This window comes from Panulirus ornatus, chromosome 17 (assembly GCF_036320965.1).
Source record: "Panulirus ornatus isolate Po-2019 chromosome 17, ASM3632096v1, whole genome shotgun sequence".
NCBI classification, from domain to species: Eukaryota; Metazoa; Arthropoda; class Malacostraca; order Decapoda; family Palinuridae; genus Panulirus; species Panulirus ornatus.
Window position 1 is genome coordinate 7,360,742 of NC_092240.1, and position 72,089 is coordinate 7,432,830.

The 72,089-nt window shown below is 41.1% G+C and overlaps 1 protein-coding gene across 1 annotated transcript; it reads left to right on the plus strand.

The window, feature by feature from the left end:
• Nucleotides 1-26,705: 26,705 nt before the first annotated feature.
• On the plus strand, nt 26,706-54,435 carry LOC139754546 (ubiquitin-conjugating enzyme E2 Z-like). The gene is made up of 7 exons (XM_071671870.1): nt 26,706-26,868; nt 30,673-31,380; nt 34,385-34,645; nt 37,011-37,122; nt 45,195-45,398; nt 50,202-50,389; nt 52,576-54,435. Exons 2-7 carry the CDS (start codon nt 30,689-30,691, stop codon nt 52,610-52,612), a joined length of 1,494 nt encoding a protein of 497 aa, XP_071527971.1. The 5' UTR covers nt 26,706-26,868; nt 30,673-30,688; the 3' UTR covers nt 52,613-54,435.
• The last annotated feature ends 17,654 nt before the right edge of the window (nt 54,436-72,089 follow it).

Genomic DNA, 72,089 nt, shown 5'->3' on the forward strand with positions numbered 1-72,089 from the left:
TCTACGGGAGGCAGTGGGACGACAGAAGGATGGAATACTCTAGCGGTATTGTGTCCTGAGGTAGTCGGAGGGTAGGTTCCTCAGTAGCAAAGACACACAAGGGCGTCACAGACAACGGAGGAAGGCTACGTAGCCCCTGGATCAACAGAGAGGTACATGGTCCAAGTCACAACGGTCGAGATGGACACCATGACGAGGGAAAGTCTGAAGCAACAGACGTGGGTGTTGTGAGGAGCCGCCAGCAACAGGTGGCTCCTGCAGCGGTGAGAGTACGGCTCTCTCTGCAGGTGGAGCAGCGGCACAAATGGGTTCGATACTGTGGTATTCTACGCTGTATATGTACCCTAGCCTGAAGGGTGGATGAACAGCTGGGTTGACTGTTGACCGATTGCCGCAACTTGGGATTCGAACCCATTCCACTTGATTGGATGTAAGCGAAATTATTGTGTGTGTGTGTGTTTGTGTGTGTGGTGAAATTAGTTGCATTTTTTGTACGATTTTAGACATATTTCACATCAATACACATGAGACAACTTAACCTGTTTGTAAATATCACCACTTACCCTAATCACCTTGGTTGGATGGTTACTTGTTCTATCTTCCAAGACTTTTAGCTTGAAGGCGTAACTGATAACTTGACCAAGTTTCAGTAATATAGAATGCTACGAGTCAATAACATTATATACACATTTGTTAATGATTATTGTGTTAGAGCAGAGACTTGCGTGATGTAATTTTGTGATGAGAATGTACATTGAATTTCTATGATGAATGAAAATAACCTTTGTCTCATTGTTTTATACATGTTAATGATGGTTGTAGCAATATAAACGAAGAAATGAAAGCTGATGCATTCGTGTGAAGTGGTAAAACAAAATAAATGACACATCTTTGCTTATTTCTCTGTACTGATCAAAACACACCTGGGCTGCAGAAATTCACCCCAAAATTTCAGTTTTTTTTTTTTTCTTTATCCTACAACGTAACATTTCACCTAAAATCGATCCTTAAAGAAAAACAAACAAATATAACACGTTCATTGAACAAAAACTAGATCTATGTGATATTCTTTCAGACCTACGTACAAAAAAAATTCTATGAATATGAGTTCAAATCTTTCAGTGACGAGATATTCAAGCTATACATTTCAAAAGTTTAAAAATCTTGTCGCCATTTTCGAGTGCAAATCAGTGTCATCTCTTTGGTATTCATTCACGAAAATCCCTAGCGATATCGATAACCACGAATGTTTGTTGATTATTACTACAATTCTCAATAATTCTGCATGAAAAAAATACTAAATAAAAAAATGAAAAGAACTGTAACATTCCATGAGAGATAATGTTAACATACGAAGGAGAACCAGCGGGCCGGCACGTAACACCCATACTGCTTATTGCCCCTTGACGTCACGTCTCAGAACAGTAGCGAGAAAAAAACTGACTCGTTTAAGTTTATGAGTCAACGTACGTGGAGAAGAAATAATCCGCAGGTCATGAGAAACTGTAAGTATTATCTTAGTGAAAGATAACGAGTGACGTAAATGGTATTATCTTTGTTTCTATTCCCGAAAGAAAGAAGGGAAGGTCAAGCAAAGGGAGAGAGAGTGCAAGGCATGGACGCCCACGACTTTGTCGGGTATGAACGTAATAGATCTAAGACATGAATATAGCTATAACCAATGTATTTTCATCAACTGATTTGTCGGGTATGAACGTAATGAATCTGAGACATTAATATAGCTATAACCAATGTATTTTCATCAACTAATTTGTCGGGTATGAACGTAATAAATTCAAGACGAGTTGTAAATATTGTATTATCAGCGATACTAAGTCGTATGAGAGGAAGAATCACATGTGCTGAACAAGTACGAAAGATGGATATGTCATGGTATTTTTTTTTTTTTTTCACGCGCTATTGTGTGATGTGTTTCTTAGAAGATGAGTAAGCTTGTCGAACCAGGTACATAAAGCGACATTTTCTTACGCGATTTAAGGGAAAAACGAACATGTTTTACATTGCTCTGCATCTTCAAAATTTTAGGATATTTTTTACCATTTAGAATTATTCTTAGAATGGAACTGCGCATTACGGGAAGGCAATAAGAAGATTAGTCGAGTGATCTAACGAGTTTAATGGTATCATTAAGAAATTAACTAGTAGTTTAGACCGTAAAGGATTCAGGGACATTGTAACTAGCGGTAGATATGAACGTGGTTTAGCGAGGAATGATTATAACTCATGGGTGATGACCACAGCCACAGACCAAACATGGCGGATGTGGAGGACAACGAGACGAACTGAACTGGCACACTAACAACTGGAATTGAGAAGTGTCTTAATTTTTGGATCGATTATGGACATAAATCCCTCAGTAGTAAGACTGTCATCCTTATTCTACCTGTTTAACTACAAATTACTCCAGGGTTGGTTAGGTATCTGTGGAAATGAATAGTCTTCAAGATAGCCTGGGTTAGATTTGGTTTTAACGTTGCATGAGTTCACGGTGGTGAGCGTATGCATTCATTCGAACCCAACCCGTGTTGTTTTACGTCACTGATTTTGGTTAATTTTCATTTCATTTTGAAACTTTACATTTCCAAGCCTTGCTCTCCTTGGTCGAGCTTGTATTTTCAACAGGATATGCATCATAGCTATCAATAACAACTCTCCAGATAACCACACTGCTCAAGATAACAAATATGACTGCCCTAGACCCTCATATTCTTAGAACTGATAACAACAGCGCATCCCTAATCTCAGCTTTTTATCTTGCGTAATTTTTCGAGTGATATTAATATACAGTGACGTAACGCGTGTATATTGATGGCGGATGAGGCAAGATATTAATTGTGGACGTTTGTCTTCCCATTTAACGCTGAACAAACAAACACACACACACACACACACACACACAAACTCTCTCTCTCTCTCTCTCTCTCTCTCTCTCTCTCTCTCTCTCTCTCTCTCTCTCTCTCTCTCTCTAAACCGTGATGGTGTGACAGAGCAAAAAGAAAAAAAAAAAATTCTCTTGGTGGTGGTCACGATAGAAACTACATATACTTTTTTTTTTTTTTTCAAGTTTTAATGTATGTATATAAAACTAGTCGAGGAAGGAACACCAGTCATACTGTTTTTTTAATACGAATCCCGTTTTCTTTTTTTATGTTGACATCACTGTTGTTTGTGGCGAGGGTAGGACTCTGAAGGCCGCCGTGTGTGTGTGTGTGTGTGTGTGTGTTGAATTACAATTATAATATATATTGAGTATTATTACCGTTTCGGACATCCAGCGAATTCTGTTTAGGTTTGGTTCGTTTAGAATTGTATTTACGATAGTTTTTTGATAAGTGATGATTGATAGTTAATATCTGATAATTTGATAATTGATGATATCAGCTTCCAAACAATGGAAGGTTTAGTTGAAACGGTAATTTTGCCATTTTACTGTTTATATGATAAATTGTCAGTAGCTTATATATCCTAGTGCGTTTTTGTTATGCATTGTCGTTAGCTTAAACCCTACTGCATTTTATTGATGCATTGTCGTTAGCTTATAGTGCTTATTTCTTATTTTAGAAGTGGCAAAATTGTATCAATGGGTCAAACACGTTATTTTCGTAATGACGTTTTGGAAATGTGATTTGATTTTTACTAATGCACAAACTGTAGCCTCGCTTCACAACATATAACCGTGTATCGACTAAACTCGATCCTGTCGTGATAAAGTCGTGTGTGTGTGTGTGTGTGTGTGTGTGTGTGTGTGTAATGCCTGGGAGAAAAGTTTAGTTCGTAAGTTTATCCTCGGCCTATCGGTTGTCAGGGCCATTAAGGTCGTAAACGGCAAGTTATAACCACCAACCGTAAATTGTTTACGACCTTTCATAGGCGCCTATTCAAGGTCATTCTAACCCCCACCCCCCCCATTTCTCGCACTGTTGTGGCCTTAGCCGTGTGAAATATTTTTTGGAATTAAAGACCGTGATTTTTGTTTACTCTTTATCTTATGAATATCTCTGATACCTTCTCTGTCGAGTCAATATCCACCAGCTTGCACGTCTACCATAGCGCATCCTCAATGCTTCCTTCTATTCCAAATGACTTTTCTATTAGGCGTCCCATCCCTCCTTTGTAATATATCCCCATCCTTCTATCCCATTCTATATTACTGTCATAACGATTTCCATGCAGGCCGATGACAATAACCGACGTGTTGATCAACCAAAACAAACCCTCGGTACACTGTAGACTTGTTTCTTCTTGACTTCGCCAGTCACGTACGCCTCTGTACTTCCTCCTTCCACCTGTCTCTCAGGTTGACACACTCTCCCTGAACATTTTTTTTCTTCCACCTCAAAAATGTTACTGACTTGATTATCCCTAGCAGACATTGTGACGTTTGTGCTTAATTTTCCCTTAACATTGGCCAGTCTCCCAGATGTTCGTGTTTCGCTCCACTTCTTCCAGTCTCACACCTTTGCTTCTACCCCTACACGTCAAAGCTCTGAAACTCTCAATCCTCTCTTGTCATTCCCATTAACTGTGACCTCGCACATTTCAAAAGAAAGGTGTTTAACTTTCTCAAAAAAAAAAAACGTAAATGCTTTTCCGTGTCTTTTCTTTTTCCGTTTCATAATTCTCTCTAATTTCAATCAGAGCCCGGCCTTGATGTGGACTCCTTCCGTGACTGGAGCCTTCAACATTAAAAAAAAGTTAGTCTTCTTTGACAAACCATTGAGGGTTGATTGTTTGTCCTAACTCTTCTCTTTCCCCATCCTCTCTTAATTTTAACCTTCGGTATTGAAATTTGATATCTAGGTCCCCTATTATGCCTACCAGGGATTTCCCAACGCCCATACGAGCTCTTCAGTCTCCCCCTTAGATCTAGTGATAGTATTTCGGTCCTCAGGTCTTAAATAACCTCTGTCCACGTGTGGTCTTTTTGGGTCCTTAAAAGGCAGTTATGCCGTGGCTGTGTGACTGGCTGTGTTGCTACAAGTATTGTTGTTCTGTGGCTGTGCGACTGGCTGTGTTACTACAAGTATTGTTGTTCTGTGGTTAGGTGACTGGCTGTGTTACTATAAGTATTGTTGTTCTGTGGCTGTGCAACTGGCTGTTACTACAAGTATTGTTGTTCTGTGGCTGTGCAACTGGCTGTGTTACTACAGGTATTGTTGTTCTGTGGTTGTGTGACTGGCTGTGTTACTACAAGTATTGTTGTTCTGTGGCTGTGTGACTGGCTGTGTTACTACAAGTATTGTTGTTCTGTGGCTGTGTGACTGGCTGTGTTACTACAGGTATTGTTGTTCTGTGGCTGTGTGACTGGCTGTGTTGCTACAAGTATTGTTGTTCTGTGGCTGTGCAACTGGCTGTGTTACTACAAGTATTGTTGTTCTGTGGCTGTGTGACTGGCTGTGTTGCTACAAGTATTGTTGTTCTGTGGTTGTGCGACGGGAACTGTGCTGAAGCTCTTACGACAGTCACTGGTGACGGATGTGAGGTGGGTGGTGGGGTGTGGTAGTAGATGCCTTGTTAGCCAAGCGAGAGAGAGAGAGAGAGAGAGAGAGAGAGAGAGAGAGAGAGAGAGATGAAGCAGCAAGCAGGTGGGCTGCTGCCTGCCAGCTTCCCTTCCTCCACTTGTTTGTTATCCAAACCAACAAATCTGGCCGGCCAAGGCACGAGGGCTGGCTGGAGGAGGAGGAGGAGGTGCAGCGGGGAGGAGGGGCGGACCGGCGCAGCGTCTGTACCAGATTAGCCTTGTTGTGTTAGACGAGAGTGATGATGATGGAAAGTCAACACAGGCGGTCACATTAACCACAGAGGAACACAACCTTCCAGTTCAAGGAACGCTTTTGAGGGGGGTGGGCCAGACAGACGCATCAAGGAATGATGTTTGGGATTTCTTGCTGTACCCTGTGCTCTCGAAACTTCTGAAGACATCTGTTCCCCCATCTACTACATCCAGACCAACAACGTCCCGTATCAGCGACCTCTGGTTGGGAAATATCTGTGAATGATAATGATTATAGTAATACTATTGCTGGTAGTAGTAGTAGTGACAGTAATATTAGTAAAAGTAGTAGTAGTAGTAATAGTAACAATATTAATAAAAGTAGTAGTTGTAATAGTAATAACAATTATATTAGTAAAAGTAGTAGTAGCAGCAGTAATGATAGCCAGAGGCTGAAAATACACAGAGGAAGCACGTACAACACACACACACACACACACACACACACACACACACACACACACCTCATCTATGATAAAGTGGGGCTTAAACATACGTACACACTATACACACACATACTAAGATAGACGTTGATATATAACTTCTGTGAGTCTTCTTAGGCTTACAATCAAACATACGGTACACATATTTATTTCGGAGCTTGACAACAAAGGGGGTGAGAACACACGTTAGTGGGGAGACCAGTGTGTGTCTCCAATCACAGCCGGCCGATACCTACTGCCCCACTGCTGCCCGGCGCCACCTCCCTGCCACCGGCGGAGTAGGAGGTTTGAACTATGCCGACATTAACGGTGGAACTTTCCATGGTAACTTCCGCGGTTCTTCTGTGCTGGATTACCGACACTAACGGTGGAACTTTCCATGGTAACTTCCGCGGTTCTTCTGTGCTGGATTACAGATATAATACAGTCGACTGATGATTATTGATGTTCACTGTGGTTGGGATGGAACTGTTCTTGTAGCGGTCTGGGCCGGCTTGGATGGATGGGCTCGTTGTGGTGGTGGTGAACTGCTGCAACCCGGGGGACGAGTTGGTTTACGGGGTGAGGTATAGTGAGGGTGGCCCATATTGTGGTAGGAAGGAGTGGTCGAGCAAGGTAGGGTAAGACGGAGGAAGGCTCAGTAGGAAGTCCTGCGGTGCTGCGAAGATGCACGGGGTGAAGCGGGAGCCCATTGGACGTGGGTGGGGTGCGTGCGTGTGGCTGCCGGCTCAACACGGGAGCACCGTCCGGAGGAGACGGGGTGGGTGGCGGTTGTCGACAGTTCGTGGCCGTGCCGCAGGAGAGCCCGTGGACGTGGACGTGGTTGTTACAATTGCTTCTCGTGATGGGCAGAGAGAGAGGCGATTCCCACCACCCCCGGGCGCGATTCCTGCCTAGGGCGGACGTCATTGGTGAGGCACCACCACGGTAAGGAAACCTGCCAGGGAGGTTTGGACGTCGTTGTGTGTGTCATCCAGGAGACTCGCCACCTGACGAAGGAAGAAGCAACCCCATCCTGCAGTTCAGCATGGCTTGCAAGACCCCCAGAGAATGGTTAGGTGCGCTCGTCTGGAGTAAGCCAACTGGCTGACTCGTATAATGGTCAGCGTTGTGAGGGCACGAGGCCGATCCTGGGAGATGACCTCGCCGATTGGCGCATCCGGGAGTAGGCGGGGCTTCGCCGTCATTTAAGGGCGAAGGTGGTTTGTTTTGGAGTCGAAAGTTGCAAGTTCCGACCTCTCACGCCATGCTGGCGGACTGTGGGAAGTTGTTGAGGTCAGGCAACCAATAGCAGACACACGGCTCTTCCCTGGATGTCACGTCAGGTCAGGTGGTGTGTAATGCGAAATGTCAATTTCACCTGACCTGACCTCGGATCAGTGTCGCCAACCACCGCTTACGCTAGCTTACACGCTCACTCGACTAATCGCCCACCTTCGCTTCGGAATTCAGAAATCAATTCCCTACCTCCCCCTGGCCACTTCCGCCACCTCCCTGTGTACTCGTCTTCATTCTCGAACGTTTCCTCGCCACCTCCGCCACCTCCCTGTGTACTCGTCTTCATTCATATTGGGGGAACAGCTGACGCAGCTCATATTGGGGGAACAGCTGACGCAGCTCATATTGGGGGAACAGCTGACGCAGCTCATATTGGGGGAACAGCTGACGCAGCTCATATTGGGGGAACAGCTGACGCAGCTCATATTGGGGGAACAGCTGACGCAGCTCATATTGGGGGAACAGCTGACGCAGCTCATATTGGGGGAACAGCTGACGCAGCTCATATTGGGGGAACAGCTGACGCAGCTCATATTGGGGGAACAGCTGACGCAGCTCATATTGGGGGAACAGCTGACGCAGCTCATATTGGGGGAACAGCTGACGCAGCTCATATTGGGGGAACAGCTGACGCAGCTCATATTGGGGGAACAGCTGACGCAGCTCATATTGGGGGAACAGCTGACGCAGCTCATATTGGGGGAACAGCTGACGCAGCTCATATTGGGGGAACAGCTGACGCAGCTCATATTGGGGGAACAGCTGACGCAGCTCATATTGGGGGAACAGCTGACGCAGCTCATATTGGGGGAACAGCTGACGCAGCTCATATTGGGGGAACAGCTGACGCAGCTCATATTGGGGGAACAGCTGACGCAGCTCATATTGGGGGAACAGCTGACGCAGCTCATATTGGGGGAACAGCTGACGCAGCTCATATTGGGGGAACAGCTGACGCAGCTCATATTGGGGGAACAGCTGACGCAGCTCATATTGGGGGAACAGCTGACGCAGCTCATATTGGGGGAACAGCTGACGCAGCTCATATTGGGGGAACAGCTGACGCAGCTCATATTGGGGGAACAGCTGACGCAGCTCATATTGGGGGAACAGCTGACGCAGCTCATATTGGGGGAACAGCTGACGCAGCTCATATTGGGGGAACAGCTGACGCAGCTCATATTGGGGGAACAGCTGACGCAGCTCATATTGGGGGAACAGCTGACGCAGCTCATATTGGGGGAACAGCTGACGCAGCTCATATTGGGGGAACAGCTGACGCAGCTCATATTGGGGGAACAGCTGACGCAGCTCATATTGGGGGAACAGCTGACGCAGCTCATATTGGGGGAACAGCTGACGCAGCTCATATTGGGGGAACAGCTGACGCAGCTCATATTGGGGGAACAGCTGACGCAGCTCATATTGGGGGAACAGCTGACGCAGCTCATATTGGGGGAACAGCTGACGCAGCTCATATTGGGGGAACAGCTGACGCAGCTCATATTGGGGGAACAGCTGACGCAGCTCATATTGGGGGAACAGCTGACGCAGCTCATATTGGGGGAACAGCTGACGCAGCTCATATTGGGGGAACAGCTGACGCAGCTCATATTGGGGGAACAGCTGACGCAGCTCATATTGGGGGAACAGCTGACGCAGCTCATATTGGGGGAACAGCTGACGCAGCTCATATTGGGGGAACAGCTGACGCAGCTCATATTGGGGGAACAGCTGACGCAGCTCATATTGGGGGAACAGCTGACGCAGCTCATATTGGGGGAACAGCTGACGCAGCTCATATTGGGGGAACAGCTGACGCAGCTCATATTGGGGGAACAGCTGACGCAGCTCATATTGGGGGAACAGCTGACGCAGCTCATATTGGGGGAACAGCTGACGCAGCTCATATTGGGGGAACAGCTGACGCAGCTCATATTGGGGGAACAGCTGACGCAGCTCATATTGGGGGAACAGCTGACGCAGCTCATATTGGGGGAACAGCTGACGCAGCTCATATTGGGGGAACAGCTGACGCAGCTCATATTGGGGGAACAGCTGACGCAGCTCATATTGGGGGAACAGCTGACGCAGCTCATATTGGGGGAACAGCTGACGCAGCTCATATTGGGGGAACAGCTGACGCAGCTCATATTGGGGGAACAGCTGACGCAGCTCATATTGGGGGAACAGCTGACGCAGCTCATATTGGGGGAACAGCTGACGCAGCTCATATTGGGGGAACAGCTGACGCAGCTCATATTGGGGGAACAGCTGACGCAGCTCATATTGGGGGAACAGCTGACGCAGCTCATATTGGGGGAACAGCTGACGCAGCTCATATTGGGGGAACAGCTGACGCAGCTCATATTGGGGGAACAGCTGACGCAGCTCATATTGGGGGAACAGCTGACGCAGCTCATATTGGGGGAACAGCTGACGCAGCTCATATTGGGGGAACAGCTGACGCAGCTCATATTGGGGGAACAGCTGACGCAGCTCATATTGGGGGAACAGCTGACGCAGCTCATATTGGGGGAACAGCTGACGCAGCTCATATTGGGGGAACAGCTGACGCAGCTCATATTGGGGGAACAGCTGACGCAGCTCATATTGGGGGAACAGCTGACGCAGCTCATATTGGGGGAACAGCTGACGCAGCTCATATTGGGGGAACAGCTGACGCAGCTCATATTGGGGGAACAGCTGACGCAGCTCATATTGGGGGAACAGCTGACGCAGCTCATATTGGGGGAACAGCTGACGCAGCTCATATTGGGGGAACAGCTGACGCAGCTCATATTGGGGGAACAGCTGACGCAGCTCATATTGGGGGAACAGCTGACGCAGCTCATATTGGGGGAACAGCTGACGCAGCTCATATTGGGGGAACAGCTGACGCAGCTCATATTGGGGGAACAGCTGACGCAGCTCATATTGGGGGAACAGCTGACGCAGCTCATATTGGGGGAACAGCTGACGCAGCTCATATTGGGGGAACAGCTGACGCAGCTCATATTGGGGGAACAGCTGACGCAGCTCATATTGGGGGAACAGCTGACGCAGCTCATATTGGGGGAACAGCTGACGCAGCTCATATTGGGGGAACAGCTGACGCAGCTCATATTGGGGGAACAGCTGACGCAGCTCATATTGGGGGAACAGCTGACGCAGCTCATATTGGGGGAACAGCTGACGCAGCTCATATTGGGGGAACAGCTGACGCAGCTCATATTGGGGGAACAGCTGACGCAGCTCATATTGGGGGAACAGCTGACGCAGCTCATATTGGGGGAACAGCTGACGCAGCTCATATTGGGGGAACAGCTGACGCAGCTCATATTGGGGGAACAGCTGACGCAGCTCATATTGGGGGAACAGCTGACGCAGCTCATATTGGGGGAACAGCTGACGCAGCTCATATTGGGGGAACAGCTGACGCAGCTCATATTGGGGGAACAGCTGACGCAGCTCATATTGGGGGAACAGCTGACGCAGCTCATATTGGGGGAACAGCTGACGCAGCTCATATTGGGGGAACAGCTGACGCAGCTCATATTGGGGGAACAGCTGACGCAGCTCATATTGGGGGAACAGCTGACGCAGCTCATATTGGGGGAACAGCTGACGCAGCTCATATTGGGGGAACAGCTGACGCAGCTCATATTGGGGGAACAGCTGACGCAGCTCATATTGGGGGAACAGCTGACGCAGCTCATATTGGGGGAACAGCTGACGCAGCTCATATTGGGGGAACAGCTGACGCAGCTCATATTGGGGGAACAGCTGACGCAGCTCATATTGGGGGAACAGCTGACGCAGCTCATATTGGGGGAACAGCTGACGCAGCTCATATTGGGGGAACAGCTGACGCAGCTCATATTGGGGGAACAGCTGACGCAGCTCATATTGGGGGAACAGCTGACGCAGCTCATATTGGGGGAACAGCTGACGCAGCTCATATTGGGGGAACAGCTGACGCAGCTCATATTGGGGGAACAGCTGACGCAGCTCATATTGGGGGAACAGCTGACGCAGCTCATATTGGGGGAACAGCTGACGCAGCTCATATTGGGGGAACAGCTGACGCAGCTCATATTGGGGGAACAGCTGACGCAGCTCATATTGGGGGAACAGCTGACGCAGCTCATATTGGGGGAACAGCTGACGCAGCTCATATTGGGGGAACAGCTGACGCAGCTCATATTGGGGGAACAGCTGACGCAGCTCATATTGGGGGAACAGCTGACGCAGCTCATATTGGGGGAACAGCTGACGCAGCTCATATTGGGGGAACAGCTGACGCAGCTCATATTGGGGGAACAGCTGACGCAGCTCATATTGGGGGAACAGCTGACGCAGCTCATATTGGGGGAACAGCTGACGCAGCTCATATTGGGGGAACAGCTGACGCAGCTCATATTGGGGGAACAGCTGACGCAGCTCATATTGGGGGAACAGCTGACGCAGCTCATATTGGGGGAACAGCTGACGCAGCTCATATTGGGGGAACAGCTGACGCAGCTCATATTGGGGGAACAGCTGACGCAGCTCATATTGGGGGAACAGCTGACGCAGCTCATATTGGGGGAACAGCTGACGCAGCTCATATTGGGGGAACAGCTGACGCAGCTCATATTGGGGGAACAGCTGACGCAGCTCATATTGGGGGAACAGCTGACGCAGCTCATATTGGGGGAACAGCTGACGCAGCTCATATTGGGGGAACAGCTGACGCAGCTCATATTGGGGGAACAGCTGACGCAGCTCATATTGGGGGAACAGCTGACGCAGCTCATATTGGGGGAACAGCTGACGCAGCTCATATTGGGGGAACAGCTGACGCAGCTCATATTGGGGGAACAGCTGACGCAGCTCATATTGGGGGAACAGCTGACGCAGCTCATATTGGGGGAACAGCTGACGCAGCTCATATTGGGGGAACAGCTGACGCAGCTCATATTGGGGGAACAGCTGACGCAGCTCATATTGGGGGAACAGCTGACGCAGCTCATATTGGGGGAACAGCTGACGCAGCTCATATTGGGGGAACAGCTGACGCAGCTCATATTGGGGGAACAGCTGACGCAGCTCATATTGGGGGAACAGCTGACGCAGCTCATATTGGGGGAACAGCTGACGCAGCTCATATTGGGGGAACAGCTGACGCAGCTCATATTGGGGGAACAGCTGACGCAGCTCATATTGGGGGAACAGCTGACGCAGCTCATATTGGGGGAACAGCTGACGCAGCTCATATTGGGGGAACAGCTGACGCAGCTCATATTGGGGGAACAGCTGACGCAGCTCATATTGGGGGAACAGCTGATGCATTCTATGGGGTCGCCATATACACGAAAGATAACCTCTTTACCATCTACCATCCTCCTCCGTTTCCCCCACGTCCATCTCCCCAGCTCCTCCCCGCCTCTCCATACTTGAATATAAAGTCGGTCACAACACTCGAAAAGTCATTTTCCCAGAAATTTTGTTCAAAGACAAAAAAAAAGGCTAAAAACAAATGCTCCAGCGTCCCGCAAGGAGGGTAGGTAGGTGGAGGGGTTGCTGGTGATTGAGTAGTCTCGCCTGGGGGCCCGACCCTCTCGTGTGTGTGTGTGTGTGTGTGTGTGTGTGTGTGTGGGTTTCGTAGTAGCAGCCGGTCTTGACGTCACAGCCGGTCATGACGCCACAGGCAGACGTGACGTCACAGCGTCTTACAAGGTGCTCCTAAACGCGCGGGGCTGGGGTCCTGGGGATGACGTAACACTCCATCACCGCACCGATGCTTGGTGGCTGGGCTGTGCTGGTGGCTTGGGCTGGTGGCTTGGGCTGGTGGCTTGGGCTGGGCTGGGCTGGTCAGACCTCCTAGGGCCAGATAGAGATGCCCACATCCTTCCAAGATTCTCCTGCCTATCACCATCTCTTCAACCACCCTTTTTCTCTTTACGTCGAGATGTTGCTCCTGCTCCCTCCCTCCCTCACTCACTCACCAACCTCCCCACTCTCCCTCTCTCTCTGGTCCACAGGTAATGTCACCCACTCGCCAGCCTCCCCACTCTCCCTCTCTCTCTGGTCCACAGGTAATGTCACCCACTCGCCAGCCTCCCCACTCTCCCTCTCTCTCTGGTCCACAGGTAATGTCACCCACTCGCCAGCCTCCCCACTCTCCCTCTCTCTCTGGTCCACAGGTAATGTCACCCACTCACCAACCTCCCCACTCTCCCTCTCTCTCTGGTCCACAGGTAATGTCACCCACTCGCCAACCTCCCCACTCTCCCTCTCTCTCTGGTCCACAGGTAATGTCACCCACTCGCCAACCTCCCCACTCTCCCTCTCTCTCTGGTCCACAGGTAATGTCACCCACTCGCCAACCTCCCCACTCTCCCTCTCTCTCTGGTCCACAGGTAATGTTTTAGTCACTGTTCCCGTGAGGTGTATTCACGTGTCCCCGCCCACAAGGCTTGGATCCAAGCCACGCGCTTCAGTTTCTGTGAGGACACAGCCACACGAGGATCGACCGTTATGTTTCTCCCCCTCAGCTAATCTGTTACATATCTCCTCCTTAACTCGACTTTTACTCTATCTTTTCTATCCAAGAGTCAGGTGTACATACACCTGCGGAGCCTTGATTAATCTTAACTCTCTCTCTCTCTCTCTCTCTCTCTCTCTCTCTCTCTCTCTCTCTCTCTCTCTCTCTCTCTCTCTCTCTCTCACTTTATGCCTTCCACTCGAGATGGCCTGTTGGCCTGTGTTTTGCCCTGGGGCCATGTTGGTCATGATATAGAAGAAGGTGGTATTGTGGTGCCTTTCGGAGGGTCAGGAAGGGTAAATCACACACACACACACACACACACACACACACACACACACAGTGGTACGCGTGATCTAGTAGATGCTCATAACCACGAGGAAAATGAAACAACGCAGGTTCCCAAGTGCACTTTCGTGTAATGATCACATCGCCAGGGGAGACACAGGAATGAGATAGAAGACTTCAAACTGTCAGTTGATATGTAAGGAAGAGATGTAGCTAAGACGCTATCTTAGTGGCCAGACGGTACCAGAGGGGTACCACAGGTACGAGGGCCAGGTACCTCGCTCATACCAGGCGACCCACAGATACCACTCCATGTCCCCATCTCCTCCCACCACCACCATCACCAGGTACTACTACTACTACCTAACCACCATCTTCCCTACCACAACACACCAGGTGATGTGGTGTACCAGCCATGGGACTAACTGGTAGAGAGCCAGTGATCAATTAAATAGAGAAAATCCAAGTATTTCCTCAGTTACATTAACTAGAAATATCTATATTCTGTAAGGTTACATTTGCTAGAAATTTCTATATTCTGTAAATGAGGTAGACACTACGATACTTCATTTTGCCCCGTAGTCATGCAAAATATTGTAACCTGCTCGTGGGCAGCTGCATACCAAGGCTACCAACATTCCTCGGGTGCCTGTTTTGGGTCTCCCGGAATTGCTTATAAGACGACGGTGCGCGAGGTAATGTTCTCGAGTGAGGGAGGCGACGCCTGGGATGCGCCACACCTGTTCGGGACGACCCATGTGCGTGCGTCCAGCCGTGTCCCGAGGCGACAACCAAGCCGAAGTCGCAGTCAGACTCTTTTGAACACGATAAAAGTGTTATTTATTTACGATATAACAGCTGTGTAGATCACTTTTATTTATTTTTGCATATACGGTAACTTCGGTTCAATTTAGCCTTCAGGGAAGTGCACGGGAATATCATTGAACTTCTGGTCGCCCGTAAGTTGGAACAAATACTGAGTCATATCTCACCTTGGCAACGCTTGCCGCGGGTTTTTGTGAAGTGCCAGTTATTGGTTTTATATATCCTTTTTTATTTCCCTGTTACATGCTCAGAACTATCGCCAAGACAATGAAACGCACTTACGCATTATCAGCGAACGTTACGGAACCGGCCACATTGCCAGAAATTCCACGTTCTTCCCTGTGATAAAAATACGAAAAACACTGCCGTAAACCAAGTTGCCTGTGACGTCACGATGACGTCACTCTGAGTCAGTCCTCCAGAACGGAAACTTGCTCACACGGAGAAATGCTGGGTAAAATAGGCTATTACTCATCTACCCGATTTAAAGGCTTGTGGCGATTCTTTTTTTATGTTTATTATGGATCTCAAGTATATTTGAGAATAAATCACAAGGATGATGGTAATAATAATGGTGCTGATCTGAGGTAATAGGTGTAAATATGTATCGTATCATACGCAGAATTGGCTTTCCATGTAAATTTCGAGATAAGATGTAGGTGTAAGATGCTGGGGGAGGGAGTGCAGTGCAGGACAGCTGCTGGGGGGGAGACAGTAGTGCTGGACAGTAGTTAGGGAGAATAGTAGTGCTAGACAGTAACTAGGGAGGATAGCAATACATGACAGTAGCTAGGGAGGATAGTAATGCAGGACAGTAGCTAGGGAGGATAGTAATGCAGGACAGTAGCTAGGGAGGATAGTAATGCAGGACAGTAGCTAGGGAGGATAGTAATGCAGGACAGTAGCTAGGGAGGAAAGTAATGCAGGACAGTAGCTAGGGAGGATAGTAATGCAGGACAGTAGCTAGGGAGGAAAGTAATGCAGGACAGTAGCTAGGGAGGATAGTAATGCAGGACAGTAGCTAGGGAGGATAGTAATGCAGGACAGTACCTAAGGAGGATAGTAATGCAGGACAGTAGCTAGGGAGAATAATAGTGCTAGACAGTAGCTAGGGAGGACAGCAATGCAGGACAGTAGCTAAGGAGGATAGTAATGCAGGACAGTAGCTAGGGAGGACAGTAATGCAAGTATATCCAGCTGCTAAGGGGATGATGAGTAGTGTGGTGTAGGAGGAGACCTAGAAGTTGGGAGGAGTGTAGTGTTGGCACAGCTAATGGGGAGGAGCGTGTTGCAGGACAGCTGCTGGGGAGGAGGAGGAGGCCAGATTGTCCACTCCTGCTGGAGGGCACGGCGCTCCCGGCCCCCCCTAGCGTGCGTACCTCAAGGTAAACAAGAGAAGGACCTCGCCTCAGGTCGGACACAACTGAGCTTCGACAGAACACTTTCTATACACTCGTCTTTTTTTTTTTTTCTTCTCTCTCTCAGAATTTATCTTTCATTCGTGTTTCACTCTGTGTGGCTGACTACTTGTACTGTACGGGGAGGGAGTTCTGCACACGTGGGGCCCCATCTCTTGTACTGTACGGGGAGGGAGTTCTACGCTTGTGAGGGGGCCCATCTCTTGTACTGTACGGGGAGGGAGTTGTACACTCGTGGGGGCCCCATCTCTTGTACTGTACGGGGAGGGAGTTTACACTCGTGGGGGCCCCATCTCTTGTACTGTACGGGGAAGGAGTTTACACTCGTGGGGGCCCCATCTCTTGTACTGTACGGGGAAGGAGTTTACACTCGTGGAGCCCCATCTCTTGTACTGTACGGGGAGGGAGTTCTACACTCGTGAGGGCCCCATCTCTTGTACTGTACGGGGAGGAAGTTTACACTCGTGGAGCCCCATCTCTTGTACTGTACGGGGAGGGAGTTCTACACTCGTGAGGGCCCCATCTCTTGTACTGTACGGGGAGGAAGTTTACACTCGTGGAGCCCCATCTCTTGTACTGTACGGGGAGGGAGTTCTACACACGTGGGGCCCCATCTCTTGAACATTGTCATAAAACTTATAAAACTTTTGAATGCTCTCAGCATTTACAATCTAATCTCTCAGGTTTGTTCCATTCATCCACTAGTCTTATATTATAAAAAGAACACACTTCCAGCTTTCCTAACAAGTGCCTTTGCTAAATTTCATGCTCTGTCCCCTGGTTGTTGTATCTGTTCATCTGTGGGAGAACTGCGCGGTGTTGACATCATCAAACTGGTTTGAAAGATTAAAGGTCGGAATCAGGCCCCCCCCCCCCCCCCTTACTCTTCTGTCTTCAATGATGGCCATATTTATTACCCATAACCCTCTTACTGAATTTCGTCTTTCTAATTTCTCGTGCTTTTGTTTTTCTTACCCTCCTCTGGATCTTCTCTATCACCTCTTTGTGCTTCTCCAAAGCACGGTGACCAAAGTTACAGAAGATGTATTCATGTTTTGGCCAATTGTACGTTGTGCATAGCTTGCTGGATATCTCCTTCGTCCGTATACTGGATTGTTGTTCTAATATTTGTCAACACATAGTTTGTGTCCTTTGCTATCCCTGGTGTTGGGAGTCTGGCGCCAGGTTTGGGACGCTCTTGAATCCCCCAAATCCCTCTCACTCACAGGTTCCTGCAGCTTATGTTCTGCTGTGTGATATTCATATTGGGGGGGGGACCATCTTTTACGAACTTTTACTGTATGGGGAGGGGGTCTTACATTCGTGGGGCCCCCATCTCTTGTAGTATACAGGGAGGGAGTTTTACACTTATGGGGTCCCATCTCTTGTACTGTACGGGGAGAGAGTTTTACACTCGTGGGGGCCCCATCTCTTGTACTGTACGGGGTGGGAGTTTTACATTCGTGGGGGCCCCATCTCTTGTACTGTACGGGGAGGGAGTTTTACATTCGTGGGGGCCCCCATCTCTTGTACTGTACGGGGTGGGAGTTTTACATTCGTGGGGGCCCCCATCTCTTGTACTGTACGGGGTGGGAGTTTTACATTCGTGGGGGCCCCCATCTCTTGTACTGTACGGGGTGGGAGTTTTTCATTCGTGGGGGCCCCCATCTCTTGTAACTGTACGGGGAGGGAGTTTTACATTCGTGGGGCCCCATCTCTTGTACTGTACGGGGAGGGAGTTTTACATTCGTGGAGCCCCATCTCTTGTACTGTACGGGGAGGGAGTTTTACACTCGTGGGGGCCCATCTCTTGTACTGTACGGGGTGGGAGTTTTACATTCGTGGGGGCCCCATCTCTTGTACTGTACGGGGTGGGAGTTTTACACTCGTGGGGTTTCATCTCTTGTACTGTACGGGGAGAGAGTTTTACACTCGTGGGGGCCCCCATCTCTTGAACCGTCTCTACTATCGTACAACTTCTTCACTTTCTGTAAGGCGTCCACGTGAACCATACCTCTTACCTTGTGGCATCATGTCTCTCCGTCTTCCATTGTAACAAGTGTCTTGCGTAATATCATCATGTTATATACTCTGCTTGTCCCGTTCCGACGGCCCTCGAGGGATCTCTTCACTGTCATCAGTCTGTTTTGAAGATTTTAAAGGTCGTGATCAGGTCATCCCGTACTCTTCTCTCTTCCAAGGTGGGTATGGTGTGTGTGTTTGTGTCTGTGTGTGGACTATTACTAGTTTATTAGGTCCATTTTCTTCGTAAATATAGTGAGGTCTACGCTCGTGAAACTCCCTGGCACTTTTCTTGTCATATATCTTCTTGAATTTTTCAGTGACAGTCAAAGCTACTTCCTCTTGGCTTATTGCACCTGTTTATGTGCGTTTCTAATGTTTATTATATATATATATATATATATATATATATATATATATATATATATATATATATATATATATATATATATATATTTAATTTTCCAAAAGAAGGAACAGAGAAGGGGGCCAGGTGAGGATTTTCCCTCTAAGGCCCAGTCCTCTGTTCTTAACGCTACCTCGCAAATGCGGGAAATGGCGAATCGTATAAAAAAAAAAAAATATATATATATGTAATTATCTCTTTTTCACTTGGACGCCGTTTCCTGCGTTTACGAGGTAGTGCAGGAACGAGGCGAAGAAAGGCCGCCTGACCTATTCTCTAGCTGCCATTTGTAATGTGCCATAACAACAGCTGTGTATCCACATCCAGGCCCCGCAGACCTTCCATGGTTTACCCCCGGACGCTTCACATGCCCTGGTTCAGTCCACTGACAGCACGTCGACCCCTGTATACCACATCGTTACAATTCACTCTGTCCCGTACACGCCTTTCACCCTCTCACATGTTCAGGCCCCGGATCGCTCAAAAATCTTTTCCACTCCTTCCACTTCCAATTTCGTCTACCGGTTCTCCTTGTTCCCCCTCCACCTCTGACACGTATATCCTCTTTCTTCACCTTTCCTCACTCATTTTTTTTCCATTTGTCCAAATCATTTCAGCGCACCCTCTTCAGTTCCCTCAGTCACACCCCTTTTTATGACCACACGCTTACCCTTTCACCAAGGTAACATCATTGAACACACACACACACACACACACACACACACACACACACATGAACAAGCTACCGTTACTGACAATATACCCCCCTCACTTCCAGCGGTGCTATACCAGTTTTAGCCAGACTGGCAGCAGGGGGCTGCCAGCAACGCGACCAGGAACTACGCTGCCGGACGTACGATAATATTCCAGCCATGTTTTTATGATATTGTCTTTGGTCTTTGGACGTTATAGTCAATACGAAACCTACTTGGTCCTCGACCAACTCATACACCAGCTTTGATGACATTTAGATAAGTGCAGCTATGATTATTATTTGTGTCTGGCAACTGTGATCATGTCTTGATCCGCTTGACCCTATACCCTCCAGGGTACCTTCTTAGACCCTAGGGCGCATCACTGGCTCCAAACTGGGCGACGACTGAGTGATGTTTATTGAATGTATTCGCGGAGGAAATGTGGGATATACCCACTGTAGAAATTCTTCCCATACTGCACGTATTGGTGGTTAAACACACACACACACACACACACACACACACACACACACTTAGAAATAGACCCTACTTCATGAATACAAAGTTGAGAGATGAGGCAACCCAATTAGTAGCCGTACAAAATGGTCAGATTAAAGCTCTAATGATTATCTGAATATTCACCTCCTCCCCTCCACATCTTTTAAAAGCTAGTTAGGTTAGGTTAGGTTAGGTTAGGTTGGGTTAGGTTAGGTTAGGTTAGGTTAGGTTAGGTTGGGTTAGGTTAGGTTAGGTTAGGTTAGGTTAGGTTAGCAGTCATGGCCTCCCGAGGGGAATTTTATCACTGGGGTACAAAGTTTCTTTCGGATCTCCTTCCCTTTTCCATGAGCCATCCCATTTTTATCCACTACGGTTTTATGCCTCAATATATGTAAACATTTTCCGAGACCCCACGAAATTCCCGGGCCTCCCTTTTCGATCCTTGGGTTCGGGTACTATGTATACCCAATGCAACCCCCTCTATTTGGCCATGGGTTCGCTTTGTTCCCTAACATGACCAGATCAACCCCTAGCTAACCTAGGAAAACGTTGGAGAGGGAGGGAGTGAATCTTAAGGTGATCATATTCTGTTTGGCTTTAGATAAACAGCTTTACCAATGTCTTAAACAAAAATATAATGAAAGAAGCAGTGGAACAGTGAAATAAAGAAATTATTAACTCGAGACAACAATTAGTCGTGAGTTGACGTCTGGAGAGGAAAACCCAAAATGAAACCTGTAAAGTGCAAGCGAGGAATTTAGGTTTACTTTTGATAATGCAAATGTTTAAGGGAATTTTGAAGAACGGTAAAACAGATCCTTACGGAGGTGTTCCGGACAAGATATAGCATATTAAAGAACTATAAGTTCCACTTGATTTATCAAAGCTAGCATCAGGGATTGATTTGTTTATCAATTTGTGGTTGCAACGACTTAACGCCCCGGCTTTTAGAAGACTAACGGACGGGAGAGCGGGATAATGATGGTCGGTCCCCAGCCGGCTCGTGAAGGAACACGATCAACAGGTGTCTGTATACATGTCACGTTCGCCAGAATTAAAGATGAATATGAGAGAACTACAGCGTCTTACTCTTGTTATTATGTATTCAATTAAACCTCAGCAACGCCATAAACATCATATTAAGGCGTGGATATAAACAATGACTGCGTTTCTCTCTGGGGAGTATTTTGGTGTGTCAATTTCTATCGCTAGGCTACGTCTATAAAGGCGCCATGATGCAACACCAACACTAACCCAGGTTAAGGCGCCCTTAGCCGACAATGGACTCCTTTTCTTGCTACTTTTAAGCAACTCGTTTCAGCCAGTTTTGAGAGGGTAGTTCTGGGGATTCTGTGTCTGTAGTGAAACGAGAATACAATGTACAATATGTGGAATTCAAGCATATGAACCGACAACGCAAATAGAAGTCAAAGCCAAGATTGTATGAAGTTCTAGCCATCAGTTAGGATATTGAATGACATAGTCAAGAAGTTGCTGGTGTACACTCACACACACAAACACAAAAGGCTTGTAAACGGGGAAAGGTCAGGTTAGGAAAGTTATAAGGTTTCCAGGAAGAATTAGAACAGTTCAGCAAAGAAAACGTTTTTGTGCTAGGTACTGGGGGGAACTCGTGTAAAGAAGGTGGTTGGACTGAAACTTTTGTATCCGTCTTGCCTACTGACGCTTTATACAGGGTTCGGTCAAGTTAAGGAGGGAGGGGAAGAATAGGATCACTAACTCGCTAATATAGTGATGAAAAGCTCAGAACAAGAGTGATATGTAAGAATACATTGTGTCTCAGCAGAGCTGGATTAAGCATTGACAACACTATTGCCTTCTTCTAAGAACAGAATGAAATGGGGTTAGGCTCTAGTTATAAAGCACAGCTCATGAAAATATACCCCTGTTTATCATCTGAAAGTAGTAAATATGATCAAAAATAAATAAAAGGGTATAAAGATATATATATATTCATTAAAGAGAGACCTTGAAATTTACCGTTGAGTTTCTTGAGTTGAAATGACTTTTACAAGTTTCGTTTACATTGTGCAATTTGCAGACGAGCAAAGATTCTCATCGACATTCAGCGAAGCCCACGGCGCGTGCGGTCCAACGCAGGTAGACGAACAAGGAGACTCCTGAGCTTGCTGTCTACTGATGGAAAGTCTCTCTCTCGCATCTTGTACTTTCACTCCATCTGATTCTGGGACGTGAAAAGCTGGTAGACATTCCCTTGTGAAAATAAGAAGGCCCTAGATAGTGGTGGTGGGTGGTGGGAGGGGAGGGAGATGTTCCAAATGCCTTGCGTCAAATTCGATTTTGTATTTGAGAGAACTCAAGTGTTTTGTGTTATTTAGATGTTAAATCTAATCACTGATATTCATGAATAATCGGTAGTATTAAGTGTATTCCTTACTTTGTAACTCAAGGGAGAGAGAGAGAGTGCTATCACCCACAGTGGATATGCCCTCAGTACCCACTGAATATAGTCTTTCCCCACAGTGGATTTGCCCCCAGTACCCACTGAGTATAGACAGCGTGAGAAACGAACGAATGTCAAAGAGGATATGGACCGAGCGAAGAGCAGGTCTCCCTCCATACAGAGTAAATGACTGGGAGATGGCAAGTGGCACATTATGCGCATATACGTCTGCATGGGAAAAGCAGAAGGATAATGTCTCTCTCTCTCTCTCTCTCTCTCTCTCTCTCTCTCTCTCTCTCTCTCTCTCTCTCTCTCTCTCTCTTCTAAGGGGACGAGTTAGACAGGAAGACATTTGTTGAGTGTGTAGGGCCGCACAGGTTGAGTATATATATATATATATATATATATATATATATATATATATATATATTTTTTTTTTTTTTTTTTTTTTTTTTTCATACTATTCGCTATTTCCCGCGATAGCGAGGTAGCGTTAAGAACAGAGGACTGGGCCTTTGAGGGAATATATATATATATATATATATATATATATATATATATATATATATATATATATATATATATACAATGACAGCATGTAGTCTTAGAATTATCTGGAACACCTGAGGGTGATCAGTGAGTTAAATTTACCATTTCAGACATCCTCATGTTTTCATGGTGGCGTTGATGATAGTAATAATACCAATGATAATAATATCTATTTCGATAGGCTACAAATAACATTCATGGCCTTATTGACCATAGCTATTGATAGGATTTAGGCAACTACCCAACGAATCCAATGCCGAGAAGGATCATAAAAATGGTGCTAAGGTCTGTCGAATAATGTGACTTAAAAAGATCTCAGATTTTATAGGAAAATTACTATCCTTAGAAATGTATCTCATGCGCGCACAATGCATGGCGTTCTATGACGTATAATGTGGGCCAGTATTGCCTTCCTCAAACTTTGCATGTAATAATCTCGTCTTATTCAATTTTCACGTCCCTTGGAGCACAGTCCTGCGTCTTTTTTTTTTTTTTTTTTTTACATCAGGAAGTATTCTAAAGAATTAAACTTTCATAGGTTACTTCGAATTCAAGGACTGGTAAGTTCTTGGCCAACATTCGGAGGCAACAGCTGAGTGTGAGAGAGCTAAAAGATTTGAATATATGTCAAAACGTTTACACACCATTTCATTTATGATGTTATCTAATATACAAAACTTTCTACCTAATTCTCCTCCCTCAGTATTTCCATAAGGCTACTACTCAGTCTTGATGTCAGTAGATTAATGTTAGTATCATTAACAGAAATGGTCTTGTAAACATATCAGTATTGGATACATGTTACCTTATATAACTCGTGCTCCTCATCACAGTTAATATTAAATATATTTAATTTTGCAAGTACATAGTTATGTATGGAAACTAGGTAGACATATATAGCTAATATGGTGAGCGGAAGAAAAAAATTGTAAATTCGACTAGTAACATTTTTCAATGTCTACACCTTGATGGTTTCACGATATTTTGTTATTACGATTTTTCTCTTTATTGTGAAAGATCATCATTACTATTGCAAGAAAGATCTACTTTAGATTATCACATAAATATGTCTCTTCTTTGTGGTGATTGTTAAGATACATTTCACTGGCATTAAAACATGGACAGATGTTCTAGTAGCATCCATCCTGGTTAACATTAGTCCCTCCTCGAGAGTAATACAGATTAAATAAGAGAAAACATCCAAAACTTAGGTAACACTATAGTTATATGATTGTCGTACAAGTCTCGGACAATGTTGGAAATGTTGGCCAAGAGTTCATGCATCTCATTACGTCAAAAATCAAAACTAAGTACTAGCAAATGCAGTAATGTTAACTGTTACAAGAAAGACGTTATAGGAAAAGAAGTTATATATATATATATATATATATATATATATATATATATATATATATATATATATATATATATATGCTGTAAATCACCAAGTACAATGAAACACGTAAAGTCTCCGAGTTTCATTTTTCCTCGTGGTTATCTACACACACACACACACACACACACACACACACACGCACTAATACAAAGTTGTGAGCGACCTTAGGTTAATGTGATATTCTGGAAGGCAGTGTCAGAGGCGCTACTTAGCATACATACATACAGAACTTCCTTCATGTGAATATGAATGTTGAGAGAGAAACAATAAACACACGTGTTTCAATATATCATTTACAAGTTTTCCCCTCGAAAATGTAAATTTGACTAAATAATGCCGTTTACAGTTTCACAATTGATGCACCAAAGGTGAAAACAAAATATGGAATCGAATCTTGTTTCTTGCTGGAATTAGTTTGCTTCAGGATGGAAACGTGTACGAAACCAGTGATTGCTCACACGCCACTTAATAGTGAAACGCGAAAGGTGCCAACTCATAGATCCAGACGAGTATCAAACGTGATCCTGGGTCGTATTCATGACTTTCTCAAATTTACGGTATGGAAATATTTGAACTCGATTTCCTATTGTTTGTAAACACCACTTACTATCGAGGGTCTGACACTCCTAATCCTAAATTTGCATCATGTTTAAAGTGGTGCTATGTCACTGCACTGAGACAATACGTGTCAGACGGACTGACACTATCGCTCTTGTTGAATTCATTCATTCTTAGGTCGGCAAGTGACATTGCCTATGGAATTACGTTTTCTTCACTGACGTCAAAGTGATCATGCTTTTACCTGCTAAGGTACAAATGTTCAAAGCATGATTTTAAGAAGAGGTGAATCACGCACACGACGCTAGAACTGAACACTGGATAGATTTATCAAGGTTTCTCGTACTTATGGAGATATGAAGTGAGATAGATAAGAGATGTTGGGAGCATCATACACACCCCGTTTCACCTGCCTGGATGTGCTGGTGTTAGATATTAGAACAGGAAGCTGTTCGTGCCTGCCTAGCAAACCGGTTAGGGGGTCAAGCTGAAGATGCCGGCCACAGCCAGTCTATCTATCATTAACGAAACAATAAATTCTGTCATGAATCACGAAATCTCTTATCTTTTCAGACGCTGGTGATAAGTCATGATACATTGGCTATTGATTGTGTTCATTGTTATGTATAATTCATTCTCAAAACTAATATGAAATCGAAATAATGGAATTACTTTTAATTTGATATGAGTTTATTTCAAGATAATGTTTAGCCATATCCAAAATGCCCTTTTCGTTATGAGGACTGAATAACCTGTGAATTAAGAATCAACGTGTAATTGTACCATAGTTAATGTAAATACCTTTTAACATATTCGTTATTGTATTTAAATGCTAAATTACTTATATAATTTTCTTTAGCTGAAATGTCATACGTATATGGCATGATGTGATGTTTTCCCCCCCAGATGTACGATAATATCAGTGTATATTTGTTTTTGAATATACATCTATGTGGCATTAATATAGAAACACATGGTATTGTCTTTTGTATCCTCTCATCGTATAAAAGTTGCCGAAAAAAATTAATCTTGGTTTCTGCTTTTGTGCGATATTTCTAGTTTATGTCAGATTTTGCCATTGGTAATGTATCGTTTAGAACAGTTCCATGGGTTTCACTATATTATGTAATCCATGTATATATATTTCTATATTTTTCATTGATCATGTGTCTATACAGACTTGTAGATCACTTCCAAGTAAATATGGACATCCTAATTAACTTGCATTCCTGTGCACTATCTTGAAAGTAAATATTCTGACGTCTGAATAATGATGACAACGTATCTCCATTTTCTTGGAGGTCATTTGAAATTTTAAGTACCCAGTGGACAGTAGTATATATAGGAATTGGTATATCCCAAAATGTCAAAGGGAAAGTGAAAAATGCATTGATCTAATTCCATCATGCAAATGTGAATATTACTGGTTTTTGAAATGGGATGTAGGCATGACCATAAATGCTATTAACATACACCAGAATTAAAGATAGTGGACGTTTGGGAAATGATAAGATAAATGCAATTTATATTTTAAGAGTATTTAGGATTTTTGCCCCATGTTCCTGGAACCTGAGTGAAACGATAACAGTGGTGGTGGGGACGAGGGCGAGGATGGGACCCGCACATCTATCACAACTCCTGTGTCAAGTTTTCCCAGTAATATAATTATTTCCCTTAACCCCCGACTGTGTAGCCTCAGGAGATTGGGCAGCACGGAGTGGTTGCTCTTCAGTTGTGGAGAGGAGTGAGTTATCTCGCCTTGTTTCCCCCCAGTTTCTCAGATAGTTGGACAGATAGTCGAGATGTGATGAAATTCTTCCCGCAGGAAGGGAATATATGTATATATGTAGGTATAGGAAAAACTTATTTAACTTACTTGTTAAATATGTGAAGTGTAAGGGGGAGGTGGGTTTCTGGCGATGCACTAGTGTGTTAGATAAGCGATATCCAGCCATGCCAGAAGGATTTCATGGTATGAAAAAGCGAGTTTTGGTTAAGTGATGAAGATGTCCTGTGGTTGGTCTGGTTGGTCTAGGGGTGTGGAGTTGGTTAGGAGTGGTTCGGTCTTGTGGGTTTGGTGTGAAGGGTTGGGATGATCTTGGTGTTAGTAGGTTGAATTGTTAGAATCGCTTTATTGTAGTATGTATTTATTTTTTTTCTGGTTGGTTTGGGTGTTAGTTTTGGTAAAGTTAGGTTAGCCAGACCTTATAGTACTGGTATCCACTTCTCAGTGGGGCTACTCAGGATGTACAATTGTCTTTTACTCTCATGCTGAATATTTATTTTGATATCTGTCTGTTAGCTAACTCCACCCTTACTTGAATAGGGTAGATTTTTATCACTTGGTTCTTGTGGTCGAAAACCCTTCTTTTTCCTCGTCTTGAAGAAGGCGAGAGTTCGCAGGATTGGTCATGATGGTAGCAGTTTAGTTATCAAGTCAGGTGTTACTTAGTTTTTATGTAATTGACAATGAAAGGGTTAGTTTTCTTATCATTGCCAGAGAATGGCATTTTGCTTTGAATTTGTAGGTTAATTTTGGCGACTAGAAAGCTGCCATTCGGAAGCATTATTGATAAACTCCTATTTTCAGATTATTGATACAACAGTAGATTAATACCTTTAGTATTTATAATGCAGGAAACAAACAAGAATGAGTATTAAAAGAGGAGATAGATAACAGTATTATCTTTATTATATAGATAGGGAAGCAGAGTATTGTTATCTGTTCATTGTAGATACATTAAGAAACTCTTGTAGGAGTTCACGTATGTAGTCACATACAACTTGGAAAATTTTCTTAAATATTATGCATTTATGCTAATGATATTATAAACTAAGGTATTGGCCAGAATGCAACTATGTATTGAGTTCTGAATATCCAAACTTTAAAAAGACAAAATCCAAAATTTTTCTGGTCGCGTGTTCTAAATTACCATCAACTTGACCATGATTTTTCCAGAGTTGGTAACTTGTTTACCATGCTATGTTGAAGCATACAGAGTTGTTCATATCGTCTGAATAAATGGATGTCTTCAGGTACTGTGCTTTCCTCAGTTGTTTGTGCCATTTCCATAAATTTTTTCATTGTAATGGCATCTTAGAGGCATACGAGTGACAGTGCTGAGTGTAGTATTGTGAAGCGAAAGCATATTGCACTTAGCATTATGCAGAAAGTGGAAAAATGATTGAGATTAGATAAGGATGTGTGGATTCATTGCATAACTAACTTATTCATTTACTTCCTAACCAACACCAGTCTTTTGGTATTGATAATACAATTATGTGTATATACATCTTTCAATCATTTTCACTATTTTCCATGAGATGGACATGTCAAGAACAGATAAACAAATGAACAACTGCCATGATCAGAATTCGGATGTATGGTATTAAGAGGCAACATGAAAAACTGTCAGAATTCTGCACTTAAAGTGAACCTGTTCCTGGCATTGTTAATGGTAAACCAGAACATGAAGTTGGGTAACCTGTCACAGATAGGCTCGTGTATGAGTTGTTTAAACTTTAAATCTTGCTGTGAAGTTGTCGCAACCTACTTCTGAACCAGTTTTGTGTAGGTAGTTAGAAAAGGAGCTTGACAAGTACTATATGATGCTTTTAGTAAATGTTTAATGAATGATTTATATATTATGGTTTTTCTTTTAACACTTGTACAGTACAAACTAACACCTGGAACCTGTATTAGTTTTTCAAAAAGCTTTATTAAAGTTGTATTTGATAATGTGTTGTACCTGGAGTAGAAGGTTTGGGTAAGAGTGCATGTATGTATAATTATACGGTCTTCCTTTGTCATTCATGTTAAAGATGTATTGAAGAAACAAGTAAAATCGTTTTTATGGAATTAATTAATTGTTGATGCTCTTAATGTGTTTGTAACTAAATTTTTTATTCTTCTGCATTGTTGCAAGTAACTTTACTCATTTCTTCAGCTTTTCGTCATAATGAAATCATTATAATTTTGTATCTAGTTCAATTTTGTATTTGTACCCTCTTTTGTGTATTAGTTACCTGTATGTTATTAGTCATTTTGAATGTATTATGTGGACCTCAAAGGAATTAGTGTTTTTGTAACTTGTATGTGCTATCCATGATAAAACACATGTATGAGTACACTTTATGTGCATTTTACCAAATAAATCCAAATCCGTAAACCACAATCTGTAGGGGCATATTTCTAAAATATGTAGAACTTCAAAATCTGAACATTGCTTGTTTCAAAGGAGTATAGGTTTTTGTGACTTGATATGTAATGAGGTCATTATACTATTTAGGTTAAGCAGGGATTTAGTAGCATTTCTTTTTTGACTGTGTTGAGATTGAGATACTTCAGCAGCTTCCGTCATTAACAGAGACAGAAATAAAGTGAAGCAAATGCTTATTGAAAAAATTATTAAACTCTAGTATAGTTGTTATTTGTGTAATGAATCCCCCCCCCCCAAAAAAAAAAAAAAATGATAGTCTCCATGCTGTATATGTGTAAGGTTAGTGAAATCCATAAATGACTACTGCATGTATTAAGCTAAAGATAATTAAGCATAGCATGAGGCTCATATGTTTGATATTGAAGTACAGGAAGCCTCTAGTTAACAATGTTTCGAGCTGAAATGTTTTGGACTTGTGATGCTTCAGAATTATGGCACCTTTAGATTTGCAACTTTGAAAGAACTGATTTTTGTAAATATATTTTTAATGTCTGATGTAATATATTCTGTTAAAGATAAGATGGATTGCTATAATTTGAGGTATTTATGTCCTCAACATGCAAATTTTAATAATGTCTGCAGAGTACCATTCAATTTTTGTCCCACTAGCTGTGAAAATATATTCGTTTTTGTTCACTGTCACCTCAGTAATTATGATATCCACAGTAAGTGCAGACATTTCAGTATATCTGAAAGGAATAATCAAGCATAAGTTGAGGATCAAGTGTTTAATATTGAAGTACAGGAAGCCTTAAGTTACGATGTTTTGAGTTGAGATGGTTTGGAGTTGCGACACTTAAGAATTAGGGCATGTTTTGTCGACTTGTAACACTGTACTTAGATTTATGACCTTGAAGAATAGATTTTTGTGAATATTTTCTCATTGTCTGAAATAATGTTAAGAATAAAGTGGGTCACCATATTTGGAGGTATTTGTGTACATATTGTGCATATTTGATTATGTCACAGCAAAATACCATTTGATTTGTATCCCACTAGCTGGGAAAATATGTTTGTTTGTGTTCACTGTTATCTCGTTAACGATGGTATCCACAGTGAGTTTAGACATTTCAATATATCTTGAAGGAATGTAGTCATGGGAGTACTGGATGCACTGCTTTCACCTGTAAGGTTGAATTATAGGTGCTGTGGGAATAAAAGGCATCCGAAGTTTAAAAAGATTTGAGGTATGCATTATTCAATTATGCCTTTGGCTTTTTCATCCCATTTCTGTCTGCATTAGTTTTAGTTTTTTAAGATTCTAATTTTAGAGTATTTTTATATACATTTTATTTTGTGACTGATGTTAGGTATTTTGTTCCTTTCAGGTCAGTGTCCGTGATCATGGAGCCGCAAAGTACAGTGGCTGAAGCAGACTCAACCTCCGTCTTACCACCTCTTGAGTCTCTTTCAAATGTCCACCCTTCACAGTCCATTTCAACTCTATCATCTCCATCACAGTCTCCTCCAGTAGAATGTCCCTCTTCACAGTCTCCTTCAACTGATTACCTTCCTTCAAGCTCTCCACCAGCAGGGTCTTCTCCTTCACAGTCATCTGCTTGGGCCTTTTTACTGTCAGAATCATTATTTATACCATCATTACAGTCCTCGGTAAACACACCTGTCTCTCAGTCACCTTCGGCAGGGTTGCCTTACACACTGCCCACTACAGTTTCATCCTCCTCTCAGTCCCCCACGGTCATGCCACTCTCTCTCCCTTCATCAGTCATGTCTTCCACATTGTCCTCTGCAGAATTACCTCCTTCACAGTCTCCACCCACTGAGTTGTTGACTTTAAATTCACACCCTAGTTCCTGTTCATTAGCACCAGGGTCACCCTCCTCACAGTCCACTATGTTACCTTCATTTTCCCCCTCTGAGTTCTCCCTTCCTCAATATTCAAAAGCTGCACCTATAGATCCTGACTCCTGCTTGCCTAATATGTCTTCTAAAAGCTGGCGATACGACCCATTGGCCTCTCCAGACTGGGATCTTGCAGGACCACCTGGATATCTTTGTGCTGGTCGTGTTAAGAAGTAAGTGGGTGAAATATTGTATCAATTTCTTAATGCATTGAGTGCAAGTTTGATGACAGCTTTTTCATTATGGATGTCTTTTTATGAGTATTTTAGTATCCCAAGACTAAAATACATATATTTTACTTTGAAAAAGAAACAAAATTTTTAAAGAGATTATTAATCAAAGTTAGATGAATTTTAGTATCCCAAGACTGAAGTACATATATATTTTATTTCAAAAAGAAGAAAAATTTATGAAAATATTAGTAATCAAAGTTAGATGAATATCTTAAGGTGTCAAGGATACAGAGTTTAATTTGCCAATTAGTTGCGAATTAATGGAAATTTTTGTGTTTGCATTTGTATTTACTCTTCTGTGTTGGCAACATTTTCTTTCAATTAATGTGGCTAAATCATTCTGATGTCTTTTGTCTAATGTGGTTAAGGAATTAATGAACAGTATTTGTGTGTTTAGGCTGCCATTGAGTACATTTGATAGACAAGCTTATGTACTTTTCATGAAGTAAATTATGTGAATTTATCTCATCACACTTCAAGGATAGCATCTGAGGTAACAGAAGCAAGATACAAAATAGGTGTATGAATAATGAAGAATTTGAAGTTTTTTATGTATTCACTCATACTCTTTTGGTTGGTATTAAAAAGAAATCCTGAACAGCCATAAAGCTTTATGATTATGAAATTATTCACAGTGAAGAAATTATTGACACTAATACCTGTACCAGAGAGGTAACATGATTTAGTTATTTTTGTCTCTGCAAAACAGTACTTGGTTCTTAACTAATGAGATGGCAAAATAAGCTAAAGAAAGAAAAAAAAAGGAGGGATGGAGAAAGATATGGGAGGGAAGGAATTGGAGAAGGAAGAGTGGGGGGGAGTACTCTTGGCATCCACACTTAATGGTTATAACATTATTACAACTGCAGTCTTACTGTTACAGGTTTAGAATGGCTATTACAACCATACTTAGACATCTTGCTTTTCCTGCCTTCATTTAAATTCAGAGTTCTGTTTCTTGGTATGCAGAGATGCCGTATGTCACAGGCACCTATAATTAGTATTGGGGAAACATACTACTGTGTCAATCATGATAATGCACAGTAGGGGAAATTATGTCCCTGGCCCTGCTAGGTGTTTGCAAAAACTAGTTTCAGCAACAGTCATGCAGCTGTGTGCACTCAACCCAGGGGCATAAAGGATAAAGATATTGATTTGATGGACATTGAACTTTTATAATCATGAGAACTTAATTTTGATCTTAGTAGGTAAGTGATCTGGATTATGATATTGAGGAAATAATACTGAAAGAGTGAATGTAGGTTTGCGGTAGGGGTGTGTGATGTCTCCATGGTTGTTTAATTTGTTTATGGATGGGGTTGTTAGGGAGGTAAATGCAAGAGTTTTGGAAAGAGGGGCAAGTATGAAGTCTGTTGGGGATGAGAGAGCTTGGGAAGTGAGTCAGTTGTTGTTCGCTGATGATACAGCGCTGGTGGCGGATTCATGTGCGAAACTGCAGAAGCTGGTGACGGAGTTTGGTAAAGTGTGTGGAAGAAGAAAGTTAAGAGTAAATGTGAATAAGAGCAAGGTTATTAGGTACAGTAGGGTTGAGGGTCAAGTCAATTGGGAGGTGAGTTTGAATGGAGAAAAACTGGAGGAAGTGAAGTGTTTTAGATATCTGGGAGTGGATCTGGCAGCGGATGGAACCATGGAAGTGGAAGTGGATCATAGGGTGGGGGAGGGGGCGAAAATTTTGGGAGCCTTGAAAAATGTGTGGAAGTCGAGAACATTATCCCGGAAAGCAAAAATGGGTATGTTTGAAGGAATAGTGGTTCCAACAATGTTGTATGGTTGCGAGGCGTGGGCTATGGATAGAGTTGTGCGCAGGAGGTTGGATGTGCTGGAAATGAGATGCTTGAGGACAATGTGTGGTGTGAGGTGGTTTGATCGAGTAAGTAACGTAAGGGTAAGAGAGATGTGTGGAAATAAAAAGAGCGTGGTTGAGAGAGCAGAAGAGGGTGTTTTGAAATGGTTTGGGCACATGGAGAGAATGAGTGAGGAAAGATTGACCAAGAGGATATATGTGTCGGAGGTGGAGGGAACGAGGAGAAGAGGGAGACCAAATTGGAGGTGGAAAGATGGAGTGAAAAGGATTTTGTGTGATCGGGGCCTGAACATGCAGGAGGGTGAAAGGAGGGCAAGAAATAGAGCGAATTGGAGTGATGTGGTATACAGGGGTTGACGTGCTGTCAGTGGATTGAACCAGGGCATGTGAAGCGTCCGGGGTAAACCATGGAAAGCTGTGTAGGTATGTATATTTGCGTGTGTGGACGTGTGTATGTGCATGTGTTTGGGGGGGGGTTGGGCCATTTCTTTCGTCTGTTTCCTTGCGCTACCTCGCAAACGCGGGAGACAGCGACAAAGTAAAAAAAAAAAAAAAAAAAAAAAAAAAAAAAAAAAAATACTGAAATACTCTGGAACAAGTGGGGGCAGGCATATATGTAGATGGCTAAAGTCATTGCGCCATGAATGACAGTGCGGTATATGAAATTATGTAAATAAAACATTATGAATGATATACCTGAAAATTTTGTAAATATACCATATCAGTGTATAAAAACCCAATGGTGCATAGTGAAACATTTTGCCTAATCCTTATTTTTATTTACTGCATAACGTTACAAAGTCTTCAGAAGTATAGAGTGTGTATCTATTGTAAAATTGTACCGGTGAACCTCCCAGATTTTTCAAGACATCTGTTGTTTAGGGGTTAAGGTATAATTACATGTGATTTTGCTGTGAGATACATTTGTATGAACTATCCAGAAATGAAAGAGACAGATTCCTTTGAATGTAGACTGGGTTTGATAAAACATTTTGCCATATTTTATACAAAATGTTATGAATAATGAATTACATATGGTGTCTAAGTCTTATTACTGTTGGTATTACTTATGCTGTTATCTGTTGGGGTAAGAAGTGTTATTTTCCCAAATACTTTCAGGGACCTGAGCAGCATCTTTACTGAGCCACTGCCGGGAATATTTGCTGTACCTGAAGAAGACAACCTGTTCAAGGTCCACTGCCTTATCATTGGGCCATTTGACACACCATATGAAGGAGGATTTTTCCACTTTCTTGTACGGTTTGGTCCACAGTACCCTCTTCACCCGCCCAGAGTACGGTTGCTCACAACAGGAGGGGATGCTGTTAGATTCAATCCCAATTTGTACAAAAATGGCAAAGTTTGTCTCAGTATTTTAGGGTAAGCATACAAGTTTGTATTCTGCCTTTTTGTAAGATATTTTCACATCAGACATAAGTAACCACCATTCCCCAATCAGAAATGTAAAGCTTATCCCTGCCTCATACTTCAGCAACCTGTACTCACAGATTCCCTACCCACATTTTAGATGATACTGACAGATCACATACATACTGAAATACCCTGACAAGCATTAGACATCTATCTTCTCAAGTCAGTCTTAAATTCCACCCTATTAAATATACACCTAAAAGAAGCCACATTCTCCATACAAACTCGAGTCACATGCTCAGGACATCACCCATCTCTACATCACAGCATACTTACTTTCATCATATCATGAGGCACTTCTTGTCAACATGCAACTGCCATAGAGAAGGCATTGAGCTCTTCTCAGTTCCCCTGCACTTTCTGCAGGTTATTAGGTTCAGCAGGGTTGAGGGACAAGTTAATTGGGATGCGAATTTGAATGGAGAAGAATTGGAGGAAGTGAAGTGTTTTAGATATCCAGGAGTGGACTTGGCATTGAACTGAACCATGGAAGCAAAAGTGAGTCATAGGGTGGGGGAGGGGACAGAGGTTCTAGGGGTGATGAAGAGTATGCAGAAAGAGAAAATGTTATCTTGGAGGGCAAAAATGGGTGTGTTAGAAGGAATAGTAGGTCCAACAATATTATATGGTTGCAAGACATGGGTTGTGGAGGAGGGTGGATGCGTAGGAAATGAAATGTTTCGGGACAGTATATGGTATGAGGTGGTTTTTATTGAGTAAATAATAAAAGGGTAAGGGAGATGTGTGGTAATAAAAAGTGGTTGAAGGAGCAGAAGAGGGTTTGTTGAAATTGTTGGACACATAGAGAGAATGTGTCAGAAGTGGAGGGAACTAGGAGAAGCGGGAGACCAAATTAGAGATGGAAGGATGGAGTAAAAAAATTTTGAGTTATCATTGTGTGAACATGCAGGAGGGTGAAAGATATGCATGGAATAGAATGAATTGGAATAATATGTTATACTGGGATTAACATGCTCTCAGTGGACTGAACCAAGGCATGTGAAACATTCTTGGTGGGGCCTGGATGGGGAAAGGGAGCTGTGGTTTTCGATACATTACATGTGACAGCTAGAGAATGAGTATGAGTGGATCTTGCCTTTCTTTGTCTGTTTCCCGGCACTACTTTGCTGGGCTAAAATCAGGGTTGGATGAGAAGATAATGTATATGTTAACTTGTTTCTTTTCCTTCATGTATTTGTGCTGTTTCCTGTGGGATGGGATTGTGTCAGGAATGGATGAAGGCAAGCAATTTTATCCTTTCAGATACCAGCTTCTGCCATTTTTCACTTGAATCTGCCTCTGAGCCTAATCGTCAGCAAACAGAAACTGACTTGCCTCTCAGTTTTAATGCTTTCAATGCTAACCCCATTAAAAAGTTGTCACCCCAAATTGTACAACTATTAGCACTGTTTGAAGTGAAAAAATTGTCTTCCCAAATCATACAAGTATATTAGCACTGTTTGAAATATAAAAAAGATATTTCAATTATTCAGATAGACAACCAGTTAGACCTAATAGACATTCAAACCGGTGCAGCACTATCATATGTAATTCATGGCATGCTCCAGCCATTTAAATCTATCTATATCATCTTGTCTGCTGAGAGATTAAATCTTTCTCTAATATTGAGAAATTATGAAATTGTAATTAAAAGCACTTAAACTCACTCCTCATTGTTTCCTGATACTTCAGGTTATCAGATATGATAGGTGGCTATTAGTGTTATATGAACCCCAAAAATCTCATTTGTGTACTCTGAGTTGTATGGTGGAGACATGTGCTGTGTCCTTCTTGGTTTTCTCTGAATGACTGAGGCTTGTAGGCATTTTGGCAAGTGACGACTTGCATCTGTACTTACCTTTAGTCAGTATATGAACCATTGATTCTTTTAAATGTGGGCAGGGAGATTCAGAATATATGCCATGAGTTGATAGGACTGTACCAATCAGAGTTGTGGCTAGGACTTAAAGCATTGATCCTTGTTCACTAGCTGGGATTGGGTAGGACTGATGAGGCTCATATAGATAGGTGAATGCAGCTTCACTGCTGAAAAGTAACTCATTCTTTAGAGCAAATTCTTTGAAAATTTATGATATTTTGGACTGAATGCATTGCAGATAGGTTTATCGGACTTGAAATAATGAAATAGGTTACAATTCATGGAGGAAGTATCCTCTCTGTTTGTTCACCCCCTACTTTGTGTCCCTTTCCATAAAGACAGTTAATCAGTTATATTTTACATCAAAATGATTTGTAAGATGTCTGATTTTTTCGTTTATTGATACTAATTTTGCTGTGACTGTTTTACTTGCAGAACTTGGTCAGGCCCATCTTGGAGTCCAGCATCCAACCTCTCCACGGTCTTGTTATCTCTCCAAAGTCTCCTGAATGAGCGCCCATACCACAATGAACCTGGTTATGAAGAGGTAATGGGTCTTAATACCAATATTTGAAAACATTTTACAAGTGAATTGACAAGTTGAAAGATGAGAAAAAAGGAAGGAAGTATGAAGAGATGGTGAGTGCACGGTTGACAAAATTTACGAAGAGCATGGAGGAGTTAATGAGATGTGGGAGAAGTTATTTTGACAAGAGCATGGAGGGGATAAAGATATGTGAGAGAAGGCTTTTAGGAGCATGGAGGATAATGTGAAGTGAGTGAAGATTTTTAGAAGGGCTTGGAAAACTTTTGAGACTTTGGAGAAGATTATAAGAACTTAGAGAGGATTGATAGAATTTTAGAAGATTTACAGAAGAATGTGGGGGAGTTACTTATATTTAGGAAAAGATTTTTATTTAGAAGAGCATAAACTAACTCAGGAAAGCATAATGAGTGCATTTCAAAACTTGAAGTGGGTTATGCTTTATGGGAGAAATTCAGGGATATTACCAAGTGTGCATTGGGGAGATTTGTAAATTAAGAGGATGATAGAATGATAAGTGTCCCATGAAAGAAATGATGTGGTAAACGATTTTGTGAATCAGTAAGGAAATGAGAAGTGAGTGAATAAGTTTTATAAGGAAATTAGTTTGGACTTTGAATTGTAATTTCTGTCAGTTGCTGAATATAAAGTTGACTGTTTTATCTGTACATCAGGGTGGCTTCTGTACAGAATTTTCTCCAGACATAGAGTTAAGGGAATTTCTGTTTATTTGCTCCTTTCTTGCTGACATTAATTGTCACATTATGCTTTCATCTCATGTGATGTGTTGCTTTACATTATCCTAACCCATCAGATATTAATTTTCATATATTTGTCCATTTATAGTAATTATTACAACTTAGCTTGTTTTCTCATCCATCATTATACATTCAGTGTTAATATAAAGTTTTTAAGGTGCTGAATAATGCTTTGAGCAAGGGGTAGCTACAAACAGCCAGAGGTGGATTGTATCTTCTTGGGATGTATGTCATTCATGTTTGCATTGAGAACCACTTAATCCTTAGCACAATACAATGGGAGTGTTTTAACCTGCACTTAGTTGCACTTAGTTATCTGAAAAAGTGCCTCAAGGCTATTCATTAATTTTTCATTTTGTTATAGGGGCTCTCATGGAGCTATTTTGTAAAACAAAAATGATGGTAGTTGAAATGTCGTTTTTATGTGAATGCTGTACGAGTTATGAGTTTCCTTGCGATACTGTGAAATGATATAATAGTATCCAGTCTGCTGGATATTCTATTGTATTCTGAAAGTGGATGGAGAGAGATGGGTGATTATTGGTGCCTATGCACCTGGTCATGAAAGGTCATGAGAGGCAAGTGTTTTGGGAGCAGCTGAGTGAGTGTGGTAGCAGCTTTGATGCACGAGACTGGGTATAGTGATGGGTGATTTGAATGCAAAGGTGAGTAATGTGGCAGTTGATGGTGTAATTGGTGTACATGGGGTGTTCAGTGTTGTAAATGGAAATGGTGAAGAGCTTGTAGATTCGTGTGCTGAAGAAGGACTTGTGATTGGGAATACCTGGTTTAAAAAGAGATATATATATATATGTATACGTATGTAAGTAGGATAGATGGCCAGAGAGTGTTATTGGACTACATGTTAATTGATAGGCATGTGAAAGAGAGACTTTTGGAGGTTAATGTGCTGAGAGGGGTAACTGGAGGGATGTCTGATCATTATCTTGTGGAGGCGAAGGTGAAGATTTGTAGAGGTTTTCAGAAAAGAAGAGAGAATGTTGGGGTAAAGAGAGTGTTGAGAGTTAGTGAGCTTAGAAAGGAGACTTGTGTGAGGAAGTACCAGGAGAGATTGAGGGCAGAATGGAAAAAGGGTAGAGCAAATGACGTAAGGGGAGTGGGGGAGGAATGGGACGTATTTAGAGAAGCAGTGATGGCTTGTGCACAAGATGCTTGTGGCATGAGAAAGGTGGGAGGTGGGCAGATTAGAAAGGGTAGTGAGTGGTGGGATGAAGAAGTAAGATTGTCAGTGAAAGAAAGAGAGGCTTTTGGATGATTTATGCAGGGAAGTAGTGCGAATGATTGGGAGATGTATAAAAGAAAGAGGGAGGAGGTCGAGAGAAAGGTGCAAGAGGTGAAAAAGAGGGCAAATGAGAGTTGGGGTGAGAGAGTATCATTAAACTGTAGGGAGAATAAAAAATGTTTTGGAAGGAGGTAAATAAAGTGCGTAAGACAAAAGAACAAATGGGAATATCAGTGAAGGGGGCTAATAGGGAGGTAATGACAAGTAGTGATGAAGTGAGAAGGATGGAGTGAATATTTTAAAGGTTTGTTGAATGTGTATGATGATAGAGTGGCAGATATAGGGAGTTTTGGTCGAGGTGGTGTGCGAAGGAGAGGGTCAGGGAGAATGGTTTGGTAAACAGAGAAGAGGTAGTGAAATCTTTGCGGAAGATGAAAGCTGGCAAGGCAGCAGGTTTGGATGGTATTGCAGTGGAATTTATGAAAAATGGGGGTGACTGTGTTGTTAACTGGTTGGTAAGGATATTCAGTGTATGTATCGTTCATGGTAAAGTGCCTGAGGATTGGCGGAATGCATGCGTAGTGCCATTGTTCAAAGGGAAAGGGGATAAAGGTGAGTGTTCAAATTACAGAGGTATAAGTTTGTTGAGTATTCCTGGGTAAAGGCATGAACAGAGCATCAGATTGGTTAAGTGCAGTGTGGTTTCAGAAGTAGTAGAGGGTGTGTGGATCAGGTATTTGCTTTGAAGAATGTATGTGAGAATACTTAGAAAAACAGATGGATTTGTATGTAGCAATTATGGATCTGGAGAAGGCATATGACAGAGTTGATAGAGGTGCTATGTGAAAGGTATTAAGAGTATATGGTGTGGGAGGTAAGTTGCTAGAAGCAGTGAAAAGTTTTTATCAAGGATGTAAGGCATGTGTACGAGTAGGAAGAGAGGAAAGTGATTGGTTCCCAGTAAATGTCAGGTTTGTGGCAGGGATGTGTGATGTCTCCATAGTTGTTTGATTTGTTTATGGATGGGGTTGTTAGGGAGGTGAATGCAAGAGTTTTGGAGAGGAGGGCAAGTATGCAGTCTGTTGTGGATGAGAGAGCTTTGGAAGTGAGTCAGTTGTTGTTCGCTGATGATACAGCGCTGGTGGCTGATTCGAGTGAGAAACTGCAAAAGTTGGTGACTGGGTTTGGTAAAGTGTATGAAAGAAGGAAGCTGAGAGTAAATGTGAAGAAGAGCAAGGTTATTTGGTTTAGTAGGGTTGAGGGACAAGTAAATTGGGAGGTAAGTTTGAATGGAGAAAAACTGGAGGAAGTGAAGTGTTTTAGATATCTGGAAGTGGATTTGGCAGCAGATGGAACCTTGGAAGTGGAAGTGAGTTACAGGGTGGGAGAGGGGGTGAAGGTTCTGGGAGCGTCGAAGAATGTGTGGAAGGCGAGAACGTTATCTTGGAGAGCACAAATGGGTATGTTTGAAGGAATAGTGGTTCCAACAATGTTATATGGTTGTGAGGCATGGGCTATAGATAGGGTTGTGCGGAGGAGGGTGGACATGTTGGAAATGTAATGTTTAAGGACAATGTGTGGTGTGAGGTGGTTTGATCAAGTGAGTAATGAAAAGGCAAGAGAGATGTGTGGTAATAAAAAGAGTGTGGTTGAGAGAGCAGAAGAGGGTGTATTGAAATGGTTTGGTCACATGGAGAGAATGAGTTAGGAAAGATTGACAAAGAGGATATATGTGTCAGAGGTGGAGGGAACGAGAAGTAGTGGGAGACCAAATTGGAGGTTGAAGGATGGAGTGAAAAAGATTTTGAGCGATCAGGGCCTGAAGATACAGGAGGATGAAAGGCGTTTGAGGAATAGATTGAATTGGAATGATGTGATATACCGGGTTCAACGTGCTGTCAGTGGATTGAACCAGGGCATGTGAAGCGTCTGGGGTAAACCATGGAAAGTTTTGTGGGGCCTGGATGTGGAAAGGGAGCCATGGTTTCGGTGCATTACACATGACAGCTAGAGACTAAGTGTGAACAAATGTGGCCTCTGTTGTCTTTTCCTAGCGCTACCTCGCGCACACGCAGGGGAAGGGGGTGCCATTTCATGAGTGGCGGGGTGGGAGCGGGAATGGATGAAGGCAGCAAGCATGTATATGTACATGTGTATGTATATGTATGTATATTTTGAAATGTATAGTTATGTATATGTGCGTGTGTGGGCGTTTATGTATATGCATGTGTATGTGGGTGTGTTGGGCCATTCTTTCATGTGTTTCCTTGTTCTACCTCACTAATGCGGGAGACAGCAACCAGGTATAATAAAAGATTATCCTGCCTGCTGAAATGCACTTTTAATGTGATGGTTCCTTTATTTGTGTCAGATTATCAGGTTTTGGTGAGTTTGTCCATGGTGTGGAATCACAGATTGATATAGGTCTTTGCTTTCTTTAAAATCAAAAGTTATATTAGTTTAGAGGACTGCATAAAAAGTATACTTCTGAGTGAACAGTGATTTTTACATGACAGTTCATCCTTACTCAGTGGAATAGATAAGTTCGTGAAAAGTTAGCTGCTAAGCACAATTCTGTTGAGCAGAATTTGTTTTCTTGTAGACTCCCAATTGATTATTGGAGATGCATCCATATTACAAAGATTGCTGCTCCAGGATATAATGAAAGCATTCTTTATGATGTAGAAAATCTTTTTTAGATATTTGTGATAAATTCCTTATAATATGGTGATAATTGTAATATTAAAGATAAGGCACAAAAACATAGATAATGACATTTTTGACAGTTACCAGACTTTATGGCTATTGCTGCTTAAGATACTTTTACGGAAAGATATGATAGAATTACAGGGAGGGAAAGGTAGATGCAGTAGGATTGAATGCATCACCCTTTGAGTAATTTTGTCTTGTACATAGTGTAGTTAGACTCCAAGTGGGTTACAGACACTGTGGGTGTGTTGAGGATGTGTTTATGATATGTTTAAAGGCTGTATGAACCTGATATAAGAATATAGCTGTGCAGTCTTCTATAGTTTCAGCCACTATCAGTGTACATACATCATTGCCTTGATATTCCACATGTTTTTTCTGAATTTGTCTCTTTTTATGTATGGTTTTGATATCCCCATATATAACTCCATCTAAATGAACAAAGAACAACCAAGAGTGCTTAACACTCCCTTGATCTAACATGACCTCTCACAGATTCAGCATGCCTGTACATACAGACACACTTACCCATGTGTAAATGTATCCTCAGTACTTTCATTGGATTTGTTTCAGTTAAGTATTCCATGAAACTGCTTCATAATTTTTTATTGACGTTTCCATACTTTTTGTAGGTTCTTGATTGTTATATACATTCCTTTTTTCCTTTTTTATCAGTTATCAAATTTCACTTCACTGATTGTCAAGCTGCACTTCTCTGACCCAGGTTGCTGCCTTTTCTTTCTGCCTCACCCACACATGGATTACTAACATTCTATCCACAAACATACATTATCTACTTGTCACACATGACACTTTATAACACTTAACTCACGCAACTCATTCTTCGAACTTTAGGTTTTCATGTAGTGAGCTTTGTGTGCTAGCCTAACATTTTGGTAAAATGGTAGGAGCAACAGATAGAAGTAGTAGGTAGGAGCATTAGGTAGAAGTATTTATCAATGTAGAAGTAGTAGGCAGAAACATTAGGTAGGAGTATTAGGTAGAAGTAGTCAGTAGGAACATTAGGTCGGAGCCCAAGCAAACACTGCACTAGACTTGCCATCTGCCAGTGGCCTGTTAAGGGTGAGGCACTAAAGGCTGAGAAGCAGCCCTAGAGCTCAATAGTTATGGAAACTATTGCCATGGCAACCCCAAGTTAAGGGAGTTCCAGAAGAGAATAGGCATCAGAGAAGAAGATAGTACAGGTTTGAAAGAAAGTCTTTTTGGCTAAAAAAAATACCCTGAACTATTATACCTGCAAGTTTTGATATTATTCTAAGGGTGATAGATTGCTTAAAAGCTTCAAAATGAGGACTTTTTTTCTTGCTGAAAATGAACCTGAGGTTGATATATTGTTTTGGGTTGAGTAGGGCCTGTGATTAAGTATTCAGTTGGTAATTCTAGAAGAAATTATATTATATATCATTTTTAAACAATATTTTGTGCTAAAAAATATCCTGTCATTTCTGGTACTCTGGGAAATACATATGCTTCAAAACCTCCTGATAAGGACTTTTTCATGTTGAATATGAATACGAGGTGCAAAATTTATGATTAGAAATCATTCTCCCCTGTAGTTATGTACTTAATAGGTAACATTTTTAAGTAAATTTTTGTTTATTTACTTTGTATTTACTGGATATCTGTTGGGTTGGAGAAGGATTATAAGATTTATTCCATGATTAATTGAAGTTTAGAAGTGTTATATTTCAGTTTTGAAATAAAAGTTTTTTCAGGTTAAAAAATATCTGAACTATTACCTCTAATTCTCCTATTTTTCAGAGTTTAAAAGATTTCCTTGACAACTTTAGTACAAAATATTTTTCATGCTGAGTATGAATGTGAGGTTGAAATATTGTTTGGCAGTCTTTGTGACTTGTAATTAAGTTGTTAAATAATTACAATTTTAAAACATTTTCTGGTCATTTGATTTGTATTTATTGGGTATCTTTTGGCTATGTGAAGTATTGAGATTTTTTTCCATAATTATTTCAAGTGTAGAAGTGTTTGATTGTGTTATACATAAGTTTTGAAACAAAAAAGTTGTTTGGGCTAAAAGAATGCCCTGCAGTTTTTATTATTTTTCTTGGGAAATGGATTTGCTTAAAAAACTCATTCCTTGTAACTCTAGATTTTTCTTGTGGAAAGTATTATGTACTATCCCTGTCTTTTAGCAAAATGGTAAGAGCAGTAGATAGTAGTAGTAGGTAGCAACATCAGACAGGAGCATTAGGTAGTAGTAGTAGGTAGGTAGGTGGGAGCATAAGTAGAAAGAGTAGGGTGGAACATTAGATTGAAGTAGTTGATAGGAACATTAGTTAGGGCTTCTAAAAATCTGCACTATAGTTGCCCTTTTCCTGTTAAGGGTGAGGTGCTAAAGGCTAAAAAGTGACGCTGGATTTCACAAGTGGAGCTTTTGCCGTGGGTACCCCCTTGAGGGGGTTACTAAAGGAAGCAAGCATCAGAGATATAGATAGATTTATAACCTTGCATGTAGAGATATAGATAGATTTGTATCTTTGCCTGCGGTGCAGAGATAGCAGCAGAACAAGAAGCAGATTTTGCTTTTGTATGATTAGCATTTTGTATAGAACAAAGATGATTAAATTTTGTAGCCCCCTGCAGGAAAAAATGAAAATCATAGAGACTGAAGATTCCAGTACTGTGAAAAGACTTTGGCATTTTTATATTTTTATTCCATTGATTTTTTATTTCTCCTCTGATGGGACCAGCATAGCACAGACTTTTGTAGGCGGTTGTACATGAATGGGCTATTTGGCTGACATTTCATCCAGTTACCTTTAATGTCATTAACTACCTATTTGCTTCTGGTGGAATAAGGGGTTCCCCAGATAAGCCTTCTTAATCTTACATACTGTTGGTGTTCTTGGCAGTACATTGACATAACATATCAGGGCTTTGCGTCAGATTTTAATAACAGTCATAAAAAACTGTACACCCCTTTTCTGTACATGCCCATGCCACAATTCACTTTTTTATATGTAGCTATAGCTCCTCACTGAAGTAATTTTATTGTAGGGTGTTAAAATGATAGATCATTGGATATAGTATGTCTCTTAACATTTTGACCAATTTTTGTTTTGGAGGCCAGTATCTGGAATAATAATTATTGCAGATTTGCCGTTATCAATGAAAATACCAGGAAAAATAGTTGATTAATTTTATCTTAAGTATTTAACATCCTTAGTGTGAATTGTTACTTATTATGTGGGAAATGTTTTTTTTTTTTTTTAAGAAACCTTAGCTCCACATAGACATAACTTGATCCTTTGATGATTTATTAACATATTGCTACAAGTGATATATTCATTAACAGTTTGACGGTGTGTGCTTTATTTTTTCAGGAACATAACATTGGGGACAGTGATCGTTACAATTCCATCATCATGCATGAAACTATCAGGGTTGCAGTTATACAACAGCTAGAAGGCAATACAACTGCACCACCAGATCTGTTGAAGGTCATGCAAGCCTCATTTATGGAATATTATGATCATTATGTTGAAATATGTGAAAAGAACATGTACAAAGATGGACAAACAATGGATGTGAGTATTAAGTTATTCTTATACTGAAAACTTGAAATTAGGTTTTTTAATTTAAATTAAGTAGGTAAGTTTGCCTCCTCTTTCCCATTAAAGCATCATCATGACAAGTAAAGGAATTGTACTTCTACTGATAGGTCTTTTCTCTGCCCATATTGTTACTGTAACATCCAGTAGCTGGTGACTGAGTTTGGTAAAGTGTGTGGAAGAAGAAAGTTAAGAGTAAATGTGAATAAGAGCAAGGTTATTAGGTACAGTAGGGTTGAGGGTCAAGTCAATTGGGAGGTGAGTTTGAATGGAGAAAAACTGGAGGAAGTGAAGTGTTTTAGATATCTGGGAGTGGATCTGTCAGCGGATGGAACCATGGAAGCGGAAGTGGATCATAGGGTGGGGGAGGGGGCGAAAATTTTGGGAGCCTTGAAAAATGTGTGGAAGTCGAGAACATTATCTCGGAAAGCAAAAATGGGTATGTTTGAAGGAATAGTGGTTCCAACAATGTTGTATGGTTGCGAGGCGTGGGCTATGGATAGAGTTGTGCGCAGGAGGATGGATGTGCTGGAAATGAGATGTTTGAGGACAATGTGTGGTGTGAGGTGGTTTGATCGAGTAAGTAACGTAAGGGTAAGAGAGATGTGTGGAAATAAAAAGAGCGTGGTTGAGAGAGCAGAAGAGGGTGTTTTGAAATGGTTTGGGCACATGGAGAGAATGAGTGAGGAAAGATTGACCAAGAGGATATATGTGTCGGAGGTGGAGGGAACGAGGAGAAGAGGGAGACCAAATTGGAGGTGGAAAGATGGAGTGAAAAAGATTTTGTGTGATCGGGGCCTGAACATGCAGGAGGGTGAAAGGAGGGCAAGGAATAGAGTGAATTGGAGCGATGTGGTATACAGGGGTTGACGTGCTGTCAGTGGAGTGAATCAAGGCATGTGAAGCGTCTGGGGTAAACCATGGAAAGCTGTGTAGGTATGTATATTTGCGTGTGTGGACGTGTGTATGTACATGTGTATGGGGGGGGGGGTTGGGCCATTTCTTTCGTCTGTTTCTTTGCGCTACCTCGCAAACGCGGGAGACAGCGACAAAGCATAAAAAAAAAAAAAAAAAAAAAAAAAATGAATATTTATATAGGTGCATTATGCACGACAGCTAAAGACTTGAGCGTGAATGAATGTGGCTTTTTTTGTCTGTTTTCCTGGCACTACCTTGCTGAAGCAGGGGGTAGCGATGCTGTTTCGTGTGGGGCGGCGTAGCATCAGGAATGGATGAAGGCAAGCAAGTATGGATATGTACATGTGTATATATGTATATGTCTGTGTATGTATTGATATGTGTATATGTTGGTGTGTGTATGTGTATGTGCTTGTATGGGCATTTATGTATATATATGTGTATATGATTGGATGGGCCATTCTTTGTTTGTTTCCTGGTGCTACCTCACTGATGCGGGAAACAGCGATTAAGTATAATAAAAAAAAGATAATAATTATTATTTTATTATACTTGATCGCCGTCTCCTGCGTTAGTGAGTTAGTGCAAGGAAACAGACGAAAGAATGGCGCAACCCACCCACATACACATGTATATACATACACGCCCACATATACATACCTATACATTTCAACATATATATACATACTCAGACATATACATATATACTCATGCACATATTCATATATGCTGCCTTCATCCATTACCGCCGCCACCCCGCCACACATGAAATGACACCCCCTCCCCCTGCGTGTGCGTGAGGTAGCGCTAGGAAAGGACAACAAAGGCCACATTCGTCCACACTCAGACTCTAGCTGTTGTGTGTAATGCATCGAAACCACAGCTCCCTATCTGCATTCAGGCCCCACAAAACTTTCCTTAGTTTTCCCCAGACGCTTCATATGCCCTGGTTCAATCCATATACAGCACGTCGACCCGGGTATACCACATCGTTCCAATCCACTCTGTTCCTTGCACACCTTTCACCCTCCTGTGTGTTCAGGCCCCGATTGCTCAAAATCTTTTTCACTCCATCTTTCCACCTCCAATTTGGTCTCCCACTTCTCGTTCCCTCCACCTCTGACACATATATCCTCTTTGTCAATCTTTCCTCACTCATTATCTCCATGTGACCAAACCATTTCAATACATCCTCTTCTGCTCTCTCAACCACACTCTTTTTATTACCACACATCTCTTTTACCCTTTCATAACTTACTAGTAACAGTCAAACCACCTCACACCAATTAATGTCCTTAGACATCTCATTTCCATCATGTCTACCCTCCTCCGCTCAACCCTGTCTATCGCCCACGCCTCACAACCATATAACATTGTTGGAACCACTATTCCTTCAAACATACCCATTTTTGCTTTCCGAGATAACTTTCTCGCCTTCCACACATTCTTCATCGCTCCCAGAACCTTTGCCCCCTCCCCCCACCCTGTGGCTCACTTCTGCTTCCATGGTTCCATTCACTGCTAAGTCCACTCTCGTTTCTCTAAAACACTTCACTTCCTCCAGTTTTCTCCATTTAAACTTACATCCCAATTAACTTGTCCCTCAACCCTACTGAACCTAAAAATCTTGCTTTTATTCACATTCACTCTCAACTTTCTCCTTTCACCCACTTTTCCAAACTCAGTCACCAACCTTTGCAGTTTCTCACTCGCATCAGCCACCAGAGCTGTGTCATCAGCGAACAACAACTGACTCACTCCCAGGCCCTCTCATCCCCAACTGACTGCATACTTGCCCTTCTCTCCAAAACTCTAGCACTTACATCCCTAACCACCCCATCCAAACACAAATTAAACAACCATGGGGACATCACACACCCCTGCTGCAGGCTGACATTCACAGGGAACAGGAACCAGTCATTCCCTCTTCCTACTTGTACGCATGTTTTACATCCTTGATGAAAACTTTTCACTGCTCAAGCAGCTTACTCCCACATCATATACTCTTAAGACCTTCCACAAAGCAACTCTATCAACCTTATCATATGCCTTCTCTAGATCCATAAATGCTATATATAAATCCATCTGTTTTTCTAAGTATTTCTCACACACATTCTTCAAAGCAACTACCTGTTCTACCACTTCTGAAACCACACTGCTCCTCTCTAATCTGACACTCTGTACGTATCTTCATCCTTTCAATCAGTACCCTCTCATTCAATTTCCCAGGAATACTCAACAAACTTAAGGTTCTGTAGTTTGAATTCTTACCTTTATCCCCTTTGCCTTTGCACTATGCATGCATTCCACCAATTTACATATATATATTTTTCTATGTTAGCCAAGACTGCATGGGCAACAGAGGCCCAAACCTTTAGCAGGATAATATCATTTTAAGATTAATGATTAGTTTCCCTAAAAATTGTTGATAAGAGCAATTACTTTTTATTTTTGACTGTGGCTAGGCTCGAATCTGGAATGAGAAGTTTGCATACACAGGATGATTATGGTCATCATCAAGCTCATCAGTAAGCCTCTCATCTCTGCTCTTATATATTTCAGTGGTATAAGTCAGCTATTGGACTGCAGTGGAACCTCTTTTCAGTGTTTAGTATCCTCAGAAAGGGGAATATTTGAGTCTCGAAACAGCATGGACAGGTTAAGGAAAGTTTTCTCATTATTTTCCATTGTGTTTTCCTGATAAAACTTCCTTTTATGACTTTTTCTCTTTTTGCTGAGACAGCATGGGCAACTGAAACCCAAATCGAGGCCATCTCACTAACACCATAAATACATATACATACTCTAGCTTAAGCCAAGTACTCATTTTTCACTCAATTTTTAGGATTGGATGAATAGCCAGGTTGGCTGTGGACTGACTGCTGCAATCAGGATTTAAACATATATGTCCAGCCTTGGGTGGTCTGTGAATGTAACACAGTCACGAACTCTGACTGTGTCAAACCAGAGGTCTTGATGTAAATGTTGTTATTTGTGCTGACATGCAAAATAGAAAAGGGCTTGTTGGACATTGAATTAGGCTTCCTCCTCTTGGTGTTCTTTTTGTAATCTAGATTCTTTTGGACTGGAAAGTAATTGGATATCTACTTTTTTTTTTTCGTTAACCAAGAAAATTATTTATGAAATAAGAGGGCAAACAGTTTGGCATCATTTTAATGCCCTTTAAAAGGCCCTTTTCCACATGATACTGCAAAAAGATACCTAATCATCCCCACTTGATGTTTAAGCCCATAATGAGGGGATCTTATCCTTGAAATGCACTTCTTTTATACCAAGATTTGATACATGATGTTTAATGTCACAAAGTGTTCAATCCCTCGGCTCAGTTTGGGTTCATCAGTTTGCATGGCTGTGGCTACATGGAATTCAGTTCATTCATAGGTTTCATTACAGAGCCTGTCTCTTTTGGAGCTTTGCTGTTCTGGTTAGGAAAGCAGAATCGAACATAAGCTGTAATTTGTCAAGATAAGAACCATGAAAACCATATGTTTGGGAGAGTGACAGTTAGTCTTGTGCATGTAGGCATTCCTGTTTTGTAATTCTACTAGACCTTGATTTGGGGTATTCCTGTGGTTTGTAGTGTTATTGGAGGCCACTGTCTTAAATGACACAGAATTTTGAAACAATAATATCCTTGACTTTTTTGTAGTTTTAGAAATGTCTGTATTTGAAGCAATACTTTTTATGTGTAACAAATCCAAAACTTTTATATAGTCAAAGCCAAAAGTATGACTTGCAAGGTAATATCTTTGTGGGTTATGTACTTTCTGTAGAAAAAACAAAGCATCCAACTAAGCATTGCATTTATGGTACAATGTGCTCAGTTTGATGAATTTTCAGGATCCTTTTGGAGAACGCCGAGGTCGTTTCCAGTATTCAACATTGATGAAGCAACTAAAGAGATTAAAGATCAAACTGAAGGCTAATGGAATTCCAGAAATACCAGAAAACTCCAAAACAACTGAAAGTGATGATGTTTCAAGCATATCAGAAAGCGAAGAAGGCTCACCTGCAAGTGAAGGAGAAGAGTAAGGCATTTAAAAAAGAATTCCCTCTTATGTGAATTAGTTTCACTGTTATATTTAAATCTTTTGTCCATCAGCTGAAGGTAGATCAAGAATATGCAGCCACCCACATCATTCACATGTATGGTGACATGAACTGTGCACTGCACTTGAGGAACCCATTGTTAGTCGACACCCATAGTTGATTCATACACTAAAGTGTAACATCATTTATTCATTTAACCTCAAAAGCAAAATTTCTCCAGTTTACTTAAGTCTCAGGCATTTTTGTTTAGATATCTTCTGCATCCTGAATTTTATAGTGACCCTTTTGTGTTATGCAATGGCAAGAGTAATGGTTGGATGCTGTTGCCCTCATTGTTGCCAAAAGTCAACTTAAGTTCTGGCAGTACAGTACAGTAAGGTCCAATATTTTTTGTAATTGAAATTGAGAGATGTATCGTACCATAATACCTAAGTATATTTCATACCATACTAGTACTGTAGAATATTGTAGTTTCATGCCAATTTTTGCACCTTTGAAAAATAGAGAAGGAGGATAACAGAGAGATTAAATTTATTCTTGTTGCCTCTTTATTCTCCACTCCAAATCCTGAAATGTGTTGCATTCAGACAGAAGCCTTTCTTTATGGTTTACGTATAGTAAATTTAATCTCACTGAAATTTTACACGAATGATTAGTCCCAAGTGTTACATTGCAGGAGCATGATGGCATCAATTATATCACTTTGATCCTTGTCTAATGTAAGTTCTGCCAGTTGCCCCCAGAGTGCCACACATCAGTATTTAAAAACTAAACTCTGTTTCATAAGTGACCGTGGTACCTAAGTATGTCGAACTTATCGATATTAAGGACAGTTGCATAATCAGAAACCTAGCTGCGGAATGTAACATACACGTGATAGTCAGCTAAATCCTTCTCAAGGTCTTCCAGCTACAACCATGGAAACATGGGGAGGAATTTTTGTTATATATTTTGAGGTAAAAAATACTATTCAGAATCCTAATGTGTTTGGAACTGATATGATAAGGTTAAGAAATGATACAAAAAAATATCGTACTTTCATATTGTACCAGAGAAAAAATTGCTCTGTAATTTCATGTCATACTTGTCAAAAAAAAAATCCTTACTGTACTTCCATTTCATACCCAACCATACTGTACCAAACTGCCAGGCTTGCTCCCACACCATATATTCATATCACTTAATGCAAAACATATCATACACTTCCTCCAGATCCATATATGCCTTATTAAAATCCTTGTTTTTCTTATCCAGTATTTCTCACAAAAATTCTTCAAAGCAAGCACCTGTTCCACACGTCCTTTACCACTTATGAAGCCATGTTGTTCCTCCCCAATCTAATGCTCTATGCATACCACTCCTATCTCAGTTACAACTCTTCCACACAACTTAACAGGTATACTCAACAGAATTGTACCTGTGTGATTCAAAAAGTCACATTCGTTTCCCTTGCACTAAAAGCATTTTGTTAATTCTCAGGGATGTTACCTTGAGCCATATATGTGTTTATAATTTTGACAGACCACTGGACAACACTCTTGCCCACTTTCTTGTGAAATTCAAATACAGTCTCATCTAGTACAGCTGCTTTGCTACTCTTTACCTTATGAAAGACTTTCTTCACCTTCCCTTTTCACCAAGCCATTTGCCAAGACTCAGGAAGCATAACTCCACATCCCAGACAGCCATCTTTAGGCACCCTGTCATCAAACTTTCAATAGTCCTTCAAAATACTCTTTCCATCTCTTCTTTACTCTGTTTGATATCCACAAATGCCACCCATGTACAGTTCACTTTCCTCATTTATTTCATACATTAATTCTTGAAAGCGAACCCTGGCCCACATGCCTTCTTTCTCTTCTGAAGCTACATTATTGCTTCTCAGTTAGATGTTCTGTGCATGCCACCACCCACTCAATCACCTTTCTCCTGAACATCTTCCTAGGTATGCTCAGCAGACTTTGTACATCATTAGTTTGCATATAGCTGGCTAGGTAGTAAAACACCATTAAAGCTTCTGCACACTCCCTGGTGAATTTTAAATTAGATTGTATTTATCCTTCCTTGTTTAGTTACTGTAATGTTGATACATCCATATGATTTAAGTAGGTACACTAAGACAAAATGCTATTGTTTTTGTCTAAAGAAGGTCTTACCTCCTCAGCTCAACCATGTATGCATGTGCACCGGTGAGGTCATAAACTTGGTATCTACTGGAAACTGACAGCATCCATACGTATACCAGTGTCTTTACTGTGTTTTGAGGATCCCTGGAGAAGCATCTCAGACTGTGAGGACATACTCTCGAGAGGTGGGATGACCCCGTCACCAGATAATAGGTCCTACTGCTCTGTGATGTCAGTGGAGTGTGCCCAAGTCATAAACAAATGCTGAATTGTAGGCTGAACTGGCTCCATCACTTGCCACTCCTAGGAGGGCATGTGTCCTCTTGAAATAATTACTCCTAGAGGGTGAGCATGTGATGCATATTTTTTTTGCTTAATTTTTTCTCAATGAAATATATGTATGGATAAAAAAATGTGATGAGATAATTTTAACTCATGTGTTCTTGATAATGATTCATATATAGATATGATAATATGAAATTTTGAAAGTTTATGGATAATATGGTAGGATAATGTAATGGAACAGTTGCATCCCAGATATCAGTGACTGTAATATGGTAACGTGTTAAATCAGAAAGGATAACATCAAAATGGTGATGGACATTGTGTTGAAAAGGTACTAAAGGCATTGTAGTTTTGTGTATTGTGACCACAAAATTTTCCTACCTTATCCATACATTATAATGTGTGTTACAAAAGCTGTAACAGATGACGGTCAAAGGAAAGAGCAGAGCTGAATATACCCTTCCAATTTGAAACACTTTTTGGCAGAAATGTTAGCAAATAGCTTTGATAAAGAAATATATAATATTTGCAGCTGAGAGCGTTCATAATTTTGGATGCTATGGCTGTGACAGTTGTTACAGCTTGTTAGTATATTGGGCTGTTCGAGATACTGTGAAAGATTTTTCCATCACATATTTAGTTAAGTAGCAATACATCCTTCTTTTGTGCAGATGGCAAAACAAGTTTTTATTTTCACTCTTATTTACATTTAATTGTATTTGTAGTTGAAGTTAAAGCGACAGATTTTTTGCTGTGTGTGTGTGTTCACCACAGTACAGTTGATATGTTCTGCTACATTCCCTTTGAGTAAGTGTATCTGTGTTTCTGAATTTTGTAATTGTTGTAGTACTTTCAAATAGCTTTTCAGTTAAATCTTGTTCAGTTCTGTTTCCTTTGTAAAAGAATGAAGTAGATCTTGTAGAAAAGAAAATTTACTCTCAAAATTGTATGTTTTTTTTTTTTTTAAATGAGCAGGGAGAGAAAGGAATTGTCATGACAATTACAGAATAATTGACAATGAGCAGTATGTAAATCTTATGTCTACCATTCTCCATTTTTTCATTTTCTTTGGGTAGATGAAGTGTAAAAGAACCTTTTGTTGGCATTTGAAAGCACAAGTAGTTGAGGTTACTTTCCAGGGTATGATTCTACCTCAGGAATTTAAGCATCACTGTGCCAGCTTGCAGGTATGGGTTTGAAACTCCACTTCTGCAAAATTATTTCCCACAAAAGGTGCATGCTAATATACACTTGATCATCCCTGTGTGAATGGGAATGGATGTGATGATAGACAAGATAGGATATGAAGATTAATGACTCCAAGATACAGCCCCTTTATTTGCCATCAACAGACAAGGATATAGGGCATATATCCTGTGACCATAGCATAGATACTAAATTCCTTGTCAAAATTTATCTGCTTGGCAATTAGGTAGTAATTCAGTACTTGGTAATTAAAGGCAGCTGTTTAAGGACAGTTATTTTGTTAACTAGGTGGAAATAACAAAGCAAGTTTGCACAAATTTTTTTTAATGTATACAGAGTGATGTTTTATACATTATATGTATATGTTGGAGAACTAGGAGAACATATTAAAACCTCATGTACCCAAATTTAAGTGATACTGTTTTATTTCATATCTTTTACACAAAACTTGATACTGGTCAACAAATGCAATTTTGCTTGAATGATTCATGGAACTTTGACTGACTAGTGTTATAAGAAATGTATAATGTATCATTGAAGTCTATGTATATTCAGTGATTGACTACATTCTCCATTTTAAATGTTTCAAGAGACGCACAATTTGCAGTTTGTAGAAAAATACAGACATTTGAACATTTTTTAAAATAATGTGGCACTCTATAATGTGTACCATGTAGTTTACAAAATATAGTGAAATTAAAAACCTTAGTAGTCTGATACCAGAGTCATGAAAGACATGAGTTGCTTATTTAATATTATTGATTACACACTTTTGTCAGCACATTAAACAGGAGGAGGAGTCATGCGGGAAGTGCTCATCCTCCTCGAAGGCTCAGATTGGGGTGTATAAATGTGTGGATGTAACCAAGATGAGAAAAAAGGGGAGATAGGTAGTATGTTTGAGGAAAGGAACTTGAATGTTTTGGCTCTGAGTGAAACAAAGCTCAAGGGTAAAGGGGAAGAGTGGTTTGGGAATGTTTTGGGAGTAAAGTCAGGGGTTGGAGAGGACAAGAGCAAAAGAAGGAGTAGCACTACTCCTGAAACAGTTGTTGGAGTATGGGATAAAGTGTAAGAAGTTAACTCTGATATGGGTAAAACTGAAAGTGAATGGAGAGAGATGGGTGATTATTAGTGCCTATGCACCTAGGCAAGAGAAGAAAGATCATGAGGCAAGTGTTTTGGGATCAGCTGAGTGAGTGTGTTAGCAGTTTTGATTGATGAGACCAGATTATAGTGATGGGTGATTTGAATGTAAAGGTGAGTAATGTGGCAGTTGAGGGAATAATTGGTGTACATGGGGTGTTCAGTGTTGTAAATGGAAATGGTGAAGAGCTTGTTGATTTGTGTGCTGAAAAAGGACTGGTGATTGAGAATTATTTTATGTATTTTATTTTGCTTTGTCGCTGTCTCCCACATTAGCGAGGTAGCGCAAGGAAACAGCCGAAAGAATGGCCCAACCCACCCACATACACATATATATACATACACGTCCACAGACGCAAATATAAATACCTATACATCTCAATGTATACATATATATATACACACAAATACACAGGCATATATACACATGTACATAATTCATACTGTCTGCCTTTATTCATTCCCATCGCCACCTCACCACACATGAAATAACCCCCTCCCCCCTCTTGTGCACGAGGTAGCTCTAGGAAAAGACAACAAAGGCCCCATTCGTTCACACTCAGTCTCTAGCTGTCATGTAATAATGCACCGAAACCACAGCTCCCTTTCCACATCCAGGCCCCACAGAACTCTCCATGGTTTACCCCAGACGCCCCACATGCCCCGGCTCAATCCATTGACAGCACGTCAACCCCGGTACACCACATCGTTCCCATTCACTCCATCCCTCGCATGCCCTTCATCCTCCTGCATGTTCAGGCCCCGATCACCCAAAATCTTTCCCACTCTATCCTCCCACCTCCAATTTGGTCTCCCACTTCTCGTTCCCACCACCCTGACACATATATCCTCTTTGTCAATCTTTCCTCACTCATTCTCTCCATGTGACCAAACCATTTCAAAACACCCTCTTCTGCTCTCTCAACCACACTCATTTCATTACCACACATCTCCCTTACCCTATCATTACTTACTCGATCAAACCACCTCACACCAAATATTGTCTACAAACATCTCATTTCTAGCACATCCACCCTCCTGCGCACACCTCTATCCATAGCCCACGCCTCGCAACCATACAACATTGTTGGAACCATTATTCCTTCAAACATACCCATCTTTGCCCTCCAAGACAATGTTCTCGACTTCCACACATTCTTCAAGCCTCCCAGAATCTTCGCCCCCTCCTCGACCCTATGATTCACTTCCGCTTCCATGGTTCCATCCGCTGCCAAATCCACTCCCAGACATCTAAAACACTTCACTTCTTCCAGTTTTTCTCCACTCAAACTCACCTCCCAATTGACTTGACCCTCAACCCTACTGTACCTAATAACCTTGCTTTTATTCACATTTACTCTCAACTTTCTTCTTTCACACACTTTACCAAACTCAGTCACCAGCTTCTGTAGTTTCTCACATGAATCAGCCACCAGCGCTGTATCATCAGCGAACAACAACCAACTCACTTCCCAAGCTCTCTCATCCACAACAGACTGCACACTTGCCCCTCTTTCCAAAACTTACATTCACCTCCCTAACAACCCCAACCATAAACAAATTAAACTACCATGGAGACATCACACACCCCTGCCGCAAACCTACATTCACTGAGAACCAATCACTTTCCTCTCTTCCTACACGTACACATGCCTTACATCCTCAATAAAAACTTTTCACTGCTTATAACAACTTGCCTCCCACACCATATATTCTTAACACCTACCACAGAGCATCTCTATCAACTCTATCATATACCTTCTCCAGATCCACAAATGCCACATACAAATCCATTTGCTTTTCTAAGTACTTCTCACACACACTCTTCAAAGCAAACACCCGATCCACACATCCTCTACCACTTCTGAAACCACACTGCTCTTCCCCAATCTGACGCCCCGTACATGCCTTCACCCTCTCAATCAATACCTTTCCATACAATTTCCCAGGTGATTGGGAATACCTGGTTTAAAAAGAGAGATTTACCTAAGTATATGTATGTAAGTAGGAGAGATGGCCAGAGAGCATTATTGGATTACATGTTAATTGATAGTCGTGTGAAAGAGAGACTTTTGGATGTTAATGTGCTGAGAGGTGCAATTGGAGGATGTCTGATCATTATCTTGTGGAGGCAAAGGTGAAGATTTGTAGAGGTTTTCAGAAAAGAAGAGAGAATATTGCGGTGAAGAGAGTGATGAGAGTAAGTGAGCTTGGGAAGGAAGCTTGTGAGAGGAAATACCAGGAGACTGAGTGCAGAATGGAAAAACGTGAAGGCAAAGGACATAAGGGGAGTGGGGAAGGAATGGGATGAATTTAGGGAAGCAGTGATGGCTTGTGCAAAAGAAGCTTGTGGCATGAGAAAGGTGGGAGGTGGGCAGATTAGAAAGGGTAGTGTGTGGTGGGATGAAGAAGGAAGATTATTAGTTAAAGAGAAGAGAAGAGGCATTTGGATGATTTTTGCAAAGAAATAGTGCAAATGACTGGGCGATGTATAAAAGAAAGAGGCATGAGGTCAAGAGAAAGGTGCAAGAGGTGAAAAAGAGGGCAAATGAGAGTTGGAGTGAGAGAGTATCATTAAAATTTAGGGAGAATAAAAAGATGTTTTGGAAGGAGGTAAATAAAGTGCGTAAGACAAAGAGAACAAATGAGAACATTGGTGAAGGGGGCTAATGGGGAGGTAATAACAAGTAGTGGTGATGTGAGAAGATGGAGTGAGTATTTTGAAAGTTTGTTGAATGTGTTAGATGACAGAGTGGCAGATATAAAGTGTTTTGGTTGAAGTGGTGTGCGAAGTGAGAGGGTCAGGGAGAATGGTTTGGTAAACAGAGAAGAGGTAGTGAAAACTTTTCGGAAGATGAAAGCTGGCAAGGTGGCGGGTTTGGATGGTATTGCAGTGGAATTTATTAAAAAAGGGGGTGACTGTTGTTGACTGGTTGGTGAGGATATTATGGTGAAGTACTTGAGGATTGGTGGAATGCATGCATAGTGCCACTGCACAAAAGCAAAGGGGATAAAGGTGAGTGTTCAAATTACAGAGGTATAAGTTTGTCGAGTATTCCTGGGAAAATATATGGGAGGATATTTATTGAGAGGGTGAAGGCATGTACAGAGCATCAGATTGGGGAAGAGTAGTGTGGTTTCAGAAGAGGTAGAGGATGTGTGGATCAGGTGTTTTCTTTGAAGAATGTAAGTGAGAAATGCTTATAAAAACAAATGGATTTGTATGTAGCATTTATGGATCTGGAGAAGGCATATGATAAAGTTGATAGAGATACTCTGTGGAAGGTATTAAGAGTATATGGTGTGGGAGGCAAGTTGCTAGAAGCAGTGAAAAGTTTTTATCGAGGATGTAAGGCATGTGTACGAGTAGGAAGAGAGGAAAGTGGTTGGTTCCCAGTGAATGTTGGTTTGTGGCAGGGGGTGCGTGATGTCTCCATGGTTGTTTAATTTGTTTATGAGATGAGGTTGTTAGGGAGGTGAATGCAAGAGTTTTGGAAAGAGGGGCAAGTATGCAGTCTGTTGTGGATGAGAGGGCTTGGGAAGTGAGTCAGTTGTTGTTTGCTGATGATACAGGGTTGGTGGCTGATTCAGGTGAGAAACTGCAGAAGCTGGTGACTGAGTTTAGTAAAGTGTGTGAAAGAAGAAAGTTGAGAGTAAATATGAATAAGAGCAAGGTTATTAGGTACAGTAGGGTTGAGGGACAAATCAAATGGGAGGTAAGTTTGAATAGAGAAAAACTGGAGGAAGTGAAGTGTTTGAGATATCTGGGAGTGGAGTGATCAGCAGATGGAACCATGGAAGCGGAAGTGAGTCACAGGATGGGGGAGGGGGCGAACGTTCTGGGAGCGTTGAAGAATGTGTGTAAGGCATGAACATTATCTCGGAAAGCAAAAATGGGTATGTTTGAAGGAATAGGGGTTCCAGCAATGTTATATGGTTGCAAGGCATGGGCTATAGATAGGGTTGTGTGGAGGAGGGTGGATGTATTGGAAATGAGATGTTTGAGGACAATATGTGGTGTGAGGTGGTTTGATCGAGTAAGTAATGAAAGGTAAGAGAGATGTGTGGTAATAAAAAGAGTGTGGTTGAGAGAGCAGAAGAGGTGTATTGAAATGGTTTGGTCACATGGAGGGAATGAGTGAGGAAAGATTGACAAAAAGGATATATGTGTCGGAGGTGGAGGGAACGAGGAGAAGTAGGAGACCAAACTGGGGGTGGAAAGATGGAGTGAAAAAGATTTTGAGCAATCAAGGCCTGAACATGCAGGAGGGTGAAAGGCGTGCAAGGAATAGAGTGAAGTGGAACAATGTGGTATACCGGGGTCAACTTCCTGTCAATGGAATTGAACCAGGGCCTGTGAAGTGTCTGGGGTAAACCATGGAAAGTTTTGTGGGGCCTGGGTGTGGACGCGTGCAGGGGAGGGGGATGCCATTTCATGTGTGGTGGGGTGGCGACGGGAAAGGCTGAGGGCAGCAAGTATGAATATGTACATGTGTATATATGTATTTGTGTGTGTATGTATATGTATGTATACAATGAAATGTATAGGTATCTATATGTGTGTGTGTGTGGGCATGTATGTATATACATGTGCATGTGGGTGGGTTGGGCCATTCTTTCATCTGTTTCCTTGCGCTACCTCGCTAACGCGGGAGATAGCGACAAAGTATAATGATAATAATTCATAAGCTGAGTGTAGGGAATGATGCCTATGGACTATCCTTTGAATGCAAGATTAAAGATTTTGTAATGAATGTACGTTCTGTGATGGTTGTTTACTTAATTTATTACCCATTTAAAATGTATAAAATCACAATGTTAGTTAATGTGCTATTTTCTTGAGAATAGTAATGTGGTTCAGACAGGACTACTATAAAACTTTAAAGATATGGAGGCTTGCACTGATAGTGTGCCATTTCAGACTGGAATAGCAGTGGACATGTATAATTTACACTTTCTTGTTAATGGTGAAAACACCACCCAGGTATCTATATATTTCAAATACTGATTCAGCATATGGCAATACCCCACAATCCCAGGTTGCAACTTCCATTCCAATCGTGGAATCCTTTCTCCTCAATTTTCCTGTACTCCCTGCACTGACATACATCACACTTCTTGACCTGTTGTCCCACCCAATGGATGTGGCCAATTTCCTGGGCACAGAGGGAGCCACAAAGAAGGAAACCTAAGACAAGAAAGTAACTGTCAGGGGCTTTGCTCTTGTAAGAGCTGGAGAGGCTGATCTTATATGACTTGAGCATGTGGAGAGGGTGAGTGAGGATAGGATGACTTAAGAAGGTATACATGTTTGAAGCGGAAGGAACAAGGAAATCAAGGTGGAAAGACGCTTTGAAAACTTGGAGCCTGATTATGCAGGAAGATGTTAGGTTTGTAAGGTAAAGAGTGATTTGGAGTGATGTGGTATAGAGGGAATGGCATGCTGTCAGTGGGCTGAATCAGGGCATATGATGAGGTTGGGGCAAACCACAGAAAGGTCTATGGGGCCCTGTTGTGGATAGAGGACTTCGCGCATTTTATACATTACAGCCAGGGAGTGGATGTGAAGAAGATGCTATTTGTTCACCTGTTGCTGGTGCTACATTGGTAATGCAGGACAGGGTGAACATGCATGAGAAATAAAAGATTGTTGTAAGAACAATGGCAACTCAAGGATGGGCTGTTACAATATCTGCTTATTTTATCCATATCACACTCTTTCATCTTACAGCTATGACCTGTCACTTTCTAAAATGCTGATTTTTCACAACTCAAAAACTTGGATTCCTTATCTTTTTTAACCCCTTTTATATGTTTCAGGTATGTGGCCTGTGTAATAACATTTGTCCCTAAATGTCAGCTCCAACATGAATAATGTCAGTGACCCAAAACCATGTTTACTCATGTGCAGATGATATCAAATCTTCAAAAGATTGTCCACAACAAAAAAACAAAAGATTTATCCTGAAAAACTCATGTGTTAACTGTTTCCTGAACATATAACTGTTTTCAACCTTGTCTTTGATTCATACCACTCCTACTGCATTCAGCTATTTCCGTGTAATGATATTCTTAGAATATCTCTTTCCCTGGTTTACCCCGAATGGTTTACATGTCCGGGTTCAGTCCACAGACAGCACGTCAACCCCTGTATACCACATCATTCCAGTTCACTCTATCCTGTGCATGCTCATCATCATCATGGATGTTCATGTCAAAATCTTTTCCACTCTATCCTTCCATATCCAACTTGGTCTCCCTGTTCTCCTTCCCTCCATTTATGACACATATATCCTATTATGTCAACGTTTCCTCCTCATTCTCTCGATATGTCCACCCATTTCAGCACCTTCTTTAGCTCTTTCAACCAAACCCAATTTATTATCACATCACTCTCTTACCTTCCCATTACTTAATCAATTAAACAACTTCACACCACATATTGCCCTCAGATGTTTAATTTCCACCACATCCACCCTTCTCTGCACAGCCCATGCCTCACATCCATATAATATTGTTAGGACTACTATTCCTTCAAACATACCCATTTTTCCTCTCCCAGCTAACATTCTCTCCACACATTCTTCAGCATTCTCAGAACCTTTGCTTCCCTTCGCCCAATCTATAACTTGCTTTTGCTTCCATGGTTCTATATGCTGTCAAGTCCACTCCCAGGTATCTAAAACACTTCACTTCTTCCAATTTTTCTCCTTTCACACATTCTTCAGCATTCTCAGAACCTTAGCTTCCCTTTGCCCAACCTACAACTTGCTTCTGCTTCCATGGCTCTATATGCTGTCAAGTCCACTCCCAGGTATCTAAAACACTTCACTTCCAATTTTTCTCCTTTCAGACTTACATCTGAACTCTGCTGAACCTAATAACCTTGCTTTTATTCACATTTACTTTTAATCTCTCCTCTCACACACTTTTCCATACTCAGTCACCAACTTTTACGGTATTTCACTCGAATCTTTTCATACTTGATTGCCCTTTCCCATGCAGTGAGTTACTGTAAGGGACAGATATTTTGCCACATTCACTTACTTTCATGAAAAATGCTTTGAAAGCAGATCTCCTGTGTCCACAGCTATACCTTGTCATGGTTTCCCCGACTGCTTCCTATTGGTAAGCCTTGGCTCAGCTTATGGACAGCACACTGCCCCTGATGCCACATTACTCCAATTCACTATCTTAGGTGTGCCTCACAACCTTCTACATGTTCAGACCCTGAACACCCAAAGCAACTTTCACTCCATCCTTTCACCTTCTTGTTAGTATCCCCCTTCTTCTTTACCCCACTTCCAACACACATGACGTAATGATCAGACTCTCCTCACCCATTCTCTGCATATGTCCAAACCATTTTTTAGCAAACCCTCTTCAGCTCTCTCAACTATACTCTTCGTGCTACCACACTCCCTTGTACTGCATCATTCCTTATTTGCATCAACCCTCCTCACGCCATATGTTTTCCTCGATCTTATAATTTCTAACATATCCGCCATCTAAACATTTTTTCTTCTATGGCCTATGCCTCACATTCATGCCACACCTCTGAGACTACTGTACCATCAAACATACTCATCTTTACCCTCACAGACAGTGACCTCTTTCCACAAGGTCCTCAATGTGCATGGGATCTCATGTCCTCCCCTTCCGTTAGCATATCATTTCCTGTAGCTCCAACCTCTGCCATGTCCACTTCCAGCTATCTGAAAGACCCCACTCTAACCAGGTTCTCTCCAGTCAATTTACTACTTAACAGGCCTGTCTTATTCCTCTACTAACCATAATCTTAACTTTATTAATATCGACTGACTCTTCTTTCACTCGATCACAAACTAAGACATCAACTCATGCATTTTTGCTCTTGAGTTTGGCTCACATTTACTTCCCTCACTACTACATCCACAAACAGGTTAAACAGCCCTAGCATTTGCAAGAAGCATAGCTTCAGTGTTATTAAAGTACTTGCGATAGTACTGAGCCTGCATCTTTAAGGAAGGAAAGAAGTAAGTCCCGCTCCTTCTGCCGTACATGTTCATCCTTTCGTAATGATCTATTCATACCAGAGAACTGTCTCGCATTCTCATTCTTCATTCTAGCTATCTTCCTAATTCCAACTATTGGGCTTCAAGCTGAGGAATTTCCATCATTAACTTTAAAGTGTGGTTGGAGTTCCTCCAGGTGATTCTATTCATAGCTTTTCATACATGGGAATGCAGATAATATATTCGAACAGCAACAGACTACTGGGTCCTAATGAGACTGTTTGGAAGAGAGCTGAAACTTGGATTAGTGCTGTAAGAGTAGATAGCCATACTGATTTATCAAAGAAAAACCTGTAAGCTTTTCATATAGCTAAGATGGCTCAGATGATGTCATTCATGTACATTATCCGGCTAACTAAAGCCCAATCATTCTTAAATCAGGTACGGGTATATCTATTAAGAGCCTAATAGTTTGGCATATTAAATTACGGCATCACATCCGTTTATAAAAGAAACCACACACACACTCACACACATACATATATATATTATTTATTTGTTTATCATACTTTGTCGCTGTCTCCCGCATTAGCGAGGTAGCGCAAAGAAACAAACGAAAGAATGGCCCAACCCACCCATATATACATGTATATAAATACACGCCCACACACGCACATATACATACCTATACATTTCAACGTTTACATACTTGCTGCCTTTGTTCATTCTCGTCGCCACCCCGCCACACATGAAATAGCGTCCCATAACCCCCCCCCCCCCGCGCGAGGTAGCGCTAGGAAAAGACAACAAAGGCCACATTCGTTCACACTCAAGTCTCTAGCTGCCATGTATAATGCACCGAAACCACAGCTCTCTTGCCACATCCAGGCCCCACAAAACTTACCATGGCTTACCCTAGACGCTTCACATGCCCTGGTTCAATCCATTGACAGCACGTCGACCCCGGTATACCAAATCGTTCCAATTCACTATATATATATACATACTTTCGTTTGCTGTCCTCTGTAGACCAAAATAGTACCTATGGCCGAGTGACAGACAGCCAGCCGAGCACCTCTCCCGCGGCCACCAGTCAACCTGGGGATAAATAAAAGTTATTTAGTGTAAAGGGAAACGTTTGTGGGTATTATCTCGCCACTGTCTAGCGTCGGCGCAACACATTTACCCTTTTGTTGCCGGATCAAAGCTTCGGGAACTAATACTTTGCTTACCTGTGAAGTGACAATATTATAATACGAACCCAGGACGTTCTTTATGGGAGCTCCTACAATAGGCCTCAGGGATGCGCTACAATCAGTAGCAGAGGGATGAGGGATTTTTTTTTTTTTTTGACGAGACACGATGACTCAGCCTCGCCAAAAGGCACTTTCCTCCCGGGTCTCGTCTTTAAAGCCGTGAGCTAAGAGACCACTACATTCTGTGACCACGAAGATCAAACCTAATGTGACCGCTATGCGCGTTCTGTGAGCATTCCGTGAGTCGAGTGACCGCTATGCGCGTTCTGTGAGCATTCCGTGAGTCGAGTGACCGCTATGCGCGTTCTGTGAGCATTACGTGAGTCGGGTGACCGCTATGCGCGTTCTGTGAGCATTCCGTGAGTCGAGTGACCGCTGTGTGCGTTCTGTGAGCATTCCGTGAGTCGAGTGACCGCTGTGTGCGTTCTGTGAGCATTACGTGAGTCGAGTGACCGCTGTGTGCGTTCTGTGAGCTGTGTACCTTGAGGACCTCAATGTACATTTTTCGAACCGTGAGCTCAAAGATCATGAAGCGCGTTCAACAAACTGAGAGATCACTATTGTGTGTTTTGTCAGTTGAACATACTTAAGTGCGTTGAGCCAAGAGATTACATTATGTTAGAGATGCGCTCCGTGAACTCTCTAAAACCACTCACTGAACTCTTTAAAACTACTAAGTGCGTTCTATGAACTCTGAGACCACTAAGTACGTTATATGAGCTTAAAGACCACAAAATACTTTCTGTGAGCTCAGACACCGTAAAATGCATTATGTGAGCTGAAACAATGAAGTGCATTCTGTGAGCTGAGAGTCCACTAGGTGCGTTCTGTGAGTTTAGAGACTAGTGTTCTCTGGGAGTTCAGAGTTCACTGTATTTTGTGAGCTGAGTGATCATTACTCTCGTTCTGAGCTGAGCACCAGAGTGCTCTCTGGCAAATGAGTTCACCGTAAGTGCGTTCTGTTGGCTGAGAAGCGTCAAGTGCTATACGTAAGCCATGAAATCAAGCGCGTTCTGTGAGCTGATACCACCAAGTGCGTTCTGTGAGCTGGGAGAACTTCGTACGTTCTGTGAGTTAAAGGCAGTAAAATGTGTGTTCTTCGAGCTGACAAAGCAGAGAACGCGCGTTCGTAACAATAAAATGCTTTGAGTGAGCTGATAACGGAGTGTGTGTTGCGTGAGCAGCGCGGCGTCATCATCTGAGGATGAGCAACGAGCGAATCAGGCAATGTTACAATGCCGGCCAATAATTACCTCCCACCCCGCCCCATGTAATTAATTCCCGGGATAATGATTTCGAAGTTTGTTATCAAGACGAAATTACACGAAAAAAAAAAAAATGGTCCCAATATTTGAAATATACGTAATGAAAAAAAATAAAAATGATGCGAATTTAAACGGATTTTGTATTCCACGATTTCTCGTTACCCAGTGATTAGCGTGTGTAATTGCCTGGACTAATTACTTCAACGATTACGAAGAAGACAATTTCTAGATAGAAATACATTTAAATATCTTTTCCTTAAAACTTCAAGTTTTCGTCTAGCTTGATGGCAATCATTTATAATGTAAATTTTGAAATCAAAATTCATAAATGAAATAAACGAAACAAAAGTTTATATATATATATATATATATATATATATATATATATATATATATATATATATATATATTTTTTTTTTTTTTTTCTTTTTTTTTTATTTTGCTTTGTCGCTGTCTCCCGCGTTTGCGAAGTAGCGCAAGGAAACAGACGAAAGAAATGGCCCAACCCACCCCCCATACACATGTATATGCATACACGTCCCCACACGCAAATATACATACCCATACATCTCAATGTACACATATATATATACACACACACAGACATATACATATATACACATGCACACAATTCACACTGCCTTTATTCATTCCCATCGCCACCTCGCCACACATGGAATAACATCCCCCTCCCTCCCCCCCCTCATCTGAAAGTAGAAGACATGATATATACGTCAACTGACTCCACTCTAAATAACCTTTTACATCCTAACCAGACACTTTTGATGGGCATCATTTACTACATGAAATCAATTATCTGTGCTAATGAATTTAATAAAAGCTATTAAGGAGATTAATTACTGCAACAGATTTCATCTTTCCTTCTTTAAACTAATGACTTTCATTTGGGATAACACATCGTCTCTGGATTACCAGGTAATCAGTCCAGAACATATAATTACTGGACTAATTGAAGTCAATGGTTGTAAGTGGCAGACTTGACTGATCGTAACACCGATATTAAACCTTACGGCGTTATGTCTTAAACATCACAAATAGACACTTGGTTTGATTGGGGACTTAGACCTATCTATTGCCAGGGGTCGTTTAAGGCCATTGACGTGAGATCACAAAAACCAATCGATCATTTATTAATTTATTCATTTATCTTTAATGATGACACTTTACGATGAATTAACATATCGAAACACACTGATAACGAAGGTGTTATAAACAATTATTCAAATCCATTTATCTCTGAAATTTTGGTTATAACGATATCTATATATTTATTTTATATTATCTCATTCTTTAATATGAGAAACAGTACATCTAACATAATCAGTTAACAGGTGTAATAATAAATCTATATTGTGAGTTTTGAAGATCGTTAGGAAAGGTCAATTATCCAATTTACATACAATCGGGTCCCAGCGAGTGTAGTTATCAATACGTATGTTGACATTAGATCAGCTATCTTAATAAAGATTAACAAATGGCCAATGAAACGCGTGTAATTACCTCGACTCGTAATGGCATGTCATTACGAAAAGTAATTAACTGAAATAACCCGCTTTTAAACCTATTATCCATTAAGTACAGTATATGATACATATGCGAGGCATCGTATAAATTACATGCCAGGTAATTGATTGAAAAAAAATATCATTATCTTAAAAAAATATATTTTCAGGAACAGAAAATACAAATTAGTGAAGGATTTCAATGCAACATTGCTCTAAGATATCTTGTATAATCAGAAAAAAGGTAATTATGGGATTTATAATGTATATTCATTTTGTTTTCCTGAGAAATAATACCTAGAATAACCCTAATCAATTATCCGGAATAATTAAATCAATAGAAGAAATTATCATATAAATGAAAAATAGAATTAATATTAATTAACGTGATACAAGTTGAAAAAAAAATTATAACGGGTGGGATAAACTGGCCACTGTTAATTAACATAATTATCCCATAATCATCTGAGCCAATTATTATAAGGGTCATTAACGATCTGGAATGAACTGGAATAAATTTTTGGATTCCTAGTCTTCATGCGAACCAAGTATAGATAACACTTACGATGCAATTCATAACTTAATCAAAAATTTTCAAATAAAAAAAGGAAAAGGAGTTGCCTGTCATGCATTCAAATTATACACTAAGGTAATTAAGGAATTACCAGCTTTATTAAAAAAAAAAATTGCTACCCAGCATCTATAGTTAGCCAATGATTAGTATAGTAATATATTAGTCTATTAATAGTATTGACTAACTGCTCAATGGTCATTAACCTGACGATAATTAGTATAGTAACATAGTCCATAACTTTGACTAACTGCTCAATGGTCATTAACCTGACGAGTGATTCGAATTCCTTAGCCTCGTATGGTGAAGGCGCGAGGGTACATTAAACACCCAAGACACGAGCGAGTCTTACCAAAAAAAATGCGGTAATGATAAGCTGGCATTACAGGTACCCCGGTACACACTGAGTGTAATTAACTTGGACTAATTACTTCTCGGGTTCCATTAGCGTGATTAACCGGACCGAACAACAACAGCTACAGTTAATCCACCTTCATTTTTGATGAAGCACGAAGAAAAGACCAAACTATGCTGAAACACCGAGGAAGCAATAGTTTTAAAGTGCTATCGAGAACAACTACCCCTCCCACCCCTCACCCTCACCCTCCTAGGATTATTAGTTCCATGTGCTGTTGCATGAAAATTATATTTCAAACCTAAATTGGAAATTTGATTTATTGAAGAGTTCCTGACTTTCACTCTACACTAAAACTTTGAGAGTTAGTAGTGTATATATATACATATATATATATATATATATATATATATATATATATATATATATATATATATATATATATATATATATCTTAGCTTATGTCAGGTACCCACTGTATCGACCAACCTCCAAGGGAGGATGAACAGCTAGGTTAACCGTAATACGAAAAAGCATTATCGACCCCCGGGCCGCCTGGAAATGCTTCATGGTCAGCAACGCTTACCGCTACGCCCCCCCCCCCCCCCTCCACACACACATACACACACACACATTATATATATATGAAAGAATCTTTTCTTGGCTGTTGTGAAAAATAAAGTTAATTTAAAGACAAAATACGGATGATAACCTAAATCTAAAATCGTATTCAATATTCTTTGTTTTCCTTCTCCTACGATCTAAGTCGCCATGTTATAGAAATTAAACTTAATCAAAGTTGTATCAAATCCTAGTGTGTAGGATCAAGGGTGTATCAAATCCTAGCGTGTAGGATCAAGTGGGTCACACTAGGCCTGGCGGACCACGATGCCTATCTCCCTCAATATTGACTGGCTGAGTTAACTTAGTTAAGGCAGTCAAGTTAATGGCGATCACTCTATTGAACCTGGAACTCTTTCGTAATGATAATTGTAGGAATTTACAGTAACGCCCTTACTGTATATATGATAATCCTTGGTCGAGGGAATAGTATTATTATTTATTATTATTATAATTATCATTATTATCATTAATATTATTATTATTATCATTATCATTATTATTATTATTATTATTATTATTATTATTATTATCATTATTATTATTACTCTCGATCTATAACTATGTATGCATAGTCAATAAATATGGTCCTCACAAAAGCAATTTTACTGAGGAATTTTACATTTTCTTTTTCACTCAGTTGAGTGCAAACGTCTTTTAGGAAAACTTATCTAGAATGTGTCTATATAACTTATAACTTTACTGTATCATGACGAACAGTTCCCACGATATGACACCAAATGAAATGTTAAACCAAGTTAGGGAAACAGACTGTCATAAAAACCTACAGTAGCTTAAACTGATTTACCTCAAGGGTCATTAACAAAACTTATTAACCCGATACATCTTGTAACCAGCAAGATAAACAATAGATTTTACTGCATTTCAACAAGATTTTTTCTTTTTTTTGGAATAAATTTGCAAAAACTCAAGGTCATATCTTTACTTATTCTTTTATTCCAACTTTATTCTTATCATTATTTCCAAAGACATGGTCTCCATCATCTACCAGTAGCCAATAATCAAACATTTCATTAATATCATGTTCTAATCTCTTCAAAGGTTATTTAGCACGAGTAAATAACCTGCAATAAAAATGTACCCGATATCTGTGATAAGCGCAGGTGTTAATATCTTATGATGTGAGTTTGAAACTAATAAGCAAAACGTCATTAATAAAACTAATTAATTAACTCGGCTTAGACACAAGACTTAAATTATCCGATACACAAATATGTCACTGGATTACATATCTACCAAATTCCAAGCGGGTCATCAAATCGGAAATAATAATCATTCGTTTATTGGTTATCATTACGACAATGGATGAGCTCAGGATATATTTAAATCACGTATCGTGATTAAAAAAAATGCCGTCATAACCACCAACTGATCACACATCTTTTATAACATCTTCTGCAGTTGTCTAGCTTAGTCATGAAGGAGATAAGGAGATTAGGGGATGTGGATAAGGGAAGGATTGAAGAAGCGTAATACGTTAACACACAAGGAAGTGGGAGTGAAGTGGGTCATAAATGGGTCATCCAAGCGAAAATGAAACTATCTTTTTTTATTACAAATTCTGCTGTCTCGTCTCATTCTGTTCGTCTGTTGTTATTTGTGCTACTGTTATTTGTGCAACTGTTATTTGTGCTACTGTTATTTGTGCAACTGTTATTTGTGTAACTGTTATTTGTGCAACTGTTATTTGTGCAACTGTTATTTGTGCAACTGTTATTTGTGTAACTGTTATTTGTGCTACTGTTATTTGTGCTACTGTTATTTGTGCAACTGTTATTTGTGCTACTGTTATTTGTGCAACTGTTATTTGTGCTACTGTTATTTGTGCAACTGTTATTTGTGTAACTGTTATTTGTGCTACTGTTATTTGTGCAACTGTTATTTGTGTAACTGTTATCTGTGCTACTGTTATTTGTGCAACTGTTATTTGTGTAACTGTTATTTGTGCTACTGTTATTTGTGCAACTGTTATTTGTGTAACTGTTATTTGTGCTACTGTTATTTGTGCTAATGTTATTTGTGCTAATGTTATTTGTGCTACTGTTATTTGTGCAACTGTTATTTGTGTAACTGTTATTTGTGCTAATGTTATTTGTGCTAATGTTATTTGTGCAACTGTTATTTGTGTAACTGTTATTTGTGCTAATGTTATTTGTGCTACTGTTATTTGTGCTACTGTTATTTGTGCTACTGTTATTTGTGCTACTGTTATTTGTGCTACTGTTATTTGTGCTAATGTTATTTCTCTTAACGTTTGGCGTTTATTGTTTAACGTTTAGCGTTTACTGTTTCTTTGCTATTTAGCGTTTATTGTTTCTTTGCTTAATATTTAGCGTTTTTTTTTTTTTTTAACAGCGTTTAGTGTTTCTTTGTTTAACATTTAGCGTTTATTGTTTAAGGTTCAGCGTTTACCGTTTCTTTGTTTAACGTTTGGTGTTGCAGGAGTTATAATACAGGATGGGAGTTCTCTTGTTAACTGAGAACTTTGAGTTGCAATCACTTCATCATACCCTTGACTATCCTATACTGCAGTAATGTACCTCAGGACATCTGAACAATGATTATGATTAATCATGTATCGTGATGATGATTAATTATACGTATCGTGATGATGATTAATTATATGTATCGTGATGATGATTAACGTCATGGTTAATTACATGTATCTTGATGATTAACGTGATGATGGTTAATTATACGTATCGTGATGATGATTAACGTGATGATGGTTAATCATACGTATCGTAATGATTAACATGATGGTTAATTATACGTATCGTGATGATGATTAACGTGATGGTTAATTATACGTATCGTGATGATGATTAACGTGATGGTTAATTACACGTATCGTGATGATGATTAACGTGATGATGGTTAATCATACGTATCGTGATGATTAACGTGATGGTTAATTACATGTATCGTGATGATGATTAACGTGATGATGGTTAATCATACGTATCGTAATGATTAACGTGATGGTTAATTACACGTAGTGATGATGATTAACGTGATGATGGTTAATTATACGTATCGTGATGATGATTAACGTGATGGTTAATTACACGTAGTGATGATGATTAATCATATGTATCGTGACTTCCATTCATACAATGACATGTAATTAGCAAGTGTAATTACTTAACGTGATTACTTCAGAGGTTGTCACTAAATTACTGTAAGGCTATTTTTTTCCATTCTTACTAACAAAATAAATATTTTGAAAGATAAAAAAATGATGCCAGGCATTTATAAGTATTAAAAAAAAAAGAGAAAATATCTACTTCATAATTACAAAATGATCAAAGG

Coding starts and splice junctions, on each gene's coding strand:
- LOC139754546 (XM_071671870.1), top strand. CDS start 30,689: ATGGAGCCGCAAAGTACAGTGGCTGAAGCAGACTCAACCTCCGTCTTA. Junction 37,123..45,194: donor ATGAACCTGGTTATGAAGAG/GTAATGGGTCTT, acceptor TTATTTTTTCAG/GAACATAACATTGGGGACAG. Junction 45,399..50,201: donor AAGATGGACAAACAATGGAT/GTGAGTATTAAG, acceptor ATGAATTTTCAG/GATCCTTTTGGAGAACGCCG.